Source organism: Triticum urartu, chromosome 5A (assembly GCF_056163025.1).
Source record: "Triticum urartu cultivar PI428250 chromosome 5A, HENAU_Tu73, whole genome shotgun sequence".
Lineage (NCBI taxonomy): Eukaryota > Viridiplantae > Streptophyta > Magnoliopsida > Poales > Poaceae > Triticum > Triticum urartu.
The window spans coordinates 401,213,832-401,285,920 of NC_141877.1; the positions used below are offsets into that span (position 1 = coordinate 401,213,832).

The 72,089-nt window shown below is 45.7% G+C and overlaps 2 protein-coding genes and 2 pseudogenes across 2 annotated transcripts; 2 read left to right on the forward strand and 2 right to left on the reverse strand.

Moving 5' to 3' along the window:
• Positions 1-18,012: 18,012 nt before the first annotated feature.
• LOC147971598 (F-box protein At3g56470-like) lies at positions 18,013-19,237 on the reverse strand. The gene has a single exon (XM_087524039.1). The coding sequence runs from the start codon at positions 19,235-19,237 to the stop codon at positions 18,113-18,115; it is 1,125 nt and encodes a 374-aa protein (XP_087380165.1). The 3' UTR covers positions 18,013-18,112.
• A 272-nt stretch (positions 19,238-19,509) lies between these two features.
• On the forward strand, positions 19,510-20,499 carry LOC147971599 (uncharacterized). The gene is made up of 2 exons (XM_087522813.1): positions 19,510-19,846; positions 19,940-20,499. The coding sequence occupies exons 1-2, from the start codon at positions 19,510-19,512 to the stop codon at positions 20,497-20,499; spliced, it is 897 nt and encodes a 298-aa protein (XP_087378939.1).
• A 10,494-nt stretch (positions 20,500-30,993) lies between these two features.
• On the reverse strand, positions 30,994-32,073 carry LOC147971600 (uncharacterized; annotated as a pseudogene).
• A 495-nt stretch (positions 32,074-32,568) lies between these two features.
• Positions 32,569-33,732, forward strand: LOC147971601 (uncharacterized; annotated as a pseudogene).
• The last annotated feature ends 38,357 nt before the right edge of the window (positions 33,733-72,089 follow it).

The following is a 72,089-nucleotide window of genomic DNA, read 5'->3' on the forward strand; positions in this document are numbered from 1 at the left end:
AGGTTGAAGCTTTTTCACATAAGCATCGCAGCCCCAAACTTTAAGAAATGACAACTTTGGTTTCTTGCCAAACCATAGTTCATAAGGCGTCGTCTCAACGGATTTCGATGGTGCCCTATTTAACATGAATGCGGCCGTCTCTAAAGCATAACCCCAAAATGATAGCAATAAATCAGTAAGAGACATCATAGATCGCACCATATCTAGTAAAGTACGATTACGACGTTCGGACACACCATTACGCTGTGGTGTTCCGGGTGGCGTGAGTTGCGAAACTATTCCGCATTGTTTCAAATGTACACCAAACTTGTAACTCAAATATTCTCCTCCACGATCAGATCGTAGAAACTTTATTTTCTTGTTACGATGATTTTCAACTTCACTCTAAAATTCTTTGAATTTTTCAAATGTTTCAGACTTATACCCATATCTGCTTAAGTCATCTGTGAAGGTGAGAAAATAACGATATCCACCACGAGCCTCAACATTCATCGGACCACATACATCTGTATGTATGATTTCCAACAAATCTGTTGCTCTCTCCATAGTACCGGAGAACGGCGTTTTGATCATCTTGCCCATAAGGCACGGTTCGCAAGTACCAAGTGATTCATAATCAAGTGGTTCCAAAAGCCCATCGGTATGGAGTTTCTTCATGCGCTTTACACCAATATGACCTAAACGGAAGTGCCACAAATAAGTTGCACTATCATTATCAACTCTGCATCTTTTGGTTTCAACATTATGAATATGTGTGTCACTACTATCGAGATTTAATAAGAATAGACCATTCTTCAAGGGTGCATGACCATAAAAGATATTACTCATATAAATAGAACAACCATTATTCTCTGATCTAAATGAATAACCGTCTCGCATCAAACAAGATCCAGATATAATGTTCATGCTCAACGCTGGCACCAAATAACAATTATTTAGGTCTAATACTAATCCCGAAGGTAGATGTAGAGGTAGCGTGCCTACCGCGATCACATCGACTTTGGAACCATTTCCCACGCGCATCGTCACCTCGTCCTTAGCCAATCTTCGCTTAATCCGTAGTCCCTGTTTCGAGTTGCAAATATTAGCAACAGAACCAGTATCAAATACCCAGGTGCTACTGCGAGCATTAGTAAGGTACTCATCAATAACATGTATATCACATATACCTTTGTTCACCTTGTCATCCATCTTATCCGCCAAATACTTGGGGCAGTTCCGCTTCCAGTGACCAGTCTGCTTGCAGTAGAAGCACTCAGTTTCAGGCTTAGGTCCAGATTTGGGTTTCTTCTCCTGAGCAGCAACTTGCTTGCTGTTCTTCTTGAAGTTCCCCTTCTTCTTCCCTTTGCCCTTTTTCTTGAAACTAGTGGTCTTGTTGACCATCAACACTTGATGCTCCTTCTTGATTTCTACCTCCGCAGCTTTCAGCATTGCGAAGAGCTCGGGAATTGTCTTATCCATCCCTTACATATTATAGTTCATCACGAAGCTCTTGTAGCTAGGTGGAAGTGATTGGAGAATTCTGTCAATGACGCAATCATCTGGAAGATTAACTCCCAATTGAATCAAGTATTATTATACCCAGACATTTTGAGTATATGCTCACTGACAGAACTGTTCTCCTCCATCTTGCAGCTATAGAACTTATTGGAGACTTCATATCTCTCAATCCGGGCATTTGCTTGAAATATTAACTTCAACTCTTGGAACATCTCATATGCTCCATGACGTTCAAAACATCGTTGAAGACCCGATTCTAAGCCGTAAAGCATGGCACATTGAACTATCGAGTAGTCATCAGCTTTGCTCTGCCAGACGTTCTTAACATCCTCAGTTGCATTAGCAGCAGGCCTGGCACCCAGCGGTGCTTCCAGGACGTAACTTTTCTGTGTAGCAATGAGGATAATCCTCAAGTTACGGACCCAGTCCGTGTAATTGCTACCATCATCTTTCAACTTTGTTTTCTCAAGGAACGCAATAAAATTCAACGGAACAACAACACGGGCCATCTATCTACAATCAAACATAAACAAGCAAGATACTATCAGGTACTAAGTTCATGATAAATTTAAGTTCAGTTAATCATATTACTAAAGAACTCCCACTTAGATAGACATCCCTCTAATCCTCTAAGTGATCACGTGATCCAAATCAACTAAACCATGTCTGATCATCACATGAGATGGATTAGTTTCATTGGTGAACATCACTATGTTGATCATATCTACTATATGATTCACGCTCGACCTTTCGGTCTCTGTGTTTCGAGGCCATATCTGTATATGCTTGGCTCGTCAAGTATAACCTGAGTATTCCGCGTGTGCAACTGTTTTGCACCCGTTGTAGTTGAACGTAGAGCCTATCACACCCGATCATCACGTGGTGTCTCAGCACGAAGAACTTTCACAACGGTGCATACTCAGGGAGAACACTTCTTGATAATTAGTGAGAGATCATCTTAAAATGCTACCGTCAATCAAAGCAAGATAAGATGCATAAAAGATAAACATCACATGCAATCAATATAAGTGATATGATATGGCCATCATCATCTTGTGCTTGTGATCTCCATCTTCGAAGCACCGTCATGATCACCATCGTCACCGGCGCGACACCTTGATCTCCATCGTAGCATCGTTGTCGTCTCGCCAATCTTATGCTTCTACGACTATCGCTACCGCTTAGTGATAAAGTAAAGCATTACAGGGCGATTGCATTGCATACAATAAAGCGACAAACATATGGCTCCTGCCAGTTGCCGATAACTCGGTTACAAAACATGATCATCTCATACAATAAAATTAAGCATCATGTCTTGACCATATCACATCACAACATGCCCTGCAAAAACAAGTTAGACGTCCTCTACTTTGTTTGTTGCAAGTTTTACGTGGCTGCTACGGGCTTAAGCAAGAACCAATCTTACCTACGCATAATACCACAACGATAGTTTGTCAAGTTGGTGTTGTTTTAACCTTCGCAAGGACCAGGCGTAGCCACACTCGGTTCAACTAAAGTTGGAGAAACTGACACCCGCCAGCCACCTGTGTGCAAAGCACGGCGGTAGAACCAGTCTCGTGTAAGTGTACGCGTAATGTCGATCCGGGCCGCTTCATCCAACAATACCGCCGAACCAAAGTATGACATACTGGTAAGCAGTATGACTTATATCTCCCACAACTCACTTGTGTTCTAATCGTGCATATAACATCAACACATAAAACCTAGGCTTGGATGCCACTGTTGGGGAACGTAGTAATTTCAAAAAAAATCCTACGCACACGCAAGATCATGGTGATGCATAGCAACGAGAGGGGAGAGTATTGTCTACATACCCTTGTAGACCGACAGCGGAAGCATTATGACAACGCGGTTGATGTAGTCGTACGTCTTCACGGCCCGACCGATCAAGCATCGAAACTACGGCACCTCCGAGTTCTAGCACACGTTCAGCTCGATGACGATCCCCGGACTCCGATCCAACAAAGTGTCGGGGAAGAGTTCCGTCAGCACGATGGCCTGGTGACGATCTTGATATTCTACCGTCGCAGGGCTTCGCCTAAGCACCGCTACAATATTATCGAGGATTATGGTGGAGGGGGGGACCGCACACGGCTAAGAGAACGATCACGAAGATCAACTTGTGTGTCTAGAGGTGCCCCCTGCCCCCGTATATAAAGGAGCAAGGTGGGAGGCTGGCCGGCCCTTGTGGGCGCGCCAAGGAGGAAGAGTCCTCCTCCTAGTAGGAGTAGGACTCCCCTCTTTCCTACTCCTACTAGGAGGGGGAAAGGAAGGGGGAGAGGGAGAAGGAAAGGGGGGCGCCACCCCCCCTCTCCTAGTCCAATTCGGACCAGAGGGGGAGGGGGCGCACGGCCCACCTTGGCCGCCCCTCTCTCTCTCCACTAGGTCCCATAAGGCCCATTACTTCTCCCGGGGGGTTCCGGTAACCCTTCGGCACTCCGGTTTTCTCTGAAATCACCTGGAACACTTCCGGTGTCTGAATATAGCCGTCCAATATATCGATCTTTATGTCTCGACCATTTCGAGACTCCTTGTCATGTCCGTGATCACATCCGGGACTCCAAACAAACTTCGGTACATCAAAATATATAAACTCATAATGAAATTGTCATCGTAACGTTAAGCGTGCGGACCCTACGGGTTCGAGAACAATGTAGACATGACCGAGACACGTCTCTGGTCAATAACCAATAGCGGAACCTGGATGCTCATATTGGCTCCTACATATTCTACGAAGATCTTTATCTGTCAGACCGCATAACAACATACGTTGTTCCCTTTGTCATCGGTATGTTACTTGCCCGAGATTCGATCGTCGGTATCTCAATACCTAGTTCAATCTCGTTACCGGCAAGTCTCTTTACTCGTTTCTGTAATACATCATCTCGCAACTAACTCATTAGTTGCAATGCTTGCAAGGCTTATGTGATGTGCATTACCGAGAGGGCCCAGAGATACCTCTCCGACAATCGGAGTGACAAATCCTAATCTTGAAATACGCCAACCCAACATGTACCGTTGGAGACACCTGTAGAGCTCCTTTATAATCATCCAGTTACGTTGTGACGTTTGGTAGCACACAAAGTCTTCCTCCGGCAAACGGGAGTTGCATAATCTCATAGTCATAGGAACATGTATAAGTCATGAAGAAAGCAATAGCAACATACTAAACGATCGGGTGCTAAGCTAATGGAATGGGTCATGTCAATCACATCATTCTCCTAATGATGTGATCCTGTTAATCAAATGACAACACATTTCTATGGTTAGGAAACATAACCATCTTCGATTAACGAGCTAGTTAAGTAGAGGCATACTAGTGACGTTTAGTTTGTCTATGTATTCACACAAGTATTATGTTTCCGGGTAATACAATTCTAGCATGAATAATAAACATTTATCATGATATAAGGAAATAAATAATAACTTTATTATTGCCTCTAGGGCATATTTCCTTCAGTGGGGCCAGATGAAGAATTTGGTGCAGCTGAGGAACTTGCTGAGACACCAGAGGCAATAGAGATGCCTGCAGTCCTTTGGCACGAGGCCAGATGCGCAGGTGCTGAGGACTTTGTCGGAACAGCTGAGGACTTTGGAGGAGGTGCTGAGGATTTTGAAGGAGCAGGAGTAGCTTGAGGAATTGGTCTTGAAGATTTTGAAGTGCCTGGCCATGAGGGCGCAGCTGAGGAACTTGGCCGTGAGGGCACTGTTGGTGAAGCACTTGGCTTACGAGCAGGCTTCTTAGGCATAGATTTCCTCGGCTTGACAGAGGCCTCAGTGGCAGCAGCGGCAGCAGAGTCTTCATTGAATTTCCTCACTGATTCTTTGGCTTGTCTTGCCAACTTAGCTTGGCGTCTGGCCCATTCTTTAGGAAAGTCCTCACCGCGTTTGACGCTAGTGGGATCAGCCACTTGGCCAGGTGCCAGCGGAAGTCTTGGGCATGGAGGGTTGAGAGCAAATTTCTTCATATACTTTGGAGTAACGTATCTGTACTCCCTCCATTCACGTGCCCATCTCCTTTCAATCCTCTGTATGCGCACCTTGCGCTGATTTTTGTTTTCTTTGCCAAACTTGGCTTCATCAGGTGTGCAGTAATCTTTGTAAATGTCCTCAGGTATTTCAAAAGCAGTCATGACCTCAGGTTTCTTTCCTCCTTTCTGTGGCTTCTTACCATCTGCCATTTTCTTCAGCTGAGGAATTTGAACAATCGAATTCTCTGAAGAAGTATGCAGTTTTTCTTCGAGGAACGTTGCAAATGAGTTAAGTTGATGAGAACCTAGTGATTCAGCAGCGGACATGAGTGCCTGTGAATAGAGTATAGTTGCGAAGAACTTGGAGAGGTCATATGTGTTCTTAGAAGGTTTTTCAAAAAGAACAAGTTTGAGGAATTTGACTAGATGAGTCTTGAAGAATTTCACTAAGCGTGCTTTGTCTTAGGTTCCAGAGTTGTATAGATCGAAGATCCACACAATTGAGGAATCTTGAAGAAAATAATGCTTAGAGAAATGGATCAAGAACAGAAGACTTGTGAGGTGTTTTGTGTGTGAGGACTTGAAGAATAAAACACCTTTGAAGATTTTGTAGAAAACTTTCGAATCAAAGAGGGCAGTAAAAGTAACTTTTAATTACCCTGAATGAAGAACACGATGAACACAGAGATGGAGAAGTGAAGTTCGTCGGTGTAGATCTTCCACGCCCTAACTTGGTGGAGGAAGACGGCTACGGCGGCGGCGGAGGTGAAGATTTCCGCGGTCGGCGCGAGTACGACGGCGACAAGGTCGAGGCAATGAAGCTCTTCCTCACCGGCGACGATGGAGTACCGGCGGCGCTAGGGTTTGGGAAGCTCGAGCGGGAGAGAGAGATCGAGCGGAGTAAAGGAAGTGAGGAAGGGGTGAGGGGGTATTTATAGTGGCAGTGAAAAACTGTTCGCCCGAAGATTTGGGACGAATGTGCCCCTGACCCTTCTCCTTCGCATGACATGTGTCACCCACGTACTGAGAGGTGGAGATCGTGTAAGATTGTGGGTGAATAGAAAAATGCATCATGGGATGCGGAACGGTTTGAGCGGCAAAACCGAAAATTTGGATAAGATTTGTTTTAACGTTCCGTTCGCAATTTCTTCAGCTGACAAGGACACAATGAAGATTTTGAACGAGTTTCAAATAGAACGCACATGAAAAATTTGTGAATAGATTGGATTGAGTATAGCATAGAGGGGAAAGGGTCCGATCACATTCACTTAGCAGAAAAAAACAACTTGAAGAATTAGCCATAAGTGAATGTTGTAGAGGACAAAACTCATATATATATATAGCCAATGAAGAAAAATGACGGAAATAGTGAAGATTTTGCAAAGTTGAAGAATTTGAACAACTGAGGAATTTCAAACATGAGGAAAAACTCAAATTGAAGATTTTCAACTTTTGTGGTGGCGTGACCCACCGTATAAGAATGATGATTTCAGGCGCCGCGTACAATTGTTGTAGGGTTCTGAGAATCAAATTCTTCATTAATTTCTTCACACTTAGAGTGTTATTCTTCATTAATTGAAGAAAAAACGTTTCTTCATGTGTTGCACATCTAAGTCATCAATTTTTGCATAAGTGTTAGGATGAGTGCCTTTTCAAAGTACATTCGAAGACTCTAAGATATTTAGCTCACACCGCAACTTGCTAAATCTCTTCTCATCCAAGGGCTTTGTGAAGATATCGGCTAGCTGTTCTTCAGTCTTCACATGCTCAATAGAAATGTCGCCCTTCAACACATGATCACGAAGAAAATGATGACGAATCTGAATGTGCTTTTTCTTCGAGTGCTGAACTGGGTTGTGAGCAATCTTGATGGCACTCTCATTGTCACAGAGGAGAGGCACACTCTTCACGTTGACGCCATAGTCCTTGAGTGTTTGCTTCATCCATAGCAGTTGAGCACAGCAAGAACCAGCAGCAATGTACTCAGCTTAAGCAGTAGACAGTGATACGCAGTTCTGTTTCTTCGAGGACAAACAAACCAAGGATTGTCCGAGGAAATGACATGTACCAGATGTTGACTTGCGGTCCACACGATCACCAGCATAGTCAGAGTCAGAATATCCAATGAGATCAAAATCCGAGCCCTTGGGATACCATAATCCTAGTGTTGGTGTGTGAGCTAGATATCGAAGAATATGCTTCACAGCCTTATGGTGTGATTCCTTTGGTGTAGCTTGAAATCGGGCACACATGCAAACACTAAGCATTATATCTGGCCTAGATGCACATAAGTACAATAAAGAACCAATCATGGAGCGGTATACCTTATGATCAAAGTCAATACCATTTTCATTAGTGCATAGTTGACCATTTGTGGGCATAGGGATTTTGATGCCTTTGCAATCTTGCATGCTGAATTTGTTCAGGACATCCTTGAGGTATTTCTCCTGAGATATGAATATGCCATTACGCTGTTGACGAATTTGAAGACCTAAGAAGAATTTCAACTCTCCCATCATAGACATTTGATATTCTTCACTCATCATATAGGCAAATTCATCACTATAACGTTGGTCAGTACAGCCAAAGATGATATCATCAACATATATTTGGCACACAAACAGTTCACCATCATAAGATTTAGTAAAGAGAGTAGGATCGAGTGAACCGGGTGTGAAGCCATTCTTCATGAAGAATTCCTTCAACGTGTCATACCACGCCCGTGGGGCCTGCTTGAGGCCATAGAGGGCCTTATTGAGTCTGAAGACTTTGTCAGGATTCTTTGGATCTTCAAAACCTGGGGGTTGAGCAACATATACTTCTTCCTCAAGCTTACCATTGAGGAATGCACTTTTCACATCCATTTGATATAAGATGATATCATGATGGTTAGCATAAGAAAGTAATATGCGAATAGCTTCAAGACTAGCAACAGGTGCAAAAGTCTCATCGAAATCAATTCCTTCAACCTGTGTGTAGCCTTGAGCTACTAGACGTGCTTTATTCCTCACCACAAGGCCGTTTTCATCTTGCTTATTGCGGTAGATCCACTTTGTGCCAATGATATTATGCTTGCGAGGATCTGGACGGTTGACCAGTTCCCAGACGTTGTTGAGCTTGAACTGATGTAATTCTTCTTGCATGGCCTGAATCCACCCAGGCTCCAGAAATGCTTCATCTACCTTAGTGGGCTCTGTGATGGAGACAAAGGCATAGTGCCCACAAAAGTTAGATAGATGTGAAGCTTTTGAGCGGGTGAGAGGACCTGGTGCTCTAATGTCATCGATGATCTTCTCCACTTGCACTTCTTTTGCAACGCGAGGGTGAGCTGGTTGTCGTTGAGGAATTTGATCAGCATTTTCTTCAGCATCAATTTCCTCAGCATTTTCCTCAGGTGCATCAGCTCGACGTTCTTCACGTTCTGGAATGAATTCTTCAGCAGATTCTTCAGTAGGAATGACATCTTCAGTAGCCTTGAACTTGATAGAATCCTCAGGTGCTGGTTCATCTATCATAGAAGGTAGGTGCTCTCTTTGCGAGCCATTAGTTTCATCGAACCACACATCTACAGTTTCAACAATCTTGTGAAGAACATTGTTGAAGACTCTGTAGGTGTGCGAGTCCTTTTCGTAACCAAGCATAAAACCTTCATGTGCTTTCGGTGCAAATTTTGAGTTGTGATGAGGATCTCTAATCTAGCATTTAGCACCGAAGACTTTTAAATAACTCACATTGGGTTTCTTGTCAGTGAGGAGTTCATAGGCAGTTTTCTTGAAGAATTTGTGAAGATATACTCTGTTGATGATGTGGCACGCAGTATCAATTGCATCAGCCCAGAAACGACGAGGTGTTTTTTACTCATCAAGCATAGTGCGAGCCATCTCCGCAAGAGTCCTGTTCTTGCGCTCCACGACGCCATTCTCTTGAGGATTATAAGGAGCAGATAACTCATGAGTAATACCAAGTTCATCAAGATAGCCATCGAGACCCAAATTCCTGAACTCAGTACCATTGTCACTTCTGATGTGCTTGATCTTCACACCAAAGTTGGTTAAAGCCCTCGAGGAAAATCGTTTGAAGACTTCCTGCACTTCATGTTTGTAAGTAACAAGGTGTACCCATGTGTAACAAGAGTAATCATCAACAATAACAAAGCCATATTGAGATGCTTCATTTGAAATGGCAGAATAATGATTAGGACCGAAGAGATCCATGTGAAGCAATTCAAATGGGCGAGTATTAGTCATGATAGTCTTAGCTGGATGCTTGGCCTTGGTCATTTTTCCAGCTTCACAGGCACCGCATAAGTGATCCTTGAGGAATTTGACATTCTCAATGCCAATGACATGTTTTTTCTTTGCAAGCGTGTGCAAATTCCTCATGCCTGCATGACCAAGTCGTCGATGCCATAGCCATCCTTCTGAAACTTTTGCAAGTAGGCACACGGCTGGTTGTGAATCTGCAGAGAAATCAACAATATACAAGTCTCCTCTCCTAAAGCCTTCGAAGACTTTGGAATTTTCAGCTTCCATAATCACAACACAACGATACTTGCCAAAGACAACAACCATATCAAGATCACAAAGCATTGAGACAGACATAAGGTTGTATCCTAAGGACTCAACAAGCATGACTTTGTCCATGTGTCGATCCTTTGTGATAGCAACCTTACCTAGACCCAGTACCTGACTTTTGCTTTTATCAGCGAAGATGATATGCTTCAGATGTGATGACGATAAGGGAGCATCCATCAATAGATTCTTGTCACCAGTCATGTGATTTGTACATCCACTATCGAGGACCCACTCAGTGGCTTTGGGTTGATCATCCTGCAGATGAATTAGTGCAGCTTACGAACTCATATACTTCAGCAGTGAAGAATATGATATCACAATTCAACAGATCAATTTCATCAAGCAGTAAGACATATAAAGCAATAGGAGGACGTGTGAAATGAAGGTTCATTTCTTCATGATTAGCCTGCGTCCTTTCAGGCAATTTGTCAGGTCCCCAGCAAATTCTTCAGACGTTATAATACGTCTGGAGACCTGACCCTGCAGAAGAGATTAGTTCTTTTTCTTCACCACCCACATCTGAAGGGGTGGCAAAGAGTTCATCACTCTGCGAGCTCCATATGAGAATGGTGGCATAGAGGCCAAACCATTACGTTTCACATAAGAGGGGTTAGGATAAGCATATGAATAAGCAGAGAAATTCTTTAAGGACTTATGAACATAACGATTAGAAGAATAATGCTCATATTCATAGCCCTTGGCTCTTCCCTGCGAAACAGAGTTGTTAGCATGATGATGTTCATATGAGGACTTTGATCCTTTTGAGGAATTTGATCCACATGAGGAATTTGGTCCTTATGAGGACTTGGATCCATATGAAGAATTTGGTCCATATGAAGAATTCAATCTGGGGTTCCTATTCTTCACAGGTGGTGTCATGAGGACATTCACCTGAAGACTTTCAAGGCACCTTTTGGGAACCCAGATTTTCTTCATAGGGGAACCATTCCTGCAGTTAGTGCCAACATATCTAGCAAATACTTCACCATTCTGATTTTTGAACAGTTTATAGTTGGAGTCAAAAGACTCATCAGAAGAATGAGAAGATTCACATGTATAGCCAGATAAATTAGATGGATCAACTGGAGGTCCCTTTGCAGCAACCCATGAGGTTTTGGGGTACTCCTCAGGCTTCCAATATGTACCATCAGCATTGAGTTTCCTCTCAAAGGCAATACCCTCTTTCCTAGGGTTCCTGTTGAGGATCTGCTTCTTAAGCACATCACAAAGAGTCTGATGCCCTTTGAGGCTTTTGTACATGCATGTCATGTACAATTCCTTCAGCCCTGCATCATCAGTGATACTAGAAATGTCCTCAGATGAGGAATTAGTGATAGCAGAGGTAGGTGAAGAATTTGTAACATTAGAAGCATTTGAACATTCAGGTGAAGAATTAGCAGATTCTCGTTCAATGCATTTCAAACATGGAGGAACAAATTCTTCCTGAGCAGCGCTGATTTGTTGAGCAAGTAATGAATCGCGCTCCTTCTGAAGATCTTCATAACTCACTCTTAGCTTCTCATGATCAGACAAGAGAGAGTTATGCTGATCTTAAAGGGAGTCATACTTAGAATGAAGTCTCTGAAGACTTTCAGCCAAAGCTTTGGACTGATCCATTTCTTCACCCAACATGTCATCGCTCTTACTAAGCATGTCGTGAACTTTTTCCAAAGCTCTTTGTTGTTTAGCAGCAAGAGAAGCAAGTTTGACATAACTGGGTCCAAATTCATCACCAGATTCATCATCACTGGATTCAGACAGATAGCTTTCAGTTACCTTTTCACCATCTACCATAAGGCATGATGAGGAGGATGATGATTCTGGTTCAAATGTCATTGACTTGAGAGATTCCTTGAAGTCCTCAAACCAAGGATCGTGACAGGTTCGATGACCTTCATAGACATCAGAGAGATGGTCCCAGATAAGCTTCGCATGATCGAGATGCATGACGTTCCTGAACTGATTTTGAGACAGACAGGAGCAAATGACATCCTTCGCCGTGAGGTTGAGGAGGGTGTACTTGCGAATGTCATCAACTTCTGCCATCTTGCACAGATCGGTCAGACCAATCTCAGTGACGGTCCACAGCTCGCTGTTCATTGCCATGAGGCGCTTCTTCATCATGGCCTTCCATTTGGGATACTCGTGACCGTCAAAGATAGGGCATGCCACTTTCTTCATACCTGCGATCGACATAACTAAAGCTCCAGGCAGTTAAACCAAAATCACACAGAACAAGGGAGTACCTCGCTCTGATACCAATTGAAAGTGCGTAATATCGACTAGAGGGGGGTGAATAGGCGATTTTTATGAAATTCTTCACTGAGGAATTTGCTAGTGAGGAAATTCCTTAGCGAAGAACTACTTGCAGCGGAATAAGTACTCAGAAGTAAACATAACAGAATACATGCATGATCATCATGATGAAATGAAGACAAACACAGAGTACAGAAAGTGTAAGCACAGGATAGCACAAGATGAAGACAAACAGACTGAAGAAATTGAACTGAGGAAATTGAGAAAGTCTTCAGTCAAAGTCTTCAAACAAAGATATGAACAAACACACAACACAGTAATGAGGAAATGAAAGTGTTGAGGAAATAGAACCAGTTGGCTTGGTGAAGACAATGATTTGGTAGACCAGTTCCAACTGTTGTCTCAGTTGTACATCTGGTTGGAGCGGCTAAGTATTTAAACCTGAGGACACACAGTCCCGGACACACGGTCCTCACCGTATTCTCCTTGAGCTAAGGACACACAGTCCTCGCCCAATCACTCATGGTAAGTCTTCAAGTGACTTCCGAACCTTCACAAACTCGGTCACTCGACGATCCACAATTCCTCTTGGATGCTCTAGACCATGATGCCTAACCGTCTGGAAGAAGCACAGTCTTCAAAGGTAACAAGTGTCGGATCCACGCAGGATCAATCTCTTCAGTGATGCTCAATCACTTTGGGTTTGTAGGTGTTTGGGTTTGGGTTTGGATTTTCCTCACTTGATGATTTTCGCTCAAAGTCCTCGGAGGATGGGATGCTCTCAAATGACAAGTGTTAGTTTCTCGCAGAGCAGCCAACCAGCTATTGGTTTTAGGGGGCGGCTATTTATAGCCTAGGGAGCAGCCCGACATGATAAGACATAAATGCCCTTCAATGATATGACCGTTGGATGGATAAGATATTTTTGAACAGCTGGCGCGTAGCACAGCAACGGTTGGAAATTTGAGGTACTAATTCCTCAGGGCTATCATGTTCCTCACTGTGTAGGCAATCCGCACTGGCGAATTCCTAACTCCTCAGTTAGAACAAAGTCCTCAGTGACCAGAAGAACTGTGTCTCTGTCACTGAAGAAATTGACTGAACTATATGAGATTTCCAATGGCTTCACTTGAAGGAATTGGTAGGTGTAGGATTTTGAGTTGAGCATCACATGGAAATTTTTCCTTAGTATTTCCTCGAGCCCCTTTAACAGTACGGTGTTTCCTATGACTCAAGAAAGAGAAAATAAAACTACGAAAACAAAAGTCTTCACGCTTCATGTTCCTCGAATGAATACCAAGTCTTCAAGGTCACACCAATTTCTTCACTTTCAAAGTCTTCAGAAAGTCTTTAGAATACCAAAGTCTTCAGTCGAAAAACTTCATTTTTAGGGGTCGACTTTCTCTGTAAATATCAAACTCCTCATAGACTTATAGACCTGTGTACACTCATAAACGCATTAGATCCTTAACCTATAAGTCTTCAATACACCAAAATCACTAAGGGGCACTAGATGCACTTACACTCGGCGTCTGGCCCAGGGCCAGACGCCAGGGTCTCCGGCGTTTGGCCCCCTGGCCTCCGCAAAACTCCTTTTGCACCGACCTAAAGCCTCGTGGGCTTCACCCCTTGGCCGAACCATATCATCCTATATATCAATCTTTACCTCTGGACCATTTCGGAGCTCCTCATCATGTCTGTGATCTCATCCGAGACTCCGAACAACATTCGGTCACCAACATACATAATTCATACTATATCGTCAACGAACGTTTAAGCGTGCGGACCCTACGGGTTCGAGAACTATGTAGACATGACCGAGACACTTCTCTGGTCAATAACCAATAGCGGAACCTGGATGCCCATATTGGCTCCTACATATTCTACGAAGATCTTTATCGGTTGAACCGCATAACAACATACGTTGTTCCCTTTGTCATCGGTATGTTACTTGCCCGAGATTCGATTGTCGGTATCTCAATACCTAGTTCAATCTCGTTATCGGCAAGTCTCTTTACTCGTTCTGTAATACATCATCCCGCAACTAACTCACTAGTTACAATGCTTGCAAGGCTTATAGTGATGTGCATTACCGAGAGGGTCCAGAGATACCTCTCCGACAATCGGAATGACAAATCCTAATCTCGATCTATGCCAACTCAACAAGTACCATCGGAGACACCTGTAGAGCACCTTTATAATCACCCAGTTACGTTGTGACGTTTGGTAGCACACAAAGTGTTCCTCCGGTATTCGGGAGTTGCATAATCTCATAGTCATAGGAACATGTATAAGTCATGAAGAAAGAAATAGCAATATACTAAACGATCAAATGCTAAGCTAACGGAATGGGTCAAGTCAATCACATCATTCTCTAATGATGTGATCACATCATTCTCTAATGATGTGATCCCGTTAATCAAATGACAACTCATGTCTATGGCTAGGAAACTTAACCATCTTTGATTCAACGAGCTAGTCAAGTAGAGGCATACTAGTGACACTCTGTTTGTCTATGTATTCACACATGTACTAAGTTTCCGGTTAATACAATTCTAGCATGAATAATAAACATTTATCATGAAATAAGGAAATAAATAATAACTTTCTTATTGCCTCTAGGGCATATTTCCTTCACAAACATGGTAATGTGTCATCTAGTCGACGTTCACACAACACCACTAGAGGAAGAATAACATAATACATCATCAAAACATTGAACGAAAACCAACTTAACATCGATACTTCTCCAAAGTCCTCAAGAACAAACGGAACTACTCACAAATCATATCCATGTTCATGATCAAAGGAGATAAATATACGATTAACAATCTGAACATATAATCTTCCACCAAGTAAACCAACTAGCATCAACTACATGATGTAATCAACACTACTAGCAACCTACACGTAACAATCTGAGATTTGAGTCAAAGATTGGATACAAGAGATGAACTAGGGTTTGGAGATGAGATAGTGTTGGTGAAGATGTTCATGAAGATGAGTCCTCCCATGATGAGAGGAGCGTTAGTGATGACGATGGCTTTGATTTCCCTCTCCCGGAGGGCAGCAAAATCGATGGAATCGCTCCGTCGGAGAGTTAAAGTGCTTCTTCTCAGGTTCCGCCTCGAGACGGCGGTGCTTCCACCCGAAAGTCTTCTTCTGATTTTTCTAGGGAAAATGGCTTCTTTTAGCAGAAGACAGGTTTTAGAGGCCTTCTGTGGGCCCCACAAGCCCACATGGCGCCCCCAGGGGGAACCCAAGCTTGTGGGCCCATGGTGGGTCCTCTCTAGTATATTTCTCTTCTAGTATTTTTTAATACCCCAAAATAAATCTTTGTAAGTTTTCGGTTCATTTGGAGCTCAGAGAGTAACTATCTCTACTGTAGCTCTTTTTAGGTCCAGAATTCTAGTTGTCGGCAATCTCTCTCTTGTGATGTAATTTGCAATTTAAGAGATAAAAAGCATGAGAATTGCATCAAAAGTGAAATATAACTTCAAAACAATGGAAATAATAGTAGGAAAACATGATGCAAAATGGGCGTATCACTTGTCCTAGTCAATGGAGTCGGAATCACTGTCGGCGAAGGTGGAGGAGAGGGAATTTGGGCGGAGAGAGGAAGGGGATGAGACGAACAAGGAGCAGAGAAGCCGAGCGGCCGAGGTTTGACTAGGGTTCCCTCATCCGTGTTCAGATATTTGTGGGCGCATGAGTGGGGTCGCCGCGGGCCACAGTGGGTCAAGCTGACGTGCCGGACGCGCCTGGGCCTCCCCATATCCACACCATATTTGGATTGGATATGAGGGGTGCCAGACAGTCCAAGCGTTTGGGGCTAGTTTGAGGAGCCCGACTGGGTAGGATTTTTTTAGGCGGTCCATCCGCCCGGGCGCGTAGGGTGATTTTGGGAAGCCTCGTCGTAGATGCTTTAGCGCTTGCATTTAGCGCCCACGACTAAAGGAATTAGCGGATGTGGAGAGAAAATGTTGGATTGCTGGTTAATGGTTTTAAATAGCATATAGCGGGCTAGTAGTGGATTGGGTTCCGCATAGTTGAATGCGGATAGCGGGTGATATTGCGGGTGCTATGCCCAAGCAGCGGATTTGTAAAAGCACTAGATTATTGTGTATACTTGACGATCATTAAAAAAGGTAATGGCATTTAATTTAAATATTAGCCGCCGCTATTACGGAAGCGCTATTGTGAACGCAATAGCGGACACTACCTTCGGTATTTGAAACATCGTCCTGGGCAGCTTGGGCAGAGCCCACTCCCACTCCCGCCGCCGCCACTGACCCACCCTCTACTCCAATTCTGTTGTCGGTAGCATCTAGATACACCATAGTCGTAGAGACTAACACTCTAAGGCACATAGTGAATTACTGAGATTTGTGAGGGACTTCAACAAGGCACTCGAAATAGCACAACCTGACTGGAATTCTGGTATATGCAGATGACAACGCATATTTCTGGCTGGTATTTAATAAGCATGGGCGGGTAAATTTACATAATTTATTATCGTAACATGATACAGACATTTACTTTTAATATCACTATATTCAAGATAATATTAATTTATTCAACTTGCAGGGATGTCTCTGGCTATTTGTTTCTGATTTTATGCTCTCATGAAATGGTAAAAAATTGGATCATCCGGTTTGTGCGTCGAGTATTCTCCGTTGGACATTTCTAGATCTTCCACCTTAAATATGCGTGCTAACTACATATATCGCTTGTGCAGGATGGTTATAAGCTGAGGAAGAAATTTATTATACTTGTTTTCGCTATTTACGATTTCCTATTCTTGTTACTAGATGTTCCATAGGAATAAGAAGAAATTGTAACTTCTTTGCACTACACATAAAAATTGATTTCGAAGGTCCTTTTCTTTTCTTTCGAAATCCTCTATTTTAGTTCTTGCAAACATGCAATAGAGAAGGAATGGGAAAAGATGGATTACTTTTATTTTCATTTTTCCCTTAAAAGATGGACTTTGAAATAGGAGTCTTGGAATAATGTTGAATTCAAAGGTTTATTTCTGTAGTATAAGAAAACCAAATCGAATAAAATTCATGGATTTACCACGACCTTGGTTATGATTCTAGATGTTATGTTAGGCTCCAAATTCAAGTATAAACAAGGAGGCTAACTTCTGACGAGCGAGCGGAGCGAGGCCCGTCGCCGGTAGGCTTGGGCCGAACGGATCGGTATTGACCTAGGTCACCTGTGTTATATATACCTTTTGTAAGCCGCCGCATGGGATAAGTCGATCAATTGTAAATCCCCGACGTTTGTAACCTCCCCCGATATAGTGAAGTTTGGCTGGCTGACGCCCGTGGTTTTTCCCCTTTATGTTGGAGGGGTTTTCCACGTTAAGTCTTGTGTCCCCTGTTTGTTTTTCGTTCTTCGTCGAGTTGATTTGCCTGTCGTACACTAGATAAAAATGCCCAAGTATCATGCGAATGAAGCTGAAGCCGTAGTATTGTACGAGAATATCTTAAAGACATCAAATAGACCTTAATTCGTAACAAATCATTAATTGTATCATCGCTCTGTATGTGTACAGTATCAAATTATTATTTTTATCAACTTACATTGCATTGTGAAGTTTATTTCAATTATTACCCGATTGTTACTGGCTATCTTTTACATATGTTAATATATAACACTATCAAAATATTTCAAATGGCCGTGGCAATGCAGGGGCATTCTATTAGTCTCTAGTAGTAATATGATACAGAATGTTTAGTGAGAACTATTTAAAGTTTGACTATAATCTCAATAAGTCGAGTATTATCCATCATAAGAGAAGTCAACTATTGCTAAAATCGACCCAAATACTATTATCCATTCTCCCTGTCTCCCAAAGTCCTTTGGATTTTCGTGTTGTCCCAATTCGCAAGACCACATGTTTGTGCTACATGCGTCGTCATTGCCAACCTTCACCTTGTTATCAACACGTGGCGACCCCGGCACGAAAGCAAATTCACCGTCGCACAGAACAAAATCAGCATAAACGACGTCAGGCCAATCATAGAGTCTTGGGAGGAAGATCTTGTTCCGCATCGACTTAATGGGAGTCTTCTTCATGATAGTCGTGAGTGTACCCGTAAACAAAGCCATGCCATCCAGGCTCTCCATCTTGTCCCATTCCATTGTGTCTTCATTGAGCTTGAAGATGTTAACAGGCGACCCGCGTCGGCCGATGAGGACGACCATCAGCTCGCCCTGGTCGGACTCGACCAAGTAGCTGTCTTCGTATACAAACCCAAAACTCCGTGGCTTCTCAAGAATTTCAAATCCTTCTTCGTGTTTGGACTCGTCACATGCGGCTAATCTTCCGTCTTCTAGCAGTAGATAGATCAAGCCGCGGTGGAACACAGGGTTGGACCCTGGTGACGGTGTGAACTTTGTCCTGTCGGGGTAGGAGTACGCCCAACGTCCCCACACGCCGTCGTTGTTTTGCACGCAACAACCAATCTCTTGAGCGACAAGCGTGTCAATGCCGAACATCTTGCCAATACCATCGTAGACGATATGTTCGAACCAAATCTGAGAAATCGGTGGGAGACGGTAGAAGTCGTCGGTCAGAAGGTCAACGTTGAGGATTTGCTTTGACAGGCATAGCGTTAGGTACCTTCCGTTGGCGCAACAGATTTTGGCGCCAGGTGCCTCTAGGGTGTCGCCAATCTCGAAGTTTTTCTGGAAGTAGGGACTGTAGTAGCGGACATTGGTGGTTCCGACGTCGGTGGTGTTTAGCAGGAGCGGGGTGATCCACGCCGGGTAGAAGGGCGACACGGCGGAGCGCCATTGTCGACAGACCAAGGCGAAACTCGGGTGGCTCGACCACCGCAGACGCTTCAGGATCAGGATAAGCAGGTCCACCGGGAGAGACAACCGGTCTCGTTCCTGCGACATCCGTCCCGCCGCCTCTCCCCAATAGCCGCACAACAGGTGGTAATAGCGGAGACGCGTGCGCGCGGCTGGATATCTCGAGCTTTACCTTTACGCTACTATATATCTTTGCTTAATTTTTTTGGAGCCCAAGAAGAATTCCATCCAGAGTAGAAGCAGCAGATGTCACGTACGTACAATCCTGGTCTGACCCGAAACCTAAACTGCAAGGGCAACCGGCCACATAAAAGGGAAGGAAATTAAGAAAACTTTGCAGGGAGACGGCGGACGACGAGATGGATACGCGGTGCGAGGCGGAGAACCTGAAGGGGCTGACCGGCGTGTCACCGTTTCCTCTGGATCCAAGCCTCGCTCCGCTGCTGCTGTTCGACGACCAACATGACGGCGAGGCAACCGGCGACGGCACCATATTCCTGTATAGCATCCCTAAGAGGCAGTTGCTGGGCAGGAGAGCCGATGGTTTCCGAGGCCATCGTTACTGGCTAACACCACAAGGATGGGCACTGATGCTGCATCTGGAATCGCATAAGTCTTTCCTCTGGAACCCATCAACCCTCGAGAGAATCAGCTTACCTCTAGATCAAGAGAATCTTCTCCAAGCCGTACAAAGCGGCAGGTGCCTTCTCTCGCTCAAGCCGACGGATCCCGATTGCGTCGTGCTCGTAGCAGACCTCGCACACCCACTCATCTACTACTGCCATGCAGGAGGAAACCAATGGTTCGAGCACGAGCACGAGCACGGCAAAAGCTTCAAGGAAGGTCTTACCACGCTTGGTGGGAGGTTCTACGCATACGACCCCTGTAAACGTCAGATCGTCACACTAGAGTTCTCACCATACCCAGAGTTCAGCACAAGCGGCAAGCTGGAAGATCCTTCCCCAGTCGGGTATACCATGTTTGATTGCGGCATCTTAGAGTGCCGCGGAGAGCTGTTTGTTCTAAGCTTTTCTTACCACGGGATATCTGTCCGGCATGTCGCGCGAATTGTTGTGCACAAGTTGGATGTCTCCAAAGGAGCTTGGCTCAAGGTGGACACGCTCGGCGACATGGTGATTTTCTACGATAGTTGCCGCGGTTATGGAGCATCGTTGGATGCACTCCAGCTCGGTCTAAGAAAACGGGACTGCATATACTTTTTGATGTCTGATGACAAGGCGTTGTACGTGTATGATATGAAGCGAGGAACAACTGCTATGCACAATCCTGGACCCAGCCTTCGAGATTCTCTTGTACCTCAGTTTTTATTCCCTTCGGCTTCGATTTGAGGCCTATTCAGCACAACCATCTATTCGAGATCCATTTCAGACTTTGATCCTTGAAGTGAGGCAAGTCTTTAGAACAATCTATTCCACTTCTCTTTCAAAAAAGAGGTCAAGTCTCCGGCCTCTGTATCATACACAACCATCTTTAATTTCTTTAAAGCAAGTATCCAACATCCATATAATTATATAACCTTTTCATGATATGGTCGTGTGGGTATGAATTTTGCCTTCTCTTTGTGTGCTTGTTTTTTGTGGCAGCTGTGTGTATCTTAATTATGCATAATCAAAATAGAGTAAAATACATCATAAGTCCTAAAATTATTTGCTGTGTGTCAGTTTAGTCCTGTTACTTTAAAACTGCAGGTTTGGGTTTTAAAACTATTGGAGGTGTGTTGTCATTTTAATCCTATAACTTTGACTCTAGTTTTAGGTCCTAAAACTATTGGAGGTGTGTCAATTTAGTCCTATAACTTTAAAACTTCGCGGTTTTCGCGCACTCCTTCGCGTTGTCCGGCAACAGCGACAATTCCGCACATGTGGCCATGCTCATGCCCAAACAACAACATGCACGACCAGCTGTGCGACAAGGATGTCGGGGCAACAACAATATCATGAGAGAAAGAGTTGGGATGACGTCCTGCATCCCGACTGGCTTGGGTCTCCCCAGCGAGTGTACCAAACCTTTCAGTGTGGCCGCACTGCAGCTCATGGCCATGCAGGTGGTGGGCGTGTAGGTTGCAACACACACTGCGAGGTAGAAGCGTATGGACCATTTTTAGGGAAGTAAACACACATAAAGGGCTCATTGAAAAAATGTACCATAGATGCTCGCCATGCGAGCTTAGTACATGAGAAGAACAAACTTACATTGTTTGGAACCCAAATCTGTAATTTCAAAGTTATAGAACTAAACTGACACACGTATAATAGTTTTAGAACCGAAAATTGCAATTTTAAAGTTATAGAACTAAATTAACACACTTCCAATAGTTTTAGGACTTATAATACATTTTACTCATCAAGATATCAATTTATTATACTTGTATGCATTTTCATGGAACAACAAATGTAATAAATGTCGTTCTCCTTCATTGTTGGCCCCAAATCTGATCCAACCTCACTAGTTGTCTTGCCACTGTCGTCAAACATGACCAACCGCTTGCTCTCCGTTGTCGTTGGCCAACGAGAGGGTCCACAGCCGCCCTGTAGTCCCTCCGCTAAAAGCACTCACCTCATAAAACATTGACTTATACTTTCATTTTTTAATGATAAAGATCAAAGTATAAGTTACGTAAAGGCTGATATGACAAAACTCAAAAGATAACAAAACATCTTTGAGCTTGGCACCAACGCCCGTTATCTGCCTCCGGCACCACTACAACATCCACCGAAGAAAAAAATGACGGATCACCTCCTCGCCCGACCTCGACGCGGCTCCATCGCTGATATGCAGCTTTGCGGACCTCCAAGGTGGCTCACCAAAAGTGAAGCCCTTGTCGTTGAACGAATCATACCGGGGAAACACTCTGGACATGCCATCGACCTCCAGATCTGGCACCCCACCACAACTAGACGCCGAAGAAGAAAACCATACCTGCCAACAACGAACCACGAACCCAGCACACGTTCCGTCTTCCAGATGTCGTCGGTGCAGACCACAATCTACATCCGCTCCTGGATTACCTCTCAAACTCTGCGCCGGTGCTGGAGCAAACGTCTTTGCAACGGCGGAGCTCGAGGACATAGGTCCACCACGAGGATGACGCCGCCGCTACACCATCCTTACTTGAATAGACTGGTTTTCAAATCCATCTCCGACCATAGGACCGATGGCCTCGTCAAGAAAGGATCGAAGAATCTTTATTCATCGTTGTCTTTGTCGCCGCCGAAGGCAAGACGATGAACAACCTAAAAATCTAGACAACGAGGGAGTAAAAATGATCCACTCGCATGGATCCGGCGACCCCATCATCACATACAACCGAGGTCGCCGGCGGAAGGGAGCCGCCGGAGGACGACGCTGGGAAGATTGGCCTCTCTTGGCAGTGGCTAGGGTTCCAGACGCGAGGAAAATGATCAATCTAAACATTGACTTATACTACTCTCTTCTTCTTACATTGTAGTACTAATAAAATATACTCACACTTGAATTGTAACTAAGCATGTCATGTCTTTTATCTGCTTTGGTACAACCCCTGAGAAGCGATTCGCCTTAATTGGCTGGCCCATTATGGGTTGCATAATTGAAAGAAAAAGGGAAGAGAAGGGGGAGCACAAAGGAATCAATCCCTAGTCTCCAAGATGATGGGCAGAACCGCTAGCCAGTCGGGCTCGCGTCACATTCGTGCTAAAGTAGTAGGGCACGTCTACTCGAGGCGAAACAAGTCAGTTTTTCATTGGTTTTTTTTTTGGGGGGGGGGGGGGGGGGGGGTTGTTTTTACTAGGTTTTGCTCTGCTTTTTAAATTTTTTTCTGTTTTTTCAAATAAGTGATATTTTTTCTCAAATTTGTGAATTTTTTTCACTTTCTCAAACCTTTTTATAACTTATTTAAGTGAACTTTTCTGAAACTCTAAAAAATTTCAAATCTTTGTTTTTTTCTTCAAAATCGGCGAACTTTTTTCAAATCCCTAGACACTTGGGCTAGCCCAACAGGAGCGACGTTGTCGCCTAGTTGGGTCAAGGTCAAGGTGGGCATTCGGTATGACCGTAAAATCCAGTTTCTACCATTCTGTTATTTTTAAATTTAGGTTAGTAAAAGAAAGAAACCAAAAATATCAACCGAAAAAGTAACCTATAATTCGGTTAACTGATAAGGGCATGTACAATGGTGTTATTTTAGAAATGTCACATAGGATAAATTTAAGATGGAGGAGAGAGAAATCGCAAGAAAAGGCTTGTCGTCTTAAAAAAATAGTTTGTCTTCTCTTATTTAAGAGATGATCTCTTAGCATAATATGAGTCACCACGTTATTAAGATTAGCTATTTATTTAAGATAAAGCTAAAAAATAACCTTTGTAAACATGTTTTTGTTATCATTTTTTAATTATACACAAGTCTTAGGATAAAATTGAAATTGTCTTATCAATCACTGTGTATGCCTAATCTAGCTTTGTTTTCGGTTTATCGGTTTATACGGAAAAGAACTTGCGCTGTGAAAATGGTCTTTACGAGAGCGGCACACTCTTATGTAACGACGCTCTCTGCCGGTCTGCCCCAGTCTCCTTGGTCTGGCGATGTGGGACTAATTAAAGAAAGAAGATGTGGCTGGCTGGCTCGGCTGATCGCACACGCGCATGGCATGTGGGCTATGGTGCACGGAAGCAATGCCCTTGGTCTATTTGCTTTGGTCCAGTAGAAACACGATGGCCTACTTTAGCATAGAGAGAAGTGGGTGGTTGGGTACATGAAAATCGGAAGCTTCGTTCGTCCAACGAGAGAGAGTTTCCATGCAGTCTCTGTACTTGTAGATCGGTTATATTTTGGCTAACCGGGACAAAACCAAAACCTACCAAACTTACTTCGGTTTATGAAAATAAAAACCAAAATTGTCTGTACAAATGACAAAACCAAGAATTTGGTTTTTTTTGGTTTATTCCCACCCCTAGGCCAAGGCCTAAGATTTTTTTTATTTTTTATTTTTTCACTTTTCTTCTCTTTTCTCGTTAATTTGTTTTTCTGCCTTTTGAACTTTATTATTCTTTTTGAAACCTCTTCAAAAATTGGAAAAAGATTGGAATACAAGAAAATGCTCTTATTTTAAAATATTTTTTACAATTTTTTTTAAAAAACCTGGCATTTCTTAAAATGTTCCCTTTTTTGAATTTTTTGTTCACAAATTTACAAAACGTTCGCATTTTCAAAAAAAGTTGATAAATTTTAAAAAATTACGTGGTTTGAAAAAACCCGGATATTTAGCCGATACATTGTAATAGTGAAATCATCTACTACATACTAAAATCGACCCAAATACGATAATCCACTCTTTCTGTCCCCCAAAACTCCATTGACTCGGGAGGTTGTCCCAACTCATAAGACAAGATGTCTCTAGATGGCCATGCTTCACCATGGTATCCGCGCGCCCATCCTTTGGGACAAAGGCAACATCATCTTTGCGTTGGACCAAATCAACATGTACGTTCGCAGGACAATCATAGAGCCTCGGGAGGAAAATCTTGTTCTGCATCCGTTTGATACCAGTCGGCTTCAACAAGGCTCTCCCCTCTAGGTCTTCTATATTCTCGCACTGCATCGTGTGCTCATTCAGCTAGACGACATGGACGGGTGTCCCGCAATGGCCAATGAGGATGGCCATCAGCTCACCTTGATCAGACTTGACCAAGTAGCTATGTCTATGGTTGAACATAAAACTATGGGGTGTTTCAAGAATATTAAATCCTTCGTCATGCCTCCTGTTGTCGTACATTGCGAGTGCACCATCTTGTTGCATCTTGAATGTGGTTTTATTTTCTTTTTCATTTTTCAAACCATGCAAGAGAATTGTGTGTGTACTATTTAGGGAGAGAGAAAGATGTTTTTTTGTATCCTTTTTATTTCATCCAATGCATGATACGATATTGTAAAGCTATACATTATGTATGTAGTCTATTTAGTCTCTTATCGGTTGAATTATTGTTTCTTGCAAGGGCCCCCAGGAAAGCCTTTCTACCTTCAATCTCTCCACATAGGCTCCTCGATTCACCTCCCCTCCGTCTGCCGCTCCGACGGTCGGTGTCGGGGAGCGGATTCCTAGTTCCTCGGCTCCGACTAGTAGATAGGTAGGGTTTTTAGTCCTCACATGGGTGGCGCTCCAATGGATGGTAACACTTCTTCTTACAGTCAGTCTTTTGGTCTTTGATCCTCCTTAAATTTGTCGGGACGAGTTAGACGACGCTCCGACGTAGATTCCTGCCAGCTCTTCGGAGCGACGAAGTTCTGGTTTCTCACTGTTCATACGCAGCATCGAGATTTAGTGTCATGTGCTTCAGATAGAGCTAATCCTTAGGGGCACATGCACAAAGGCTTCCCAGCTGCCATCAACAAGGTCCGACCGCCCCAGGGTCGAAGCCGTTGCCAAGCTGCTCGCCGTCACACAGCGACTGCCGCACCTCGTTGATGGGAATCCTAGGAGAGAAAGTGAGGGCGAAGGGGAAATGGGTGACAGTGATGGGATAAGGGAAGTGGTGGGTCTCGTGTTCATTTCGGTCACTCCTGGAACAGATGATTCCTGGTGATGATGTGTCAACTATCTATGCATCAAGATTGGTGCACTCGATCCAACAGAAAAAAAAACGTTCACGCGAGACGACCGAAAATCTATCGTCAGATTTTAGCTTTATCCTTCAAATTTCACTTAAATACCCCGACAATAGAGTTATTGCAATCTCACTAGGTGGCGTTCTTGCAACACATCCTGCGAGAAATACCATCCAACAGAATAGGGAAGTCAACAATTACTAAAATCAACCCACGTACTATAATCTACTCTCTCACTTCCCCCAAAACGGCCTTGCCTCCTTGCCTTGTCCCAATTCATGAATCCACGTGTCTGTGTCATTGTTACCGCATTTTCTTCGTTGGAAGCACAAATCCCGGTTTTGGCATTATCATGCTCAACAAGGTCCAGATCGACGGTCTCGGGCGAGTTGAAGAGTCTAGGGAGGAACACTTTGTCCTGCATCTATTTGATGTTAGTCCTCTTCATCATTGTTGTGAGTGTGCCGGTGAACATGGCTCTTCCCTCGAGGCTCTCCGTCATCTCCCACTCCATCGTATGTTTGTTGAGCTTGACAATGTCGATGGGTGTGTCCCACGGCACCCAGCAACAAGGGCACGGTCGGACTTGACGGGCTCTATATCGATATCCCTCTTCATAAGCCTATTGTTGTGGAGACTGATTGTGCTTTTGTTGTGTCTTTCTTTGAAAATGAAAGCCTTGACAGGTCCCCTCTTGTTGATCTGAAAAAGGAGACTTTGAGAATCACTAGGCTGCTTCAGAATTTTAAGATTGCTGAAATCAATTGGCTGACCAATTGAGTTGCTCGTGAGATGCAAAGTATAGATAGTAGGTCGGATGGTGCTCTTACTAATAGCTTTTCGCTCTACAAGGTGTATGCTTTAATGAATTGTTGTAATAACCATTTAAGTAATTAGTATATTAGGGTGTTTGAAAAAGAATACGAGAATGTGCATGGCTTAACATGACATTAGTTTTTGTTGTTGTAAAAGACGACATTAGTTGCCTACGGCATGGTTCTAATCCTTGTCCAGTTGTTGATCAATGAAATGACCCTCTCTGTTTTATGAGACTACCATGTTGTCAGTTTGTTTTAGCGCAAAAGCCAAAGACCATATATTAAGTAGCATATACCTCTTGTAAAAACATACTTATAGAAGCAAAATAATATCATTCAAAATTATTTAGGTCTATGGAAATCTTCTTACTCATGCATCCACTGATGACGGCAATGCGCATCGTGAGCAAAATTCGTTGCTGTCTCTGGAGTCTGGACCTCCATCTCAGTGAACAGATTTGATGGAACACAAGAACTTGTAGAAGTAGCGTTTAGACCGAAGGCATAAAAAGTTGAGGCACATAAGAATCCGTGAGAGTTAGTCCAGGATTGTGAATGGCAGTAGTTCCTCGCTCCATGTCATACACATACAACGCCTTATCCTCGTATGTCAGAAAGTATATGCAGTTCCCCTTTCCTAGACCAACCCGGCGGGCATCAAACGATGCCCCATGACGGCGGGTGTAGTAACCGATCGAGCAGGCAGCAGTGGCGGCTTCAGGAATTTGCAACCGGGTATTCATGTGTATTTATTTTGTCAAAATCATTGTTGTTTTTCAAAAATTGTCACTCTTTTTTTAAAATCAACACTGTTTTGTAAAAATCATGGGTATTCACATGAAGACCCAAGAATACCCCTAGCGCCGCCCTTGGCAGGCAGCTCTTGCAACCCGAGCACCTCTTGCCGGAATATAATGGATGGACGTCGCGGTGACCGACCGGAGAGGGAGTAGACGACACGAGCTTGTACGTACAGAGCCCTAACACGTCCTCCCCAAATGATCTTTTTGCGTTGGCGCATAAAAATCGACTCAGCCGCATCCCCAGAAGCCAAATTTTTGACGGCTCGGGCCGAATCCGGCGCCGGTGGACCCAGACCGAACCCGGCACGCTGGGGCGCCGGGCGAAATGGTTTTGACGCGAAAGAGCCATGGGCCCGCTGAGTCAGCGACACTCGCCTCGTCGTCCTGCGAACGCCTCGGTTTCTCGTGAGGAATCAATGCCAAGGCTGCCGCCGGTCAGCCTTCCATTGATTCCTCACGGGGAGGCTCTTCACGGGCAGCGCGGCGCCGCCTCACTCCCCGCCCCGCGTACACACGCCTCCCTGGCGGCTATAAAAAGCATCCCCCCCCCCCCCGCCGTTCAGACACCGCCGTCAAACCTCTCTATTTCTCTCTCGCCGCGCCAGAACCTCTCTGTCTCTCTCTCCGCCGCCGATGAACCTCTCCTCTATCCCATCCCCATCCATGAGAATGTGCGAGCGGTTCCCCGGCGACGGAGCGGCGGCCAACGGCTTCGGCCGCCGCTCGTTGCAGACGTGGGAGGCGCACCTTCTTTTCGAGGCCAATATTTCGGCGCCTCCAGACATGCGCGCTGGGCCGACAGGATGGAGGCTCAGCGCCGAGGCATCCCCATCCCCCCCTGCCGGACGTCGTCGCGCGCCCCGATTACTTCGCCGGTGAGGTCGACCGCGTTCGGTCGTTACTGACCGAGGAGCAGCGCGCCTCCCCGCAGTACGCCGCGACAACCACGAGGCGTGAGCGGCGTACTTCCAGCACCGTCAGGAGCAACGCCTCGCGTCGACCAACGGGGCATCGGTGGTGGCGGGCAGCCGGTGGAACAGCGAGGGGCGACGCCTGTGGTGGTCCGTCCCGACCGGACGCTCCGCGAGGTTCTCGCGCACCTCGAGGGCGGCAACAACCCACCGCTCACATACTCTCGAGCATCGGCCGTCGCTCCGGTGCCCCGCCGCGGCGCCGGGCAATGGATGCGAAGGAGGTTTGTCTCCGGCTCGTCGTCCTCGTCCCGTTCCTCCTCCCACTCCTCCTCCCACTCCTCCTCCCACTCCTCCGGCTCTCCGGCGGTGTTCGGCGTCAAGGCCGAGCCCGCAGCGAAGACCCCGCTCGACCGGCGCACCCGATCAGCCGGCATTGTCATCAACGAAGGCGGCGGCCGCGCTTCGTCCTCGGCTCCTCCCCGACCCGTCAAGCCGAAGACGGAGCCAGGGCTCCCCGTCGTGAAGACGGAGCCCGGGCTCGCCAACGGCGTCAAGGAGGAGGCGCTCGACGACGAAGCAGCCCTCAAATGGGCGCACGACGACTGGGTGCAGACGGAGAGGGAGCGCCAGTGCGCCGCCCTCGCGCGGTTCGCAGCTCGTCGCCGTGGCCGGGGCGAGGGAGGCATCGTCGTCCTCGACGACGACGACGACTACACGCCGCTGCCGCCGCCTGCCCGCCATGGAGACGCCGGGCAAGGGTCCAGCAGGGGCGGCCGCGCCATCAAGGAGGACGACGACGAGGAGGAGGAGGAGGACGGCGGCGACTTCGCCGCGCTGATCGGCTTCCTCGCCCCTTAGATTACCTTTTTTTAAATAATCTATGTAGAACGCTGAACATGTTTAATATGAATATCAAGTTTGCCGAATTTTAGCCAAACTTTGCCGAATTCAACTTTTTTTAAAATAAAAAAACGCGTCTGGGGGCGACCCTGGGCCGAGTGGCTTGGAACCCGCTCGCCCCCGCGCCGATTTTAGCGCCGGCTTGCCCCCAGAAGGCGCGTAAAATCACCGTGTGTGGGGTCAACGGCTGGAGATGCTCTAACTTGTGTGTGAGAGGTGAGGTTCCTCCCCAACCCCAAGACGCCGGTGGCAATTAAGTGCGCGAAGGCACCTCGAAACACTGCAACGAGCGTCGGACGCGCACGCACGCATAATGGTTCTCACCTTTTCTTAGTCTGCATATATAAGATTTGATCAAAGTCAAACTTTATTAACTTTAACCAAGTTTATAGAAAAAATCAAAATTCACAATATAAAATCAATATTGTTAGATGCATCATGAAATTAATTTTCATATCATATAACTTTAGTATTATAGATGCTGATATTCTTTTCTATAGAATTAGTCAAACTTTATAAAGTTTAACTTTGATCAAATGTTATATGCAGACTAAAAAGAAAGTTATACTCCTGCCGCCAAAAAGACGTGCCCTTTGTGCGACCTCGCCGCCAACGCCAGGCACTGCCACTGCCATCCGCGAGGAGTTGACGGTTGACGTGGACGCCAACAGCCTTTCTCACTCGAACGTGGACATCAAGACGGAGAAGCACGGACGAGTGGCCGATCGGTCGGCGGTGACGTACGTACGCGCAGATTCCTGCAATTAATTGACGTGTACGCGCGCGCTGGGCCGAGAGAGGAAGGAGACGAGCTCGCGGTCTGGTTGAATTGAACGGGGAGTCGTGGCTGGCCGGAATATGGAGGATCCCGCGGCACTGAACGGAGATGGCGATGACGAGAGGCGAGCCAAACGCATGCTGGTTCCTGTACGTCGCCGTCACTTTTTCATGGCTCTTTGTTCTCCGGCCGTATTGGAATTGACGGGAAATTAAGAGAAAAAGAACAAGAAGAATCGAGTCGCCGCGGCGGCGCACAGCACCGGTACTGGCCGGAGAAGAAGGAGACGCGCGCTGCCTCGTATTGGAACTGAAGAAAGAGAAAGTAGTGTGATCGAGCGAGAAAGAAACGGAATTGAGGAAGACGACGCGGACGTACGCGTATACGATCGCGACGGCGTCATGCACCACGTAGGAGACGGCGAAGGTATGTTGGTTCCGTGGGAGAGGAGAGGTGAGGTGCTCCCCATGCATGGACGGCGGTGGCGACCGCGCAAGGCGACATGGGAACTTGGCCAAGAGCCTCGGACGTGCACGCGCCCATGATGGTCTGCTAGCTCCTGCCGCCAAAAAGACGGGGCCTTTGTGCGAGCTCGCCGACGACCTTGACGTACGGTTGACCTGGATGCCAGCGGCCTTTCTGAGTCGCGGACGTCGTCACGCCGGTCAAGATCAACAAGGAGAACAGAGCACGGACCAGGCTCGGTGGTGTCCGTCGGCGGCGGCGCTGCTGCCTAGAGAGGTGATCAGGTCTGGTCTGGTCTGGTGGAATTGATGGAACGGGAGTCCATTGCTTTGCTGGTATGGTACTACGCAATCTCTCAACAGGTCGCGTGTCTTGAACGTGTGGTGTGGAGACAAGTCCAGCGTCGCAATCTGACTGCTGTTCGTCTTGTATGACAAGAAATTTCCATCGACCATTGTAAGAGAATCCATCAAGCTATCATGCTCGTTCTCGTGCTTAATCCATTGGCCGCCTCCTGCACGACAATAGTAGTAAAAGACCGTACTGTACTATTAAAATCATCTGCTATGTGCTAAAATTGATCCAGATACCATAATTAACTCTCTCTGTCCCCCAAAACTCCATTGCCTCTTGAGGCTGTCCCAACTCATAAGACCACATGACTTTTGTCCCAAAATCGTCATGCTTCACCGTGGTATCTGCGTGTCCATCTTTCGGGACAAAGGCCACATCATCTTCACGTTGGACCAGGTCAACATGTACGTTCTGAGGCCAATCATGGAGCCTCGGGAGGAAAATCTTGTTCTGCATCCATTTGATATTAGTCTTCTTCACCGTCGTTGTCAAGGTGCATCGTGTGCTCATTCAGCTTGACGACGTTGACGGGCGTCCCGCGATGGCCAATGAGGACGGCCATCAGCTCACCTCGATAGACTTGACCAAGTAGCTATGTTTGTGGTCGAACATGAAACCCTGGGGCTACTCGAGAATATTAAATCCTTCGTCGTGCCTGCTGCCGTCGTACACCGCGAGCGCGCCATCTTTCCCCAGCAGATAGAGGAAGCCGTCACGGAGTACCGGGTTGCAATCCTGCGATGTCAAAAACCTTGGTTGGTCATGGTCAGAACTCGCGAAGTCCCAGTCCCCCCATGCGTCGACGGTGTTGTCTCGGATGCAACGGGCGATTCCTAGCATGCCAAACTGAGTGTCGACGCCGAACATGGTGCGCACGCCGTCATAGACAACGGAGTCGAACATGGCGTTCTTGGTCGGCGGCAGCTCGTGGACGTCGCCGGACAAGAGCTGGACGTGGATGATTAGGTCCTCGGAGCATAGCGCCAGGTGTTCTCCGGTGGCGCAGGCGATCTTGACGTCGGGCGTCCTGAGCGTGGAGGCGGTCTCGAAGTTCTTGTGGTAGTAGGGGCTGTAGTAGCGCAGGTTGGTGGCTCCGACGTCGGTGGCGTTGAGGAGCAGAGGAGTGATCCACGCGGGGTAGAAGGGCGAGAAGGCGCGCGCGGATTGCCACTGCCGGCACACTAGGCCGAAGCTCGGGTGGCTCGACCACCGCAGATGATCCAGGATCTGGACGAGAACGTCCACCGGGAGAGAGGACCAATCACATGCGTGCGATGCCGCCGCCTCCATCCCGTACGTACGTCCTCGCTCGCACACCGTGTCCGGTGCTCTGATTTCTGCCGGTGTTTCTCTAGGAAAGCTCGGAGTTCCGGCTCGATCGGCTGACAGTTTTTTTTTTGACGAAAATGCTGTCGGCACAGCTTTCCATTGCAGTTGGGGGGGGGGGGGGGGGGGGGGGGGTTAAGGTACATGGGATTTACAAAACATCAGTTACATCCTGGCAAAGATGCCAGCACCGCTATATAGTGGACGAAAGGATCCGACTTGGACTGGATTACACGTGGTCACGTGGAGTTCGAGCGTTTTTTGGACGTCCACCTCTGCGCGGTTATACATCAGAACGGGGACTTCGATCACGAAGCAGATTCGTAGTGACTATATGTACGCGCATCGTCTACATAAGGATGCCAAAACCCAAGAAAACAATCATAAAGGGTTCGTATTTTTACAGGGGCACTTGTTTGCGGCAGATAGTCAACGAAAATTGATTCTTGTTCCGCAAACATGCATCAGAAGCTGAAGAAATCCGTTCGCGCACCAGAGAATCACAACCCGACGCCGACGAAAGGAAGCGAAGAAGATACAGCTCCACCGGATCCAGATAATTCCCCGTTGTTACTGTTTCATTACAACAATGACATGCCGATGGAGGAAAGCGACGATGACATAAATTTCAGCGATGAAGACGAGCCTGATCATGATGAAGTCGACAAAAGTGATGGTGAAGAAGAGGCCGCAGATGAAAAGGCCGAGAAAATTCACAGGGTTAAGTCGACTGAGGAGGCAAGCGATAGCCTCTTCCTGTACAGCACAAGTACAATGCAGCTATCACAACGCAAGGGACTGGATGATCTAGAAAGCCACTTCTACTGGGTAACACCATAAGGCTGGCTGCTCATGCGACACCGCGACTCACGCGAGACCTTCCTGTGGAACCCGTCCACGCGCCAGAGAATCGGCCTGCCATCGGGTCATCAGGGGGGGGGGTTCCTGGAAGAGAACACCACCAGGTGCTTGCTATCGCATGCGCCCACCGACCCCAACTGCGTCGTGCTAGTGATCAACTGCCGAGACACGGTGCTCTGGTACTGCAGCCCTGCCGCCGGAGCCCAATGGTTTGAGCATCGGTACGACTCATGGATGCTGGACCAAAGCCGCAATAAGGTGGTCAGAAGAATGAGGCGCCTTACCGCATTTGGGGGAATGTTCTACGCGGATTTGTTCCGTGCCGTCGTGACACTCCAGTTCTCGCCGCGTCCGACCTTCACGGTAACCCCCGTCGACGTTAGATCGCGTTGGCTGCACAGCTGCATGGAATTTCAGCTGTTGGAATCACACGGAGAGCTCTTCAGAGTATCCTTCGGCCAACAGTTTTTCATAGATGAAGTTCTGCATGTTGGTGTTCAGAGGCTGGACGTCGCTGAAATGGCCTGGGTGAAAGTGCACACTCTGGGTGACAGAGCGTTTTTGGTCAATTCTAGGTACTTCGGGGCATCGCTAAGTGCGGAAGAAGCTGGTTTAAAGCGGAACTGCGTATATTTTCTGAGACACGGTGACAAGGGGTTCTATGTTTACAACATGGAGCGGGGCACCACCACTCTGCACAATCCCGGTCGACATCTGCAAGATGACGTGGCTGCTGAAATATTGTTGATACCTGCCCATTGAATGTGGTTTTGTGTTTCTTTTTCTTTTTCTTCAAGCCATGCAGGAGAATTGCGAGGGTGCTATTTAGGGAGAAAGAAAGAAAGATGGTTTTGTTTTCTATCCTTTCTACTTCATCCAATGCATGATACGACATTGTAATGCATTATTGTCTCTCGCAAGGCGACAAAGAAAGCCTTTCTCCCCTCAATCTCCGTTGGTGAGCTCGTGGATTCGCCTCCCCTCCACCTGCCGCTTTGATGGCTCGTGGTGGGGAGTGGATTCCTGGTACCTCGGCTCCAACAAGGAGATAGGTATGTTTTTAATCCCTGCAGGGATGATGCTCGAATGGATCGACGCTTCTTTGAGCCAGTCTTTTGGGCTTCGAGCCCGCCCTACTTCGTCCATCCTACAAATGAGTGATAAATTTTTTTGAGGAAAAATATATAGATGGTACAAATATCTATATATAATGTTTTTTAAACGGAGGTATAAGATTTGCCGTATATATTAGATAAGAAGAAAACAGAGTTTTACAAGTAACCCACAGTCACATATCAATTACTCATGCAACCCAGTACGCGCTAGTTTCTTAGCACCCACGGTACCCCAAAATTTTGCCTCCTCACAAATCATGTGCATTAAGATTGGTGGCGGCGCACATTTGTCCCGGAAAACACGAGAATTTCTCTCGTTCCAGGAGTCCAAGAGATAAGCCTGGTGAGGGACGCCATTGCTCGCCTATTCGGGTTATGCATCTCGGCTTTCTTATCCCACCATTCCGTGACGGAACCTTCAATGTGTAAGGTAGATGTGTCCATATAAGCAAGGCCAAATTTCTCGATGACCAAATGCCAAAGTCTAATGGTGTAGTGACATCTAAATAAGAGATGTACCCATGTTTCTTGCTCCCTCTTGCGAAGATGACAAAGATCGCAATTTGCCCAACACCGCCTCTTCCACTGATCCGCGTCCAACATCCGATCTTGTAGCGCAAGCCAAGTGAAGAAATTTAATTTGGGGTGGGCGGGTGTTAGGAAACATAGTAGAAAATAAAAAAATCGCTCTACGAACATCCAGGAACAATATGAAGATGCATATAGGGTTCAGATCAACGATTATTACTAACTACAGAGTGCAATGAAAGAAGACAAGTCGGTGTAGATCGTACTTGGAGTCCCTCGAACCATTGATGAAGATCCCACGAACCTCCCTCGAACTATCCCTCGAAGGAAGACCGAAATCACGACCTCTTCTACTTGGTTGCAAACATACGGTCTTCACAATCCCGCAGTGCTTCATCGTCCAGAGCTAATCGTCGCCGGCGAATTAGAGCGGGGAGATTAGAACCACACCGGACTTCTAATTCTGAGGATTAGAGGAACTAGGTGTAGTTCTAATTAGTCAACTAGAACCAGTTAGAATTAGAACTAGATGAACTAGAGGAGGCTCCAAAACTTATATATAGAAAAGGACCAACACCTCATGTATATATACGTTAGAGGGGAGAGGAGGGACAACACACAAGGAGGCAAGGATTCCCTCCTTGGTGCGCCGGCCATTGGGGAAGGGTAAACCCTTCCCTTCTCCAATTTGGCCTCCCCCTATGGAAAGGGGGGGGGCACCTCCACTTGGGCCCTTATAGCCCAACTTGCCGTCCAATTCTTGGCCTTTTTAAGACCTGTTGATATTAAATTAAATACAAAAGCCTTTAATAATTAGTAGCCTCATATATATATATATATATAATTTAACATCATCAAAAAAAATCCACCAATACATTAATTATCGGTAATACCCGATAAACTCCAAAACCCTTCCGGTGACCCCGAAAACTTCTGGTTCCTCTTGGAACTATTCTGAATATTAATGAAAGAATTTCATAAATAAATCCCCATAGGTTCGGTAAATCATAGACATGAACAAAACTCCTTCGTTCAATGACCGATAGCGGAACCGTGGACGTCCATGTCGATCCCTATGATTACATGAATGACATTCGAGTGAACCTTTGGTTCTTATATGATGTTCCCCTTGCTTCATGAGACGTTACAAAACCCAGATGCATCGGTATCCTCCTGAGTCATGTACATGCTCACTATACCGTTGATCTCGTTGCCAGTTTTGTTCTTCTTTCTCGTTGAAGTGTTCCAGCATCCCTGTGATGTAGTCGCTTGTATTTGGCCAAACAATGATGGATGCAATCACATTGGTAGGCCCCTAAGAATATCTCCCCCTCGTCGGAGGAGCAAATCCTACTCTCAAGCTATCTAGTCCCCTGTCGAACTTTGCGATGAACCCGTAATTTGTCGTTATGACCACCTAGCTACAAATGACGTTTGAGCAACCACGAAGTCCAACATACGGTAGGAAGTAACTAACATACTATTATAGTATGAGGAATTAAAACACATGTTAACACTACATGTTATAACAAATTGATTTCAGACGATATTATCACAAAGTATAACAAACAAGATTGGCTCGATTCAATATGATCGTTCTTCTAACGTCATAGTCTCAATATTGTTTCAGGACTATCGTTACAGTTAACGATATTCTAAGATCCGAAAAACATTATCACCAACAACACTTGAGCCAGTATTAGAGGCAAGACAGGGAACCTATATTATAATGTTTATGATATTCCAGAATCATAGCAGTTATAACATGAAATATAAACTCTTCATTATGGAAATAGAAATATAATAATACAATATTATTGTCTCTTCGGCATATTTCCAACAGTCTCCCACTTGCACTAGAATTAATAATCTAGCTGGATATTTTATTTTAACGCCTATGGCATATCTGGTGTTTCTCTTGACCTCGGACAGGCGTGTAAGACATGAGCTTCAGGATGAGCCTTCTGCGTGTTTCACGTGCTTATAGAAAGGAGATAACGTCCACCACATTTTAGTTCAGTGTGTGCTAGAGAGGTTTGGCATCTCTATTTCGACGCCCTGCAGCTTACCATCCAGTCTCCTCCCCAGTCTAACACCTGCAGAGAATGGTGGTTCGAATAGAGGAGTTTCTCCAAAATGACCTTGTGTGGTTTTGACTGTTTCGTGACCGGGACAGCTTGGTCACTTTGCAAGCTGAAGAATGTGAGGATGTTCAACAAAACGCAAGTGCAGAGATCCCCATCTCAATTTGTCAAGCAAGTGTTATCGGAAATCAAGGATTGGACAATCACTGGGTTTGGTGTAGGTGGTTTAGATCCTTTTGTGAGCGAGTGAGCCAATCTATTTTTGTTGGTGTGGGTGTTGGGGTTCTTCAAACGGGATGTTCGCATCCTCTAATTTGGTTTCTTGTAATTATACTTTCTGCCTTGTATAGTGTGCCAATATCTTCAAATATTAGTCATTGGATATGCCCATCCAACGGTCAAGAGATGACAAATCCGAGCATTATCATCCATTGGATAAAGTATTCAACTCACATGATTCTGTCACGTGGTCTTCTAATTGAACCCCCAACTCTACCATCTCATGTGTTCTAGAAGTATCTATCCACATGCTTATCTGATACTCTAATAAAAAGGGACTAGAACAATCTAGATTCTAAAGAGGTAGGAACCAAATTGGATCTTGTCCAATACAATTCTAGGAAAGGAAATACATATTCAAATGTATTTTCCCATGCTTTTTTTATATATTTAAATGACGTGCAAATCACGTACAATTTAGTAAATATGATATGTCATTTGAGTACTATTGAATAAAATGATAGGCCTCAAATCAAAGCTGAAGGCAACAAAAACTGAGGTACAAGAGAATCTCGAATCCTGGGTCCAGGATTGTGCATAGCAGTCGTTCCTCGCTTCATATCATACACGTACAACGCCTTGTCATCAGGCATCAAAAAGTATATGCAGTCCCGTTTTCTTAGACCGAGCTGGAGTGCATCCAACGATGCTCCATAACCGCGGCAACTATCGTAGAAAATCACCATGTTGCCGAGCGTGTCCACCCTCAGCCAAGCTCCTTCGAAGACATCCAACTTGTGCACAGCAATTCGCGCGATATGCCGGACAGATATCCCGTGGTAACAAAAGCTTAGCACAAACAGCTCTCCGCGGCACTCTAAGATGCCGCAATCAAACATGGTATACCCGACTGGGGAAGGATCTTCCAGCTTGCCGCTTGTGCTGAACTCTGGGTATGGTGAGAACTCTAGTGTGACGATCTGATCGTGCTCGTCGTGATACAGGTCGTATGCGTAGAACTTGCCACACCAAGCGTGGTAAGACCTTCATTGAAGCTTTTGCCGTGCTCGTGCTCGTGCTTGAACCATTGGCTTCCTCCTGCATGGCAGTAGTAGATGAGCTCGTGCGCGAGGTCTGCTACGAGCACGACGCAATCGGGATCCGTCGGCTTGAGCAAGAGAAGGCACCTGCTGCTTTGTGCGGCTTGAAGGAGATTCTCTTGGTCTGGAGGTAAGCTGATCCTCTCGAGGGTTGATGGGTTCCAGAGGAAAGGGTGGTGCGATTCGAGATGCAGCATCAGCACCCATCCTTGAGGCGTTAGCCAGTAACGATGGCCTCTGAAACCGTCGGCTTTCCTGGCCAGCAACTGCCTCTTCGGGATGCTATACAGGAATATGGTGCCGTCGCCGCTTGCCTCGCCGTCATGTTGGTCGTCGAATAGCAGCAGCAGGGCGAGGCCTGGATCCAGCGGAAACGGTGACACGCCGGTCAGCCCCTTCAGGTTCTCCGCCTCGCACCGCGTATCCATCTCGTCGTGCGCCGTCTCCCTGCAAATTTTTAGAGATGTATAAACGCTTTTATATTAGTTTATGAGATAAGTATATTTTTCATCCTCGAGCTCTTCCAAAAGTTTAGAAATCATCCCTTAACATAAAACTGAATAATTTTCATCCCTTAACCATCAAAACAGAATAATTTTCGTCCCTCACGTCGTTTCACGTGGTTTTTGTCCGTCGTGAACAGTAAACAGACGAACAGTAAATTCAAAAAAAAAACTGAAAATTTGTGGGATCAAAGTTCCTCGAATGTGCAAGAAGCGTACAAATTTTCATATTGTTTGGACATTCCAGGTGCTCATGACAAAGAAAAAAATTGTAAATATGTATGTCGGTAAACAGTAAATTAAAAAATAGCAAAAAATATGAAATTTTTTGGCATTAAAAAGCTTGGGTGTGTAAGGTGCTTGCATATTTTCATGCTGAAATGACATAGGAGGAGCTCTAGCAAAAAAAAAATAGGGCACTTTTTCAAAGTTTCTTTCCTAGCTATTTTTTTTTGCCATGAGCTCCCACAATATCAAAACACCATGAAATTTTGCAGGCACATTGAGCACCCAAGCATCTTGTATGTCAATAATTTTCATATATTTTTGAATTTTTCAAATTTACTGTTTACTAACATACATATTTATGTTTTTTCGTTTGTTACGAGCTTCTGGAATGTCTAAATAGCACACAAAAATTCACACACTTTACGCATCCGAGGAACTTTGATCACACAAATTTTCAGATTTTTTTTGACTTTTTTGCTTTTAAAAAAGATTACTATTTATCGGTTTACTGTTCATGTGGGCGAAAACCGCCCGAAGCGGCGTGAGGGACGAAAATTATCCGGTTTTAAAAGTTGAGAGATGAAATCTATCCGGTTTTGAGTTAAGGGACGATTTCTAAACTATCCGAAGTTTATTTATACTGAAACACTAACGCCCACATGTGTGGGCGTTCCCCAACTCGCCCACACGCCTGAATCGTCGTTCACTGTATTTTGCACGAATCTTGACACGAAAAGGTGGATTTGGTGTGCCACATAGGACGGGGCTGGTGTGTGGGCGTTGGAGAGTTTGCCCACATGCCCGCACCACGCTGTTTGCTAGCTGCGCTGTGTGGGCGAACTAGTTTCTGCCCACACAGCCACCACCTAGTTCATGCGCGTGTGGGCGAACTGCTTTTCGCCCACGTAACACTCCGACGTTGTGGATGGCAACTGCAGTTACGCGAACGTGGCAACTAGGTAAACACACATGACAACCGTGATTCTTTGCTAGACGGCAACTGCAGTTGCGCGCACGTGGCAATCATATAAACACACATGGCAACTGTGATTAACAATACATGGCAACTATGGTTGGACCACCCGTGGCAACTAGGTAAACACACATGGCAACTACTGTTTGACTATATGTGGCAAGTAGTTAATCACACACGGCAACTACGGTTTGATTACACGCAGCAACTACCAGAAATTAGAAATGGCAACTGTAGTTAACCAAAACAGATAGAGTTGCCATGCTTTTACAACTATATTTGCCATTCCGGATAACTACATCTGCCAACCAGGATGACAATTAAATTGTCATCCCACGGGGTACCTAACGTAGCTGCGCCAGAACGTGTGGGCATTTTTGCTTCGTGCCACATACGCGAGGTGAAGATGAGTAGTACTTGTTCGGCGTGTAGCACGAAGTAGCCGCGCCCACACGTGTGAGCAATTCTAATGTCTGCCCACACACAGCCCGTGTGGGCTGCCTCCTGCTCACATCACACATGATGTGTGGGCGCATGTCGAATATACCACACGTATGACATTTATCCGCGTCCTATTTATATACGAAGGGAGTATTTCATGTAATGTAAAAGAAAGGATTGTGTTGCCGTTTGCCGTTGCCGGCGCCGACACGGACACGCAGTTTACGTTTCGGGTCAGACCAGGATTGTACGTAGCTACTTGGGATGGAATTGTTCTTGGGCTCCTAAAGCTCGAGATATCCATCCGCACGTACGCGTTATTACCACCTGACTGTGGTGCACGGACTGACGTTGCGGCCAAAAGAGAGGCGGTGATGTCGCAGGAACGAGACCGGTTGTCTCTCCCGGTGGACCTGCTTATCCTGATCCTGAAGCGTCTGCGGTGGTCGAGCCACCCGAGTTTCGCCTTGGCGTGCCGACAATGGCGCTCCGCCGTGTCGCCCTCCTATCCGGTGGGCATCACCCCGCTCCTGCTAAACACCACCGACGTTGGAACCACCAATGTCCGCTACTACAGTCCCTACTTCCAGAAAAACTTCAAGATTGGCGACACCCTAGAGGCACCTGACGCCAAGATCTGTTATGCCAACGGAAGGTATCTTACACTATGCAACTATGCATGTCGAAATAAATCCTCAATGTTGACCTTCTGACCGACGACTTCTACCGTCTTGCATCGATTTCTTAGAGGTTCTAACATATCATCTAGTACGATGGTATGGGCAAGATGTTCGGCATCAGTACGCTTGTCGCCCAAGTGATTGCTTGTTGCATGCTGAACAACGACGGGGTGTGGGAAGATTGGGAGTACTCCTACCCCGACAGGACAAAGTTTACGGCGTCACCAGGGTCCAACCCTGTGTTCCACCACGGCTTGATCTACATACTATTAGAAGACGGAAGAGTAGCCGTATGCGACGAGCGCAGACACGAAGAAGGATTTGAAATTCTTGAGAAGCCACGGAGTTTCGGGTTTGTATATGAAGACACCTACTTGGTCGAGTCCGACCAGGGCGAGCTGATCGTCGTCCTCATCGGCCGACGCGGGTCGCCTGTCAACGTCTTCAAACTCAATGAACACACGATGGAGTGGGACAAGATGGAGAGCCTAGATGGCGGGGGCTTTGTTTACGCGTACGCTCACGACCATAATGAAGAAGACTGCCATTAAGTCCATGCGGAACAAGTACGATTGGCCTGACATCGTTTATGCTGTCTTTGTTCTTTGCGACGGCGAATTTGCCTTCGTGCCCGGGTCACCACGTGTTGATAGCAAGGTGAAGGTTGGCAATGACGACGCATGCAGCACAAACATGTGGTCTTGCGAATTGGGACAACACGAAAATCCAAGGGACTTTTGGAACACAGAAAGAATGAATTATAGTATTTGGGTCGATTTAAGAAATAGTTGACTGCTCTTATCATGGATAATACTCCCTCCGTTTCGGTTTACAAGTCCAGCGCGTATATCTAGGTTATCAATTTTATCACCCTAATGTAAATTATATAACACAAAAATTATACCTTTTGAAAATAGAAACTTCGAAATTTATATTGATATATTTTTTGTAATATATGACTTGTATTAAGTTAGATAAATTAATGACCTAGGGGTACGCGCACGCTTTGTAAACTGAGAGAGAGGTAGTACTCCACTTATTGAGATTATAGGCAAACTTTAAATAGTTATCACTAAACATCCTGTATTATACAACTAGAGATGCTGACCGGGATATTGTTGTGTAAAGTCGGATGAGAATTACTATTCTACACTACAAAGTATACTATGTATCTCTTGACAGAATTAGCAAAATACTTTTTTTTAGATGAGATGAATTAGCAAAATACTTGAATCAAAAAGAGACTGCACTAGCGGCCAGTCATGCGGCCTGGAACTGAATCGGCGCACTTCCGTGCCATCTGATCATCATGTCCATGCAACCATTGTAACTTGCAACATTTTTTAACACTTGCAATATCATCGTAAAGCTTTTCCTCACCGTCAATAAAAAACATGTCAAGACTTGCAACATTATAAAGTTCAAACCCATCAATGGATGTATGCAACAAATCCCATAATACAACAAACCATTGTGGAACAATTATAAGCAACAAATTGAAAAAAGCTTTGCAATGCAACATTTGTGGTAGACACCGAAAATCATTGCTTATGTCGTACATTTTTTCCCAAGAACAAGCAACCGCAGTTGTCCATCATTTCATTAAGAATTGGAAAAACAATATGCCACACACAACCCAACATTTGATAACAACAAGCACAAACACCTAGGTATATAACTCCGACAACCAGCCAAGAACTTGCTCTCACTATAACCTGACTTCGTGCGTGCAAGCTTCCAGAGCTTCATTGTGTCCTTTCCATGTGCAACACCCTGAAGAATGGTTGGGTGCTTGTTCTCAAACAAACGCGCATTTCTTTCCAGCCACAGCCTTCTAATCCGAGCAATGGTCAATGCTGCAATCTCTTTCCTATGATGCCCCTAAACACTGGATTGCATGCATGGTATATTGCACGCATGAAAACACGCACAAGTTTCCAGCATGTTGAACTAACCTGTGCAGCATAAAAGAATCAACAATCTACTGATCTCACACCACCAGGCACCACTCTTGCCATTCTGGACTCAGTGGAAGTGATTCTTACTCGTCGAAGTAAGATAATTTAGACAACCACAAACCTGCTCCTAGCTCACCGACATTCCCTAAATCTCGATGTCGTGAACTCAGGCTCCACCATAATATATAAGGGTAACATGACTTTTGGGGGGAGGAGGAGGAGGCATTGCAGAACATGGAGATGCAAACTCGAGCTCACCCCGAGTGGCATCCATGACGCCCGGAATTTGCAGGTTTTTGCCACTTGGGGATGATGAGTTGCATGGTGATGAGTTGCCTGTAGTCTGTCTTGTTTGTTCAACACAAACTACATTTACAGAAGATATATATTTGTAATGGGAAAAAATATTCTGCTGCATGAGACACTTGACACTTTTCACAATAGTAATTGTAAGTGCATCTAGTGCTCCTCAGTGATTTTGGTGTATTGAAGACTTATAGGTTAAGGGACTAATGTGTGTGTGAGTGTACATAGGTCTATAAGTCTATGAGGAGTTTGATATTTATGATGAAAGTCAACCCCTAAAAATGAATGTCCTTAGTTGAAGACTTTGGTTTTCTTGAAGACTTTGAAAGTGAGGAAATTGGTGTGACCTTGAAGACTTCGATATTCATGCGAGGATTATGAAGCGTGAAGACTTTGTTTTCGTAGTTTCATTTTCTCTTTCTTGAGTCATAGGAAACATCGTACTGTTAAAGGGAGTGGAGGTAAAACTAAGGAAAAGTTTCCAAGTGATGCTCATATCAAAATCCTACACCTACCCAATCCTTTCGAGTGAAGCCATTGGTAATCTCATACAGGTCATTCAATTTCTTCAGGGACAGAGATGAAGATCTTCTGGTCTCTGAGGAATTTGTTCTGACTAAGGATTTAGGAATCCGCCAGTGCGGATTGCCTACAAGTGAGGAGCATGATGGCCCTGAGGAATTTGATACTCAAATTTCCGACCGTTGATGTGCTATGCGCCAGCTGTCTCAAAATATCTACCTATTTAACGGTCATATCATTGAAGGGCGTTTATGTCTTATCATGTCGGGCTGCTCCCTAGGCTATAAATAGCTGCCCCCTACAACCACTAGTTGGTTGGCTGCTCCGATAGAAACGGACACTTGTCATTGGGAGCATCCCATCCTTCGAGGATTTTGAGCGAAAATCATCAGTGAGGAAAAACCCAAACCCAAAACACCAACAAACCCAAAGTGATTGAGCATCACTGCAGAGATTGTTCCTGTGTGGAATCGACGCTTGTTACCTTTGAGAATTGTGCATCCTCCAGACGGTTAGGCGTCATGGTCTAGAGTATCCAAGAGAAAATTGTGGATCGCCGAGTGACCGAGTCTGTGAAGGTTTGGAAGTCACCTGAAGACTTACTGAGGGAGTCCTAGACTAAGGGGTCCTCGGGCGTCCGACCTGTTATCTATGAGCCGGACTGATGGGCTGTGAAGATATGAAGATCGAAGACGGTGCCCGTGTCCGGATGAGACTCTCCTTGGCATGGAAGGCAAGCTTAGCGAACAACTATGAAGATTCCATATTATGTAACCGACTCTATGTAACCCTAGATCTTCCCGGTGTCTATATAAACCAGAGGACTTATTCTGGATAGGGGATACTCAATACCGTAGTCATACAGGCTAGACTTCTAGGGTTTAGCCATTACGATCTCGTGGTAGATCAACTCTTGTAATACTCATACCCATCAATATCAATCAAGCAGGACGTAGGGTGTTACCTCCATCAAGAGGGCCCGAACCTGGGTAAAACTTCCTGTCCCCTGTCTCCTGTTACCATCAACCTTAGACGCACAGTTTGGGACCCCCTACCCGAGATCCGCCGGTTTTGACACCGACATTGGTGCTTTCATTGAGAGTTCCACTGTGTTGTCACTGAAAGGTTTGATGGCCCCTTCAATCGTCAACAATGGCGCTGTCTGTGGAGAAACTTTCCTCCCCGGACAGATCTTTGTGTTCGGAGGCTTCGCACTGCGCGCCAACTCGTTTGGCCATCTAGAGTAGATCGAAAGCTACGCCCCTGGCCATTTGGTCAGATTCGGGAGCTTGAACTACCTCGCGGACATCCGTGGAGACTTGATCTTCGCCGGATTCGATACCGCGGCAGCCGCTCCCGATCACCCCGATGATCATGACTTAAATCTGTCGTCAGGCCGCATCCAGGAGATCGCTCCTATAACCGCTCTGGCCCTAGAGCCGGAGCAGGCCACGCCATCCAAAGATGGGAGGATTAACCCCACCACGGAGGCCGCAGATTCCACGGCGTTGGAGCCGCACATGGACCTGGTCTCACTCGATGCCTATGCCACCGGAACACCGGACTCGTATCCGGCTATAGGTTCCGAACCACGCGAGCCCGCGGACGCCGAGCTTGATCGTTTAGCGATCTTCGAATTCAGCGCCACAGACATCTTCAACACTCGCCTCTGGGCGATATGCTAAACTCGTTAAAAATCCGTCCTTAGCGGAGGACTCTCAGCCGAACTATATACGGCTCCAACTAGGGGCTGACGATGGAGAATTTCACTTCCCACACGCCACCCACTTTATAGCCACGGTCGAGGATTTGACCAACGAACTTGATTACGACTCTGAGGCCATCGACGATATGGACGATGATGCCGGAGAAGAAGAAGACCAGAACCCGCCGTTCACCGGACGCTGGACGACCACTTCCTCATATGACATATACATGGTGGATGCACCAAAGGTAAATAGCGGTGACGACAAGGAAGACCCAGTTGAGGATAAACCTTTCGAAATACAGTCTAAGCACCGGCATCAGCGGCGCCGCTCTAAGTCACATCGCAGTAAAGATAGCAACACTGGCACAGGAGAAGATGACACTCCGGAAGGTGCCGAAGACAACGAAGATCCCGTAGAGACAACAAACAAACAAGATGAATGGGAAGATACGCAGGTTAGCCCTGTTAAACAGGCCACGCACAAAGATTCGGAGGACGACAGTTACCTTCCGCTCTCCGAGGATGAGGTGAGCCTTGGCACCGAGGATTTCATCGTGCCCGAGGAACCTCTTGAGCAGGAGCGCTTCAAGCGCCAGCTAATAGCCACTGCAAGGAGCTTGAAAAAGAAGCAGCAACAGCTTCAAGCTGACCAGGATCTGTTCAATGATAAATGGACTGATGTCTTAGCAGCCAAAGAATACGGCCTCAAGCGCCCAACCAAAAGCTACCCAAAGTGTAAATTGCTACCTCAGTTTGACGAAGAGGCACCGGAGTATATAACACCATCGTAAAATGCGGCTGATCGGACACCGCGTGGCCGGGACAAAACGGCAACCCATGCCGAACACTAGTCCGCCCCACCTCGTCACTCAGGCAAGGGTAAATTCGCCCATAGCCATACATATGACCTCCGGCAGAACCAGAACAATAAAGCAGGACCTACCAGATCGATCTATGGATCGCGAGCACGCACCTCGACACGTGACAACGGCCACCTATTCAGACATGACAAACCCAGTCATGCGCAGGCCGAACACCGCAGACGGACTTCATTAGAGCTGTGTCACGATATGACCCGATACAGAGGCCCCGCACACCCTCATTGCTTCACTGATGAGGTCCTAGATCACGAATTCCCCGAAGGATTCAAGCCCGTGAACATAGAATCATACGATGGGACCACGAACGCCGTGGTGTGGATCGAAGACTTCATTCTCCACATCCATATGGCACGCGGAGATGATCTCCACGCCATCAAATACCTCCCTCTCAAACTCAAGGGGCCCGCTCGACATTGGCTAAACAGTCTGCCTGGCAATTCCATTAGCAGTTGGGAGGACATGGAAGAGGCTTTCCTCGATAACTTCCAAGGTACATACGTTCGACCTCCGGACGCTGATGATTTAAGCCATATAGTCCAGCAGCCCGGAGAGTCCGCCAGGAAATTATGGACAAGGTTCCTAACTAAAAAGTGTTGGGGAACGTAGTAATTTCAAAAAAAATTCATACCCACACGCAAGATCATGGTGATGCATAGCAACGAGAGGGGAGAGTGTTTTCCACTTACCCTCGTAGACTGAAAGCGGAAGCGTTAGCACAACACGGTTGATGTAGTCGTACGTCTTCACGATCCGATTGATCCAAGTACCGAACGTACGGCACCTCCGAGTTCAGCACACGTTCAGCTCGATGACGTCCCGCGAACTCTGATCCAGCAGAGCTTCACGGGAGAGTTCCGTCAGCACGACGGCGTGATGACGGTGATGATGTTGCTACCGACGCAGGGCTTCGCCTAAGCACTGCTACGATATGACCGAGGTGGAATATGGTGGAGGGGGGCACCGCACACGGTTGGGAGAGATCAACAGATCAACTTGTGTGTCTAGAGGTGCCCCCTGCCCCCGTATATAAAGGATGGAGGAGGGGAGGCCGGCCAGCCCCTAGGGCGCGCCAGAAGTGTGGAGTCCTACTAGGACTCCCTAGTCCTAGTAGGATTCCTCCTCCCACATGGAATAGGAAAAAGGGAGGGGAAAAGGAGAAGGAAGGAAGGGGGCGCCCCCCTCCCTAGTCCAATTCGGACCAGACCATGGGGAGGGGTGCGGCCACCTTTTGAGGCCTTTCTCTCCTTTCCTGTATGGCCCATTAAGGCCCAATACGAATTCCCGTAACTCTCCTGTACTCCGAAAAATACCCGAATCACTCGGAACCTTTCCGATGTCCGAATATAGTCATCCAATATATCGATTATTACGTCTCGACCATTTCGAGACTCCTCGTCATGTCCCCGATCTCATCCGGGACTCCGAACTACCTTCGGTACATCAAATCACATAACTCATAATACAAATCGTCACCGAACTTTAAGCGTGCGGACCCTACGGGTTCGAGAACTATGTAGACATGACTGAGACACGTCTCCGGTCAATAACCAATAGCGAAACCTGGATGCTCACATTGGCTCCCACATATTCTACGAAGATCTTTATCGGTCAAACCGCATAACAACATACGTTGTTCCCTTTGCCATCGGTATGTTACTTGCCCGAGATTCGATCGTCGGTATCTCAATACCTAGTTCAATCTCGTTACTGGCAAATCTTTTTACTCGTTCCGTAATACATCATCCTGCAAGTAACTCATTAGTTACAATGCTTGCAAGGCTTATAGTGATGTGCATTACCGAGTGGGCCCAGAGATACCTCTCCGACAATCGGAGTGACAAATCCTAATCTCAAAATACGCCAACCCAACAAGTACCTTCGGAGACACCTGTAGAGCACCTTTATAATCACCCGGTTACGTTGTGACATTTGGTAGCACACAAAGTGTTCCTTCGGTAAACGGGATTTGCATAATCTCATAGTCACAGGAACATGTATAAGTAATGAAGAAAGCAATAGCAACATACTAAACGATCAAGTGCTAAGCTAACGGAATGGGTCAAGTCAATCACATCATTCTCCTAATGATGTGGTCCCGTTAATCAAATCACAAATCATGTATATGGTTAGGAAACATAACCATCTTTGATCAACAAGCTAGTCAAGTAGAGGCATACTAGTGACACTCTGTTTGTCTATGTATTCACACATGTACCATGTTTCTGGTTAATACAATTCTAGCATGAATAATAAACATTTATCATGATATAAGGAAATAAATAATAACTTTATTATTGCCTCTAGGGCATATTTCCTTCAGTCTTCCACTTGCACTAGAGTCAATAATCTAGATCACATCACCATGTGATTAACATCGATAGTTTACATCATCATGTGATTAACACCCATAGTTCACATCGCCATGTGGCCAACACCCAAAGGGTTTACTAGATTCAGTAATCTAGTTCACATCGCTATGTGATTAACACCCAAAGAGTACTAAGGTGTGATCATGTTTTGCTTGTGAGAGAATCTTAGTCAACGGGTCTTTCACATTCAGATCCGTTATGTATTTTGCAAATTTCTATGTCTACAATGCTCTGCACGGAGCTACTTTAGCTAATTGCTCCCACTTTCAATATGTATCCAGATTGAGACTTAGAGTCATCTGGATCAGTGTCAAAACTTGCATCGACGTAACCCTTTACGACGAACCTTTTATCACCTCCATAATCGAGAAACATATCTCTGTTCCACTAAGGATAAGTTTGACCGCTGTCCAATGATCTACTCCTAGATCACTATTGCACTCCCTTACCAAACACAGTGTAGGGTATACAATAGATCTGGTACATAGCATGGCATACTTTATATAACCTATGGCTGAGGCATAGGGAATGGCTTTCATCCTCTTTCTATCTTCTGCCGTGGTCGGGCTTTGAGTCTTACTCAACTTCACACCTTGCAACACATGCAAGAACTCTTTCTTTGACTGTTCCATTTTGAACTAATTCAAAATCCTGTCAAGGTATGTACTCATTGAAAAACTTATCAAGCGTCTTGATCTATCTCTATAGATCTTGATGCTCAATATGTAAGCAGTTTCACTGAGGTCTTTCTTTGAAAAACTCCTTTCAAACACTCATTTATGCTTTGCATAATAATTCTACATTATCTCGGATCAACAATATGTCATTCACATATACTTATCAGAAATGCTGTAGTGCTCCCACTCACTTTCTTGTAAATACAGGCTTCACCGCAAGTCTGTATAAAACTATATGCTTTGATCAACTCATCAAAGCACATATTCCAACTCCGAGATGCTTGCACCAGTCCATAGATGGATCGCTGGAGCTTGCACATTTTGTTAGCACCCTTTGGATCGTTAAAATCTCCTGGTTGCATCATATACAACTCTTCTTCCAGAAATCCATTCAGGAATGTAGTTTTGATATCCATTTGCCAGATTTCATCAAATGTGGCAATTGCTAACATGATTCGGACAGACTTAAGCATCTCCACGAGTGAGAAAATCTCATCGTAGTCAACACTTTGAACTTGTCGAAAACATTTTTGCGACAATTCGAGCTTTGTAGATAGTAACACTACTATCAGTGTCCGTCTTCCTCTTGAAGATCCATTTATTTTCTATGGCTTGCCGATCACCGGGCAAGTCAACCAAAGTCCACACTTTGTTCTCATACATGGATCCTATCTCAAATTTCATGGCCTCAAACCATTTCGCGGAATCTGGGCTCATCATCGCTTCTTTCATAGTTCGCAAGTTCGTCATGGTCAAGTAACATGACCTGCAGAACAGGATTACCGTACCACTCTGGTGCGGAACGTACTCTGGTTGACCTACGAGGTTCGGTAGTAACTTGATCTGAAGTTTCATGATCATCATCATTAACTTCCTCACTAATTGGTGTAGGCATCACTGGAATAGATTTCTGTGATGAACTACTTTCCAATTTGGGAGAAGGTACAATTACCTCATCAAGTTCTACTTTCCTCCCACTCACTTCTTTCGAGAGAAACTCCTTCTCTAGAAAGGATCCATTCTCAGCAACAAATATCTTGCCTTCGGATCTATGATAGAAGGTGTACCCAACAGTTACTTTTGGGTATCCTATGAAGATGCACTTCTCCGACTTGGGTTTGAGCATATCAACATGAAACTTTTTCACATAAGCATCGCAACCCGAAACTTTAAGAAATGACAACTTTGGTTTCTTGCCAAACCATAGTTCATACGGTGTCGTCTCAGCGGATTTAGATGGTGCCCTATTTAACGTGAATGTAGCTGTCTCTAATGCATAACCCCAAAACGATAGTGGTAAATTGGTAAGAGACATCATAGATCGCACCATATCTAATAAAGTATGGTTACGACATTCGGACACACCATTACACTGTGGTGTTCCAGGTGGCGTGAGTAGTGAAACTATTTCACATTATTTTAACTAAAGGCCAAACTCGTAACTCAAATATTTTTCTTCTGCGATTAGAAACTTTTATTTTTGTTACGATGATTCTTCTGAAATTCTTTGAACTTTTCAAATGTTACAGACTTGTGTTTCATCAAGTAGATATACTCATATCTGCTCAAATCATCTGTGAAGATCAGAAAATAATGATACCCGCCGCGAGCCTCAATATTCAGCGGACCACACACATCTGTATGTATGATTTCCAACAAATCTGTTGCTTGCTCCATAGTTCCAGAGAACGGCGTTTTAGTCATCTTGTCCATGAGGCACGGTTCACAAGTACCAAGTGATTCATAATCAAGTGGTTCCAAAAGTCCATCAGTATGGAGTTTCTTCATGCGCTTTATACCGATATGACCTAAACGGCAGTGCCACGAATAATTTGCACTATCATTATTAACTTTGCATCTTTTGGCTTCAATATTATGAAAATGTGTATCACCACGATCGAGATCTAACAAACCATTTTCATTGGGTGTATGACCATAGAAGGTTTTATTCATGTAAACAGAACAACAATCATTCTCTAACTTACATGAATAACCGTATCGCAATAAACATGATCCAATCATATTCATGCTCAACGCAAACACTAAATAACATTTATTTTAGGTTTAACACTAATCCCAAAAGTATAGGGAGTGTGCGATGATGATCATATCAATCTTGGAACCATTTCCAATACACATCGTTACTTCACCCTTAACTAGTCTCTGTTCATTTTGCAACTCCCGTTTCGAGTTACTATTCTTAGCAACTTAACTAGTATCAAATACCGAGGGGTTGCTATAAACACTAGTAAAGTACACATCAATAACATGTATATCCAATATACCTTTGTTCACCTCGCCATCCTTCTGATCAGCCAAATACTTGGGGCAGTTCCGCTTCTAGTGACCAGTCCCTTTGCAGTAGAAGCACTCAGTCTCAGGCTTAGGTCCAGACTTGGGCTTCTTCACTTGAGCAGCTACTTGCTTGCCGTTCTTCTTGAAGTTCCCCTTCTTCCCTTTGCCCTTTTCTTGAAACTAGTGGTCTTTGTCAACCATCAACACTTGATGCTTTTCTTGATTTCTACCTTCGTCGATTTCAGCATCACGAAGAGCTTGGGAATTACTTTTGTCATCCCTTGCATATTATAGTTCATCACTAAGTTCTAGTAACTCGGTGATAGTGACTAGAGAACTTTGTCAATTACTCTCTTATCTGGAAGATTAACTCCCACTTGATTCAAGCAATTGTAGTACTCAAACAATCTTAGCACATGCTCACTGGTTGAGCTATTCTCCTCCATCTTGTAGGCAAAGTACTGTCAGAGGTCTCATACCTCTTGACATGGGCATGAGTATGAAATACCAATTTCAACTCTTGAAACATCTTATATGCTCCATGGCGTTCAAAACGTCTTTGAAGCCCCGATTCTAAGCCGTTAAGCATGGTGCACTAAAATATCAAGTAGTCATCATATTTAGCTAGCCAAACATTCATAACGTCTGCATCTGCTCCTGCAATAGGTTTGTCACCTAGGGGTGCATCAAGGACATAATTCTTCTATGCAGCAATGAGGATAAACCTCAGATCACGGATCCAATCTGCATCATTGCTACTAACATCTTTCAACTTAGTTTTCTCTAGGAACATATCAAAAATAAAACAGGGGAGGTAAAAGCGAGCTATTGATCTACAACATAGATATGCTAATACTACCAGGACTAAGTTCATGATAACTTAAAGTTCAATTAACCATATTACTTAATAACTCCCACTTAGATGGACATCCCTCTAATCATCTAAGTGATCATGTGATCCATATCAACTAAACCATGTCCGATCATCACGTGAGATGGAGTAGTTTCAATGGTGAACATCACTATGTTGATCATATCTACTATATGATTCACGCTCGACCTTTCGGTCTCAGTGTTTCGAGGCCATATCTGCATATGCTAGGCTCGTCAAGTTTAACCTGAGTATTCCGCGTATGCAAGTGTTTTACACCAGTTGTATTTGAACGTAGAGCCTATCACACCCGATCATCACGTGGTGTCTCAGCACGAAGAACTTTTGCAACGGTGCATACTCAAGGAGAACACTTATACATTGGAATTTAGTGAGAGATCATCTTATAATGCTACCGTCGATCTAAGCAAAATAAGATGCATAAAAGATAAACATCACATGCAATCAATATAAGTGATATGATATGGCCATCATCATTTTGTGCTTGTGATCTCCATCTCCGAAGCACCTTCATGATCACCATCGTCACCGGCGCGACACCTTGATCTCCATCGTAGCATCGTTGTTGTCTCGCCATCTTATGCTTCTACGACTATCGCTACCGCTTAGTGATAAAGTAAAGCATTACAGGGCGATTGCATTGCATACAATAAAGCGACAACCATATAGCTCCTGCCAGTTGCCGATAACTCGGTTACAAAACATGATCATCTCATACAATAAAATATAGCATCATTTCTTGACCATATCACATCACAAAATGCCCTGCAAAAACAAGTTAGACGTCCTCTACTTTGTTGTTGCAAGTTTTACGTGGCTGCTACGGGCTGAGCAAGAACCTTCTTACCTACGCATCAAAACCACAATGATAGTTTGTCAAGTTACTGCTGTTTTAACCTTCTCAAGGACCGGAGGTAGCCACACTCGGTTCAACTAAAGTTGGAGAAACTGACACCCGCTAGTCACCTGTGTGCATAGCACGGCGGTAAAACCAGTCTCGCGTAAGCGTACGCGTAATGTCGGTCCGGGCCGCTTCATCCAACAATACCGCCGAACCAAAGTGTGACATGCTGGTAAGCAGTATGACTTATGTCGCCCACAACTCACTTGTGTTGGGGAACGTAGTAATTTCAAAAAATTTCCTACGCACACGCAAGATCATGATGATGCATAGCAACGAGAGGGGAGAGTGTTGTCCACGTACCCTCGTAGACCAAAAGCGGAAGCGTTAGTACAACGCGGTTGATGTAGTCGTACGTCTTCACGATCCGAACGATCCAAGTACCGAACGTACGGCACCTCCGAGTTCAGCACACGTTCAGCTCGATGACGTCCCGCGAACTCCGATCCAGCATAGCTTCACGGGAGAGTTCCGTCAGCACGACGGCGTGATGACGGTGATGATGTTGCTACCGACGCAGGGCTTCGCCTAAGCACCGCTACGATATGACCGAGGTGGAATATGGTGGAGGGGGGCATCGCACACGGTTAGAAGAGATCAACAGATCAACTTGTGTGTCTAGAGGTGCGCCCTGCCCCCGTATGTAAAGGATGGAGGAGGGGAGGCCAGCCAGCCCCTAGGGCGTGCTAGAAGTGTGGAGTCCTACTAGGACTCCCTAGTCCTAGCTAGTAGGATTCCTCCTCCCACATGGAATAGGAAAAGGGGAAGGGAAAAGGAGAAGGAAGGAAGGGGGCGCCCCCCTCCCTAGTCCAATTCGGACCAGACCATGGGGAGGGGTGCGGCCACCTTTTGAGGCCTTTCTCTCCTTTCCCGTATGGCCCATTAAGGCCCAATACGAATTCCCGTAACTCTCCGATACTCCGAAAAATACCCGAATCACTCGAATCTTTCCGATGTCCGAATATAGTCGTCCAATATATAGATGTTTACGTCTCGACCATTTCGAGACTCCTCGTCATGTCCCCGATCTCATCCGGGATTCCGAACTACCTTCGGTACATCAAATCACATAACTCATAATACAAATCGCCACCAAACTTTAAGCGTGTGGACCCTACGGGTTCGAGAACTATGTAGACATGACTCAGACACGTCTCCGGTCAATAACCAATAGCGGAACCTGGATGCTCATATTGGCTCCCACATATTCTACGAAGATCTTTATCGGTCAAACCGCATAACAACATACGTTGTTCCCTTTGTCATCGGTATGTTACTTGCCCGAGATTCGATCGTTGGTATCTCAATACCTAGTTCAATCTCGTTACTAGCAAGTCTCTTTACTCGTTCTGTAATACATCATCCCGCAACTAACTCATTAGTTACAATGCTTGCAAGGGTTATAGTGATGTGCATTACTGAGTGGGCCCAGAGATACCTCTCCAACAATCGGAGTGACAAATCCTAATCTCGAAATATGCCAACCCAACAAGTACCTTTGGAGACACCTGTAGAGCACGTTTATAATCACCCAGTTACATTGTGACGTTTGGTAGCACACAAAGTGTTCCTCCGGTAAACGGGAGTTGCATAATCTCATAGTCATAGGAACATGTATAAGTCATGAAGAAAGCAATAGCAACATACTAAACGATCAAGTGCTAAGCTAACGGAATGGGTCAAGTCAATCACATCATTCTCCTAATGATGTGATCCCGTTAATCAAATGAAAACTCATGTCTATGGTTAGGAAACATAACCATCTTTGATAAACGAGCTAGTCAAGTAGAGGCATACTAGTGACACTCTGTTTGTCTATGTATTCACACATGTAACATGTTTCCGGTTAATACAATTCTAGCATGAATAATAAACATTTATCATGATATAAGGAAATAAATAATAACTTTATTATTGCCTCTAGGGCATATTTCCTTGAAAAAGAAGCAAATCGTTGACTGTCCGGACGCTGAAGCTCTAGAAGCTTTCAAACATAGCATCCGCGACGAATGGCTCGCTCGCCACCTCGGCCAAGAAAAGCCAAAATCCATGGCGGCCCTCACGGCACTAATGACCCCGTTTTGTGCGGGCGAGGATAGTTGGTTGGCCCATAGCAAAAACAATGCAAGCGAGTCGGCACCCCTGAAGCTAAAAATAACAAAGACAAGTCTCGACGCAATAGACACAAGCGCCGAAATAGCGGTGACAACACCGAGGATACGGCGGTCAACGTCGGATTCAGTGGCTCTATGTCCGGTCAGCGGAAGAAGCCATTCCAAAAGAACAATCCGGGCCCATCCAACTTGGACCGCATACTTGATCGTCCATGCCAGATTCACGGCACCCCCGACAAGCCTCCTAATCATACAAATAGAGAGTGTTGGGTTTTCAAACAGGCCGGCAAATTAAATGCCGAGAACAGGGAAAAAGGATCGCAAAGCGAGGACGATGACAACGAGCCATGGCAGCCGAACACAGGGGGACAGAAGAAGTTTCCCCCTCAGGTTAAAATGGTGAACATGATATATGCCACCCACATCCCCAAGAGGGAGCGCAAGCGTGCGCTTAGGGCCGTTTACGCGATAGAGCCAGTCGCCCCAAAATTCAATCCATGGTTGTCGTGCCCGATCACTTTTGATCGCCAGGACCACCCGGCCAGTATCCGTCACGGGGGCTCAGCTGCGCTAGTTTTGGACCTAATAATTGATGGGTTTCACCTCACTCGCGTCCTTATGGACGGTGGTAGCAGCTCAATCTGCTCTATCAGGATACAGCGCGGAAAATGGGCATTAACCCATCAAGGATCAAGCCTACAAGGACTACCTTTAAAGGAATCATACCAGGTGTAGAAGTCCGCTGTACGGGCTCAATCACATTAGAGGTTGTCTTCGGATCTCTGGACAACTTCCGAAGCGAAGAGTTAATCTTCGATATCGTCCCATTCCACAACGGCTATCATGCACTGCTCGGACGAACTGCGTTTGCTTGATTCAACACAGTGCCACACTATGCTTATCTCAAGCTCAATATGCCCGGTCCAAGCGGCGTCATACCAGTCAATGGCAATACAGAACGCTCTCTCCATATAGAAGAGCACACAGCTGCCCTAGCAGCAGAAGTACGAAGTGGCCTTCTCAAGCAGACCCTTCATTCGGCTGACGAGCCCGCAGACATCCTCAAGAGGGTCCGAACTACTCTGGGGCAGGAGAGATCGGCTCGTCAGGAGCTCGACTAGCAATCCGGCCTCCTTCTCAGTCCCGATCAAGTGGTGGCATTCGTGTCGCGCGTACATAACTATGCACTTAAAATTCCATGGGCATTGACGGAGGCACAGATAACTTATGATCCATGGCACGGCTCAACCGATATCGGATACACAAACTTTCACTTTTACTTGTTTTCCTTTCAGGTCTCAATCCCACAGGCCCCATCGGGGGGGTCCGGTCATCGGTCCTCTTGTAGGATAAATACACCAAGACGGCGAGAAGCGCGGACATATGGGGAACTTTTTAGGTGATTCCATTAATGATAACTCTACCTATTTTCCAGGACCCATATGCAGCTCTCCCCTGGTTCTGGCATGTTAAATAGCCTATTGCTTATTGCACTATTTGTATCAATGCGCCTTGACGTACTAATTACATTACAATGAAAACAGTTTGTAGCTGGAGCTTTAGGACCCTAGCTTTTCACCTTTACGTCTTTTACGTTTTCTTTCTCTCTTTTCTTTTTCAGATTCCCTGTGGATAACCCCATCAGGTAGCACCCGTACACTTTGGTACATTTGACGTTTGCCAGGGGCTTTATAGCACCTTACACTACGGCAACAAAAGTCCGAACACTTTCTATAAGTATAGTTCGACACCCCGAATTTAGCATTATATGCATTGGCTCCGAATCATGTCTTTGGTCAATAGTTGGGTTGCCCGACTCCTGTGCTTGCTACCCTATGCTCCGCTACATCGGCTAGGGTAGTAAAGGGAGAACTACTGCGATTGTGTCATGGTCTAAACCGGATGAGCACCTCAGTAGAGAAAGCCGAAAACTGACTGTCATGATGCGGCGAGAGTTGGTCAGCTGTTTGGAGGTCTCAAATCATTGGAGATTTTTCCGCATTTTGCGAAGGATCGATACTTCCCGATCAGATGCTGAAAACACTCTGGTTCGTATACCAGGGGCTGCGCCTATGTTTTATTATAAAACTCCTATGGCTAAGTGAGGGCGTTCAAGCCGTATAGTCTGGTTGCCTGGTTTGTTGCGCTAAACAACTCCTTCCAGGACCATATAATTGGATCAAGATTGTTTAGATTCCATCCCGAACACCTCCATACTACCTACGCGAGGGCTGAAGCCGACGACTGGTTGACCCTCAGATTTCATCCAACATGGCCGCACAAGAGGAAACAGTCAAAACATAATAAAAATTATATATTACAAAGCGGATTTGTTGTCATCATACAAGACAAAATATGAGTGTATTCACTCGAAAATAACGTCCTGCCCGCACTGCATGGCTACAATACGAGACCCCTCGAGGACATCCGCAAAATAGCGCTCGGGTGTACGGTGCTCCTTGCCCTTCGACGGCCCCTTGGTCAGCTCGATGGCGTCCATTTTCGCCCACCACATCTTGCAGCGAGCAAAGGACATCCGGGCACCTTCAATACAGACCGACCGCTTTACCACCTCAAGTCGCGGGAAGTCACTAACAAGCCGCTTCACAAGCCCGAAGTAGCTGCTGGGTACCAACACGACAGGCCATAGCCGGACTATCAGGTCCCTCATGGCCAGCTTGGCTGCCTTGTGCAGCTCGACCAACTGTTTCAACTGGTCGCTGAAGGATACCGAATGTTCTGGTCCAAGATATTGAGACCAGAACAACTTCTCCGTAGAACTCCCTTGCTCGGCTCGATAGAATTCAGCAGCATCGGATACGCTGCGCGGCATAACCGTAAACGTCCCTGTGGAGCACCAAATTCTGGTAAGCAACAGGAGCGTTCCCTTCATCAACTTGCTTTGCATAATGAAAAACTTACCCGCCCCAATATTCTTAGCCACCTGGAGTTCCTGAAGAGCGCTCTGGGCTTCGGCTCGAGCCTCTTGTGCGCTCTGGCGAGCCTTGGCAAGTTCGGACGCCCGCGCCTTAGAATCACGCTCTAGGGAAGCTCTTGCTGCACCTCCCTGACCCGGGCCTCGTGCTTTTCGCATGCAGCGTGTTCCTTGGCCGCTTTTTCCTCGGCCTCGGCTAATGCCTTCTTGAGGGCCGCCACCTTAGTTGTGGCCCCTAGCATAGTCCATGACACTTTAGTCAGCACGAAGTATTCATCCTTCCTAACATACACGCACAGGTTACTGCATACCTTTGTTGTCCTCCAGCTGCGTCTTCACAAGACTGGGCTCTTCCTCGGCCCGCTCCAGGCTCTGCTTCAGTTCGGAGACCTCCGCAGTATGAGCGGCAGCAGCCATCAGCGACGCCTGCTTATTCACATAGACATCATATGTTAGACTCCTGCGAAACTTGTTTTGATCCTTTGTTCGGCTTTTCTTTCCGAACACCGAATAGAGCATCAGGGGCTACTGTCTATGTTGTGATATTCTTTCTACAATTATTATTACATCAAAGCCTGTTAAAAGGCTAGTGCAGGCTTCGGTCAGTCCACTTCTGGCATACTGCACCTTTTTGATCACCATACCCATGAGGGCACGATGCTCATCTACAATGGAAGCGTCTCGCAGCGCTTCCAGTAGATAATCCGGTGCCTCTGGTCGGACAGAGGTCACCAGCGTAACAAGCACACCCCCTCCTTTCAGGGAAGGCCGTTCTTTAGACTCCGGAGCCGTACAGGTCTCCGGAATGATATCCGGCTAAGGGCCGAATGGGACTCGGCCCCCACCATCAGTCTCCATGGGGGTTTCTTCCCCCATGTGTCCGGCGGCCGTGGAGTCACCCTTGGACGCCGCCCTGACGATCTCCGGAGCCTCCCCTTTGTTGGGGAAGGCCCTTTGGGACACCACCTCGTCATCACTCTTGGGTGAGGCAGAGTGAGCAGGTGGCGGCGACATGCTAGCCATCTCCTTTGAGTCTAGCGAGCCCTCTATCAAGGACTGCGGAGAACCATTGCGGGCCGGACTGCAATAGCATAAATTAAACATATTAACATTGCATAGGGGAAGGGCCGGACATTTAGACGAGCATAAGGTTTTGGGTACTTACGAAGCGGCCCGAGGCTTGGTCTGGGGCATTCGTTCTGGACTGCTATCGACATCCCACGCAGAGTTATTCACGAGGGAGTCCTTCCCCCTCTTGGGTGCCTTCGCCTCCAGGTTTGTGGAGGCCACCCTTTTCTTCCTTCCCCCCTCAGGGGGGGAGTTGTCTTCCTCCTCCTCCTCCTCATCGTCTTCGGCGACCGAAGGGTTAGTCTCATCTTCGGACGACAGTTGCAACGAATCCTTTCGATGAAGGCCACTCCTGGTTCCCTTGGCTGCCTTTTTGGTCTTCTTCTCTGGGATGTCATAAGGCGCCGGGAACAACATCTTCGTCAAGAGTGGGGTCTCTTCTTCTTCGGGTAGCGGGGCTGGACAGTTAATTTGCCTCGCTATGCCAACCCAGGCCTAAGGAAAAAATTGATTGGAGAGCTTAGACTTCTTTCTTGCAATATGCTAGTAAAGGTTATGCCTTGAGAGCGTGAAAAAACTTACTGAATTAGCTTGGCACTTTGAGCTAAGCCCACGATTCTCGGTTGTAGGCGGTGGTGTCTCGCCGGCCTTGAAGAGCACTTTCCAGATATCCTTGTGCGTTGTGCCAAAGAGCTCTAGCAGCGTGTGGTGCTTAGCCGGATCGAATTCCCATAAATAACAAGTCTGGCGTTGGCACGGGAGGATCCGGCGGATGAGCATAACCTGGATCACATTGACAAGCTTAATCTCTATGGATATCATGTTCTGGATGCACGTCTGGAGCCCTGTCAGCTCGCTCGGAGCACCCCGGGTTAGGCCCTTCTCTTTCCAGGAGGTGAGCCGCATCGGAACTCTGGATCGGAATTGGGGGGCCGCCGTCCAGTTAGTGTCGCGTGACTCAGTGATGTAGAACCACCCTGATTGCCACCCCTTCACCTTCTCCATGAAAGAACCTTCGAGCCAGGTGACGTTGGGCATCTTACCCAACATAGCTCCTCCGCACTCTGCCTGTTGGCCTCTCGCCACCTTTGGCTTCACATTAAAGGTCTTCAGCCATAGGCCAAAGCAAGGTGGAATGCGGAGAAAGGCCTCGCACATGACTATAAATGCCAAGATGTTGAGGATAAAGTTAGGGGCTAGATCATGGAAGTCTAGCCCATAATAAAACATCAATCCATGGACAAACGAGTGGAGAGGAAATCCCAGCCCGCGGACAAAATGCATGAAGACCACCACTCTCTCATGAGGCTCGGGGGTGGGGACGATCTGTCCCTCGGACGGGAGTCGGTGAACGATCTCCATGGCCAAGTATCCGGCCTCTCGGAGCTCCTCTATATTTTCCCTCTTAACGGAGGAGGTCATCCACTTGCCGCCGGCTCTGGATCCTGACATGGTTGGGTGCTGGTTTGAATGAGAACTTGGGCGCTGGAGCTCAAGGACGGAGAGGCGGGAGGAAAACATGGGGGAAGAAGGAGTAATCTTATCTCCTTATAAGGGCAGTGAATATCGAACGCCCCCCATTCGCCTTAAAATTCACCTGCTCCCAAGGCTATGTAAGCGACACGATTGGGTTACCCGCACCCATATTGATGAGAATCCCATGATAAGGGGATGCGATCTCTGCTTTGACAAGACGTGCCAATGACAATCGCGTCTCGAAACGTGGGGCTAAAAACGGTTAGAAATTATGACCGGACAGGCGTGACGTCACATTACTAAAGTTGTCAGCAGATGGGACTCGTGTGTTATTATATTCTCTCTGCGGTTGTGTGCGGTGTGTTTTACAGGTTCGGACACGTTTGTTTCATCCAAAGACTATTTTTTGGAGTTTGGAAGGAGGAACCCGCCTTGCAATGCCGAAGACAACACTACACGCCGGATACCTTGTCATTGAAGCCAGGTTCAGGGGCTACTGAGGGAGTCCTGGACTAAGGGGTCCTCGGGCGTCCGGCCTGTTATCTATGGGCCAGACTGATGGGTTGTGAAGATATGAAGACCGAAGACGGTGCCCATGTCCGGATGGGACTCTCCATGGCGTGGAAGGCAAGCTTGGAGAACAACTATGAAGATTCCATATTATGTAACCGACTCTGTGTAACCCTAGATCCCCTCAGTGTCTATATAAACCAGAGGACATAGTCCGGATAGGGGATACTCAATACCGTAGTCATACAGGCTATACTTCTAGGATTTAGCCATTACAATCTCGTGGTAGATCAACTCTTGTAATACTCATACCCATCAATATCAATCAAGCAGGACGTAGGGTGTTACCTCCATCAAGAGGGCCCGAACCTGGGTAAAACTTCGTGTCCCGTGTATCATGTTACCATCAACCTTAGACGCACAGTTCGGGACCCCCTACCCGAGATCCGCCGGTTTTGACACCGACACTTACCACGAGTGATTGTGCGAGGTCTGTGTGATCTTAGCTCAAGGATAATATGGTGAGGACTGTGTGCCCGGGACTGTGTGTCCTTAGGTTTAAATACCTAGCCGCTCCAACGAGGCGTACGACTTTCATAGCAGTTGGAACTGGTCTACCAAATCATCGTCTTCACCAAGCTACTGGTTCTATTTCCTCAACCCTTTCATTTCGTCATTCATGTGTTAATGAATTTGATCATTACTGTTTGAAGACTTTGACTAAAGACTTTCTCAATTTCCTCAATCCTAATTCTTCACTCACTTTGTCTTCAGCCAGTTTATCATGTTTACACGCTACTTATGCTCTGTGCTTGTTTCATTTCATCGTGATGACTGTGTTACTACCATGTTATGCTTGCACTTGAGTACTTATTCCGCTGCTAGTAGTTCGTTTCTTATGAAATTCGTCACCTAGAATTTCCTCAATGATGAATTTGTAAAAATCGCCTATTCACCCCCTCTAGTCGATATAACGCACTTTCAATTGGTATCAGAGCAAGGTACTCCCTTGTTCTATGTGATTTTGGTTTTACCACCTGGAGTTTTAGTTATGTCGACCACAGGAATGAAGAAAGTGACTTGCCCCATCTTTGACGGTCATGACTATCCCAAGTGGAAGGCCATAATGAGGAAGCGCCTCATGGCACTGAACAACGAGCTGTGGACCGTCACTGAGATTGGTCTTACCGATCTATGCAAGATGGCGGATGTTGATGATATTCGCAAGTACACTCGACTTGACATCATGGCGAAGGATATCATGTGCTCCTGCCTATCCAGAGATCAGTTCAGGCTCATTATGTATCTCTGCAATGCGAAGCTTATCTGGGACCGAATCTATGATGTCTATGAAGGTCATCAAACTCGTCATGATCCCTGGTTTGATGATTTCAAGGAATCACTCTAAACGACGACTTTCTAACCTGAACCATCATCTTCAGCACCATGCCTCATGGCAAAAGGTGCAAAGGTAACCGAGTGTTCCTCTTCTGAGTCTTGTGATGATGAATCTGATGATGATTTTGGACCGAGCTATTCCAAGCTTGCTACTATTGCCACTAAACAACAAAAAGCTTTGGAAAAGGTTCAAAATATGTTAGACAAAAGCAATGACCTATTGGGTGAAGAAACGGATTGAACTCAAACTCTGACTGAAAATCTTCATAGACTTCAGTCAAAGTTTGATAACCTTCAGAGTCATCATAACACTCTCTTAGCGGATCATGAGAAGCTTTCTTATGAATTTCTTCGAAGAAAACATGATCTTGAAAATCTAAGGGTGAGTTGTGAAGATCTTCAGAAGAAGAATGATTCATTGCTTGCTCAACAGGCTAGTTCCACTCAGGATGAATTCATTCCACCATGTTTGAAAAGCATTGAACGTGAATCTGCTAATTCTTCACCTGAAAGTTCAAATGCTTCTATTGCTGCAAATGAAGGAAATATTCCCTAGAGGCAATAATAAAGTTATTATTTATTTCCTTATTTCATGATAAATGTTTATTATTCATGCTAGAATTGTATTAACCAGAAACATAATACATGTGTGAATACATAGACAAACATAGTGTCACTAGTATGCCTCTACTTGACTAGCTCGTTAATCAAAGATGGTTAAGTTTCCTAACCATAGACATGAGTTGTCATTTGATTAACGGGATCACATCATTAAGAGAATGATGTGATTGACTTGACCCATTCCGTTAGCTTAGCACTTGATCGTTTAGTATGTTGCTATTGCTTTCTTCATGACTTATACATGTTCCTATGACTATGAGATTATGCAACTCCCGTTTACTAGAGGAACACTTTGTGTGCTACCAAACGTCACAACATAACTGGGTGATTATAAAGGTGCTCTATAGGTGTCTCCGAAGGTACTTGTTGAGTTGGCGTATTTGGAGATTAGGATTTGTCACTCCGATCGTCAGAGAGGTATCTCTGGGCCCACTCGGTAATACACATCACTATAAGCCTTGCAAGCATTGTAACTAATGAGTTAGTTGCGGGATGATGTATTACGGAATGAGTAAAGAGACTTGCCAGTAACGAGATTGAACTAGGTATTGAGATACCGACGATCGAATCTCGGGCAAGTAACATACCGATGACAAAGGGAACCATGTATGTTGTTATGCGGTTTGACCGATAAAGATCTTCGTAGAATATGTGGGAGCCAATATGAGCATCCAGATTCCGCTATTAGTTATTGACCGAAGACGTGTCTCGGTCATGTCTACATAGTTCTCGAACCCGTAGGGTCCGCACGCTTAAAGTTCGCTGACGCTCGGTATTATGAGTTTTTGTGTTTTGATGTACCGAAGACATGACGAGGAGTCTCGAATTGGTCAAGACATAAATATCGATATATTGGACGACTATATTCGGACATCGGAAAGGTTCCGAGTGATTCGGGTATTTTTTGGACTACCGGAGAGTTACGGGAATTCACCGGGGAGTAGATGGGCCTTATTGGGCTTTAAGGGAAAGAGAGAGAGGAGAGGTTGCGCCCCCCAAGGCCTAGTCCGAATTGGACTAGGGGGAGGGGTGGCGCCCCCTCCTTCCTTCTCTTTTCCTTTCCCTTTCCTTCTCTCCTACTCCTACTACTTGGAAGGGCTCCTAGTTCTACTAGGAAAAGGGGAATCCTACTCCTGGTGGGAGTAGGACTCCCATAGGGAGCGCCAAAGAGAGGGTCGGCCCTCTCCCTCCTCCACTCCTTTATATACGGGGTGAGGGGCACCCCTTGGAGATACAACAATTGATCATTGAACTTTTAGACGTGTGCGGTGCCCCTCCATCATAATCCACCTCGGTCATATAGTAGCGGTGCTTAGGCAAAGCCCTGCGTTGGTAGCATCATCATCACCGTCATCACACTGTCGTGCTGACGGAACTCTCCCTCGAAGCTCTGCTGGATCGGAGTTCGTGGGACGTCATCGAGCTAAACGTGTGCTGAACTCGGAGGTGCCGTGCGTTCGGTACTTGGATCGGTCAGATCGTGAAGACGTACGACTACATCAACCGCGTTGTGCTAACGCTTCCGCTTTTGGTCTACAAGGGTACGTGGACACACTCTCCCCTCTCGTTGCTATGCATCACCATGATCCTGCATGTGCGTAGGAAATTTTTGAAATTACTATGTTCCCCAACAGTGGCATCCGAGCTAGTTTATTGCGTAGATGTTATATGCACGAGTAGAACACAAGTGAGTTGTGGGCGATACAAGTCATACTGCTTACCAGCATGTCATACTTTGGTTCAGCGGTATTGTTGGATGAAGCGGCCCGGACCGACATTACGCATACGCTTACGCGAGACTGGTTCTACCGAGGTGCTTTGCACACAGGTGGCTGGCGGGTGTCAGTTTCTCCAACTTTAGTTGAACCGAGTGTGGCTACGCCCCGTCCTTGAGAAGGTTAAAACAGCACTAACTTGACGAACTATCGTTGTGGTTTTGATGCGTAGGTAAGAACGGTTCTTGCTCAGCCTGTAGCAGCCACGTAAAAATTGCAACAACAAAGTAGAGGACGTCTAACTTTTTTTTTTGCAGGGCATGTTGTGATGTGATATGGTCAAGACATGATGCTATATTTATTGTATGAGATGATCATGTTTTGTAATGGAGTTATCGGCAACTGACAGGAGCCATATGGTTTTCGCTTTATTGTATGCAATGCAATCGCCCTGTAATTTCTTTACTTTATCACTAAGTGGTAGCGATAGTCGTAGAAGCAATAGTTGGCGAGACGACAACAATGCTACGATGGATATCAAGGTGTTGCGCCGGTGATGATGGTGATCATGACGGTGCTTCGGAGATGGAGATCACAAGCACAAGATGATGATGGCCATATCATATCACTTATATTGATTGCATGTGATGTTTATCCTTTATGCATCTTATTCTGCTTTGTTTGATGGTAGCATTATAGGACGATCTCTCACTAAATTTCAAGATAAAAGTGTTCTCCCTGAGTATGCACCGTTGCCAAAGTTCGTCGTGCCGAGACACCACGTGATGATCGGGTGTGATAAGCTCTACGTCCATCTACAACGGGTGCGAGCCAGTTTTGCACATGCAGAATACTCGGGTTAAACTTGACGAGCCTAGCATATGCAGATATCGCTTCGGAACACTGAGACCGAAAGGTCGAGCATGAATCATATAGTAGATATGATCAACATAGTGATGTTCACCATTGAAAACTTCTCCATTTCACGTGATGATCGGCTATGGTTTAGTTGATATGGATCATGTGATCACTTAGATGATTAGAGGGATGTCTATCTAAGTGGGAGTTCTTAAGTAATATGATTAATTGAACTTAAATTTATCATGAACTTAGTACCTGATAGTATTTTGCTTATCTATATTGTTGTAGATAGATGGCCCGTGTTGTTGTTCTGTTGAATTTTAATGCGTTCCTTGAGAAAGCAAAGTTGGAAGATGATGGTAGCAATTACATGGACTGGGTCCGTGACTTGAGGATTATCCTCATTGCTGCACAGAAGAATTACGCCCTGGAAGCACCGCTGGGTGCCAGGCCTGCTGCAGATGCTGCTGACAATGTTAAGAACGTTTGGCAGAGTAAAGCTGATGACTACTTGATAGTTCAGTGTGCCATGCTTTACGGCTTAGAACCTGGACTTCAACGACGTTTTGAACGTCATGGAGCATATGAGATGTTCCAGGAGTTGAAGTTAATATTTCAAGCACATGTCCGGATTGAGAGATATGAAGTCTCCAATAAGTTCTATAGCTGCAAGATGGAGGAGAATAGTTCTGTCAGTGAGCATATACTCAAAATGTCTGGGTATCATAATCACTTGACTCAACTGGGAGTTAATCTTCCTGTTGATAGTGTCATTGACAGAGTTCTTCAATTACTGCCACCAAGCTAGAAAAGCTTCATGATGAACTATAATATGCAAGGGATGAATAAGACTATTCCCGAGCTCTTCAAGGCTGCGGAGGTAGAAATCAAGAAGGAGCATCAAGTGTTGATGGTCAATAAAACCACCAGTTTCAAGAAAAAGGGCAAAGGGAATAAGAAGGGGAACCTCAAGAAGAACGGCAAACAAGTTGCTGCTCAGGAGAAGAAACCCAAGTCTGGACCTAAGCCTGAGACCGAGTGCTTCTACTGCAAACAGACTGGTCACTGGAAGCGGAATTGCCCCAAGTATTTGGCAGATAAGAAGGATGGCAAGGTGAACAAAGGTATATGTGATATACATGTTATTGATGTGTACCTTACCAGAGCTCGCAGTAGCACCTGGGTATTTGATACTAGTTCTGTTGCTAATATTTGCAACTCAAAACAGGGACTACGGATTAAGCGAAGACTGGCTAAGGACGAGGTGACGATGCGCGTGGGAAATGGTTCCAAAGTCGATATGATTGCCGTCAGCACGCTACCTCTACATCTACCTTCGGGATTAGTTTTAGACCTAAATAATTGTTATTTGGTGCCAGCGTTAAGCATGAACATTATATCTAGATCTTGTTTGATGCAAGACGGTTATTCATTTTAATCTGAGAATAATGGTTGTTCTATTTATATGAGTAATATCTTTTATGGTCATGCACCCTTAAAGAGTGGTCTATTCTTGTTGAATCTCGATAGTAGTGATACACATATTCATAATGTTGAAGCCAAAAGATGCAGAGTTGATAATGATAGTGCAACTTATTTGTGGCACTGTTGTTTGCGTCATATTGGTATAAAGCACATGAAGAAACTCCATATTGATGGACTTTTGGAATCACTTGATTATGAATCACTTGGTACTTGCGAACCATGCCTTATGGGCAAGATGACTAAAACGCCGTTCTCTGGAACTATGGAGCGAGCAACAGATTTGTTGGAAATCATACATACTGATGTATGTGGTCCGATGAATATTGAGGCTCGCGGCGGGTATCGTTATTTTCTCACCTTCACAGATGATTTGAGCAGATATGGGTATATCTACTAAATGAAACATAAGTCTAAAACTTTTGAAAAGTTCAAAGAATTTCAGAGTGAAGTGGAAAATCATCGTAACAAGAAAATAAAGTCTCTATGATCTGAACGTGGAGGAGAATATTTGAGTTACGAGTTTGGCCTACATTTGAAACAATGCGGAATAGTTTCGCAACTCACACCACCCGGAACACCATAGCGTAATGGTGTGTTCGAACGCCGTAATCATACTTTACTAGATATGGTGCGATCTATGATGTCTCTTACTGATTTACCGCTATCGTTTTGGGGTTATGCTTTAGAGACGTCTGCATTCACGTTAAATAGGGCACCATCAAAATCTGTTGAGACGACGCCTTATGAACTATGGTTTGGCAAGAAACCAAAGTTGTCGTTTCTTAAAGTTTGGGGCTGCGATGCTTATGGGAAAAAGCTTCAACCTGATAAGCTCGAACCCAAATCGGAGAAATGTGTCTTCATAGGATACCCAAAGGGAACTATTGGGTACACCTTCTATCACAGATCCGAAGGCAAGATATGCGTTGCTAAGAATGGATCCTTTCTAGAGAAGGAGTTTCTCTCGAAAGAAGTGAGTGGGAGGAAAGTAGAACTTGATGAGGTAACTGTACCTGCTCCCTTATTGGAAAGTAGTTCATCATAGAAACCGGTTCCTGTGACATCTACACCAATTAGCGAGGAAGCTAATGATGATGATCATGAAACTTCAGATCAAGTTACTAGCGAACCTCGTAGGTCAAGCAGAGCAAGATCCGCACCAGAGTGGTACGGTAATCCAGTTCTGGAGGTCATGTTACTTGACCATGACGAACCTACGAACTATGAGGAAGCGATGATGAGCCCAGATTCTGCAAAATGGCTTGAGGCCATGAAGTCTGAGATGGGATTCATGTATGAGAAGAAAGTGTGGACTTTGGTTGACTTGCCCGATGATCGACAAGCCATCGAGAACAAATGGATCTTCAAGAAGAAGACAGACGTTGACGGTAATGTTACTGTATACAAAGCTTGACTTGTTGTAAAAGGTTTTCGACAAGTTCAAGGAGTAGACTACGATGAGACCTTCTCACCCATGGAGATGCTTAAGTTCGTCCGAATCATGTTAGCAATTGCCGCATTTTATGATTATGAAATTTGGCAAATGGATGTAAAGACTGCATTCCTGAATGGATTTCTGGAAGAAGAGTTGTATATGATGCAACCTGAAGGTTTTATCGATCCAAAGGGAGCTAACAAAGTGTGCAAGCTCCAGCGATCCATTTATGGACTGGTGCAAACCTCTCGGAGTTAGAATAAACGTTTTGATAGTGTGATCAAAGCATATGGTTTTATACAGACTTTTGGAGAAGCATGTATTTACAAGAAAGTGAGTGGGAGCTCTGTAGCATTTCTAATATTATATGTGGATGACATATTATTGATTGGAAATGATATAGAATTTCTGGAAAACATAAAAGGATACTTGAATAAAAGTTTTTCATGAAAGACCTCGGTGAAGCTGCTTATATATTGGGCATCAAGATCTATAGAGATAGATCAAGACGCTTAATTGGACTTTCACAAAGCACATACCTTGATAAATTTTTGAAGAAGTTCAAAATGTATCAAGCTAAGAAAGGGTTCTTGCATGTGTTACAAGGTGTGAAGTTGAGTAAGACTCAATGCCCGACCACTACAGAAGATAGAGAGAAAATGAAAAGTGTTCCCTATGCTTTAGCCATAGGCTCTATCATGTATGCAATGCTGTGTACCAGACCTGATGTGTGCCTTGCTATTAGCCTAGCAGGGAGGTACCAAAGTAATCCAGGAGTGGATCACTGGACAGCGGTCAAGAACATCCTGAAGTACCTGAAAAGGACCAAGGATATGTTTCTCGTTTATGGAGGTGACAAAGAGCTCATCGTAAATGGTTACGTTGATGCAAGCTTTGACACTAATCCGGACGATTCTAAATCGCAAACCGGATACGTGTTTATATTAAACGGTGGAGCTGTCAGTTGGAGCAGTTCTAAACAGAGCGTCATGGTGGGATCTACATGTGAAGCGGAGTACATTGCTGCTTCAGAAGCAGCGAATGAAGGAGTCTGGATGAAGGAGTTCATATCCGATCTAGGTGACATACCTAGTGCATTGGGTCCAATGAAAATCTTTTGTGACAATACTGGTGCAATTGCCTTGGCAAAAGAATCTAGATTTCACAAAAGAACCTAGCGCATCAAGAGACGCTTCAACTCCATCCAGGATCAAGTCCAGGTGGGAGACATAGAGATTTGCAAGATAGATACGGATCAAAATGTTGTAGACCTGTTGACTAAGCCTCTTCCACGAGCAAAACATGATCAGCACCAAGGCTCCATGGGTGTTAAAGCCATTACTGTGTAATCTAGATTATTGACTCTAGTGCAAGTGGGAGACTGAAGGAAATATGCCCTAGAGGCAATAATAAAGTTATTATTTATTTCCTTATTTCATGATAAATGTTTGTTATTCATGCTAGAATTGTATTAACCGGAAACGTAATACATGTGTGAATACATAGACAAACATAGTGTCACTAGTATGCCTCTACTTGACTAGCTCATTGATCATAGATGGTTAAGTTTCCTAACCATAGACATGAGTTGTTATTTGATCAATGGGATCACATCATTAGGAGAATGATGTGATTGACTTTACCCATTCCGTTAGCTTAGCACTTGATCGTTTGTTTACTGCTATTGCTTTCTTCATGACTTATACATGTTCTTATGACTATGAGATTATGCAACTCCCGAATACCGGAGGAACACTTTGTGTGCTACCAAACGTCACAACGTAACTGGGTGATTATCACTACAAAAAAAGACATTCGTGACATTTTGGGCCGAACGAAATTTTTTTCTGTCATACATATGACACTTCTATGACGATAATTGTGACAAAACCCGGTATCATCATAGATGTGGTGGGCTCCTACTTCTATGACAAAAAATCATGACAGAAAATGGGCTTTTTGTCCTGGGCGGGCCGGAGACGCAGCTGCATGACATTCTTTGGGCCGTCCATGACGGAAAAAACCGTGGTAGAAGCGAGGGGGAGGAAAATTTCGAGGAGTTCCCGGTTACAGTGGGAGGTCGGGGGCCGAGCGATGCGCGTTTCTCTCATACACGTACGTGCGTGTGTGCGAGGCGTTGGCTATAACTGAACTCGAGCGAGGCGTTGGGCTCTAACTGAACCCGAGCGACTGGACTGCAGGCTACGCGTTACTGAACCCGAGCAATCGATCGATGGCTGTTAACTGAACCCGATTGAGCGATTCCTTCGCTACTGCTGCTAACTGAAGCCGATCGATGGGATGAACAGTGAGCGTTGCGCGCGAGGCGGGGGGGGGGGGGGGGGTTGGATGAACAGTGAGCGGTGGCGTTGCCTCTGGATGAACAGGACCCGTGGTGTGGTGGAGGGCTGGATGAACAGTAGACGGTGGAGGGGTGGATGAACAGGACCCCTGGTGTGGAGGGCTGGATGAACAGTAGATGGTGGAGGGGTGGTTGAACAGGACCCCGTAGTGTGGAGGGCTGGATGAACAGTAGACGGTGGAGGGATGCCCGTGGAGGGATGGTTGAACAGGACCTCGTGGTGTGGATGGTTGGATGAACAGTAGACGGTGGAGGGGTGGTTGAACAGTAGCCGGTGGAGTAGCGCGCGGTGGAGGCTGGATGAACAAGAGCCCGTGGAGGCTGGATGAATAGGAGTCCGTGGAGGCTGGAGGAGGTCGACTGTGGAGATGAACAATATCCCGTGGAGTCCTGTTTTGCGGTAGGCCACACCCCTCCCAATGAACAGGACCCCCGTTTCGACCGTAACGCTCCAACACAAGTCCGTTTCCTTCGTTTTGCGGTACGCCACACCCCTCCCGATCAACAAGACCCCCGTTTCGACCGTAGGAGGTCCGTTTCCTCCGTTTTGCGGTACGCCAGACCCCTCCCGATGAACATGATCCCGTTTCGAACGTGGTCGGTCGAACACAAGGCCGTTTCCTCCGTTCTGCGGTACGCCAGGCCTCGTTTCCATCGCATGTTCCGTCCAAACCCTCCCGATGAAAACGACGCATTCCGTTGCCTCCTCATGAACACGACGCATTCCGTTGCCTCCCCATGAACACGACGACGACGCTG

What these genes read in the sequence shown, in the direction of transcription:
- LOC147971598 (XM_087524039.1), bottom strand. Translation starts at nt 19,237, where the DNA reads ATGTCGCAGGAACGAGACCGGTTGTCTCTCCCGGTGGACCTGCTTATC.
- LOC147971599 (XM_087522813.1), top strand. Translation starts at nt 19,510, where the DNA reads ATGGATACGCGGTGCGAGGCGGAGAACCTGAAGGGGCTGACCGGCGTG. An exon ending in TCTCCAAGCCGTACAAAGCG is followed by an intron (nt 19,847 to 19,939) that starts GCAGGTGCCTTC and finishes ACTGCCATGCAG; the next exon opens with GAGGAAACCAATGGTTCGAG.